General features: G+C 43.4%; 2 protein-coding genes and 1 long non-coding RNA gene across 5 annotated transcripts; all 3 read right to left on the minus strand.

Moving 5' to 3' along the window:
* Positions 1-10,189: 10,189 nt before the first annotated feature.
* Positions 10,190-14,072, minus strand: LOC124035222. The gene is made up of 5 exons (XR_006838703.1): positions 13,941-14,072; positions 13,706-13,816; positions 10,884-11,139; positions 10,500-10,782; positions 10,190-10,261 (listed from the first exon to the last, which is right to left on the minus strand). It is a non-coding gene; the product is annotated as an uncharacterized LOC124035222 (long non-coding RNA).
* An 11,324-nt stretch (positions 14,073-25,396) lies between these two features.
* On the minus strand, positions 25,397-49,870 carry LOC124036369 (V-type proton ATPase 116 kDa subunit a2-like). Its single transcript, XM_046350871.1, has 20 exons — positions 49,153-49,870; positions 46,566-46,644; positions 43,812-43,909; positions 42,357-42,494; positions 41,919-42,010; positions 41,702-41,828; positions 41,402-41,484; positions 41,149-41,242; positions 39,370-39,582; positions 38,574-38,724; positions 38,226-38,365; positions 37,909-38,069; positions 34,571-34,661; positions 34,180-34,298; positions 33,778-33,988; positions 33,404-33,526; positions 33,121-33,240; positions 27,135-27,252; positions 26,661-26,832; positions 25,397-26,525 (listed from the first exon to the last, which is right to left on the minus strand). The coding sequence occupies exons 1-20, from the start codon at positions 49,267-49,269 to the stop codon at positions 26,423-26,425; spliced, it is 2,550 nt and encodes an 849-aa protein (XP_046206827.1). The 5' UTR covers positions 49,270-49,870; the 3' UTR covers positions 25,397-26,422.
* Positions 49,871-54,727: 4,857 nt separating this feature from the next.
* tctn2 (tectonic family member 2) lies at positions 54,728-60,232 on the minus strand. 3 transcript variants are annotated; one of them, XM_046348664.1, is made up of 17 exons: positions 60,074-60,232; positions 59,833-59,946; positions 59,659-59,729; positions 59,157-59,355; positions 58,952-59,052; positions 58,636-58,835; positions 58,371-58,491; positions 58,058-58,214; positions 57,769-57,963; positions 57,554-57,628; positions 57,340-57,435; positions 57,033-57,147; positions 56,430-56,533; positions 56,143-56,290; positions 55,830-55,967; positions 55,613-55,701; positions 54,728-55,517 (listed from the first exon to the last, which is right to left on the minus strand). In XM_046348664.1, exons 1-17 carry the CDS (start codon positions 60,159-60,161, stop codon positions 55,396-55,398), a joined length of 2,133 nt encoding a protein of 710 aa, XP_046204620.1. In that variant the 5' UTR covers positions 60,162-60,232; the 3' UTR covers positions 54,728-55,395. The 3 variants fall into 3 exon arrangements, with proteins under 3 accessions (XP_046204620.1, XP_046204619.1, XP_046204622.1); XM_046348663.1 differs by having other exon boundaries at positions 59,833-59,961; positions 60,074-60,225; XM_046348666.1 differs by lacking the exon at positions 59,833-59,946 and having other exon boundaries at positions 60,074-60,208.
* Positions 60,233-72,089: the final 11,857 nt, after the last annotated feature.

The following is a 72,089-nucleotide window of genomic DNA, read 5'->3' on the forward strand; positions in this document are numbered from 1 at the left end:
AATGATGTTGCTCTTGCTGCGGGCGATTCCCTGATCCACCTCTACGCAGACGACACCATTCTATATACATCTGGCCCGTCCTTGGACACTGTGCTATCTAACTTCCAAACGAGCTTCAATGCCATACAACACTCCTTCCGTGGCCTCCAACTGCTCTTAAACGCTAGTAAAACCAAATGCATGCTTTTCAACCATTCGCTGCCTGCACACGCACGCCTGACCAGCATCACCACCCTGGATGGTTCCGACCATGAATATGTGGACATCTATAAGTACCTAGGTGTCTGGCTAGACTGTAAACTCTCCTTCCAGACTCATATCAAACATCTCCAATCGAAAATCAAATCAAGAGTCGGCTTTCTATTCCGCAACAAAGCCTCCTTCACTCACGCTGCCAAGCTTACCCTAGTAAAACTGACTATCCTACCGATCCTCGACTTCGGCGATGTCATCTACAAAATTGCTTCCAACACTCTACTCAGCAAACTGGATGCAGTTTATCACAGTGCCATCCGTTTTGTCACTAAAGCACCTTATACCACCCACCACTGCGACCTGTATGCTCTAGTCGGCTGGCCCTCGCTACATATTCGTCGCCAGACCCACTGGCTCCAGGTCATCTACAAGTCCATGCTAGGTAAAGCTCCGCCTTATCTCAGTTCACTGGTCACGATGGCAACACCCATCCGTAGCACGCGCTCCAGCAGGTGTATCTCACTGATCATCCCTAAAGCCAACACCTCATTTGGCCGCCTTTCATTCCAGTTCTCTGCTGCCTGTGACTGGAACGAATTGCAAAAATCGCTGAAGTTGGAGACTTTTATCTCCCTCACCAACTTCAAACATCTGCTATCTGAGCAGCTAACCGATCGCTGCAGCTGTACATAGTCTATCGGTAAATAGCCCACCCATTTTTACCTACCTCATCCCCATACTGTTTTTATTTATTTACTTTTCTGCTCTTTTGCACACCAATATCTCTACCTGTACATGACTATCTGATCATTTATCACTCCAGTGTTAATCTGCAAAATTGTAATTATTCGCCTACCTCCTCATGCCTTTTGCACACAATGTATATAGACTCCCCTTTTTTTCTACTGTGTTATTGACTTGTTAATTGTTTACTCCATGTGTAACTCTGTTGTCTGTTCACACTGCTATGCTTTATCTTGGCCAGGTCGCAGTTGCAAATGAGAACTTGTTCTCAACTAGCCTACCTGGTTAAATAAAGGTAAAACAAATGTTGTTGTTTTTATAACTCCTCTTTCTATTCTGGTTAGAGACAGTTTGCGCTGTTCTGTGAAGGGAGTAGTACACAGCATTGTATGAGATCTTCAGTTTCTTGGCAATTTCTCGCATGGAATAGCCTTGATTTGTCAGAACAAGAATAGACTGACGAGTTTCAGAAGAAAGCTATTTGTCTCTGGCCTTTTTGAGCCTCTAATCAAACCTACAAATACTGATGCTCCAGATACTCAACCAGTCTAAAGAAGGCCTGTTTTTTGCTTCTTTAATCAGAACAACAGTTTTCAGCTGAGCTAAAATAATTGCAAAAGGGTTTTCTAATGATCAATTAGCCTTTTAAAATGATGTTATTTTAATGTACAAAAAATGTGCTTTTCTTTCAAAAACAAGGACATTTCTAAGTGACCCAGACTTTTGAACGGTAGTGTATGTAAATAAGGTATTTCTGTTTTTTTATTTTTTAAAATAATTTTGCAAAAACTTCCCAAAATCTGTTTTCACTTTGTCATTATGGTGTATTGTGTGTAGATTGACAAGAAAAATATTAATTTAATACATTTTAGAATAAGGCTGTAATGTAAGAAAATGTGGAAAAAGTCAAGGGGTCTGAATACTTTCCAAATGCACTGTATATACTGAACAAAAATATAAAACACAACATTCAACAATTTCAAAGATTTTACTAAGTTACAGTTCATATGAGGAAATAAGTCAATTGAAATAAATTCATTAGGCCCTAATCAATCAATGAATTTCACTTGTCTGGGAATACAGATATGCATCTCTTGGTCACAGATACAATAAGAAAATGGGCCTCAGGATCTCATTATGGTATTTCTGTGCATTCAAATTGCCATCGCTAAAATGCAATTGTGTTTGTTATCTGTAGGCTATGCCTGTCCATACCATAACCCCACCGCCACCATGGGGAACTCTGTTCACAACGTTGACATAAGCAAACCACTCGCCCACACAACGCCATACACATGGTCTGTGGTTGTGAGCCCAGTTGGAAGTACTGCCAAATTCGCTAAAACGTTGAAGGAGGCAAATAGTAGAGAAAAGAACATTAAATTCTCTGGCAACAACTCTGGTGGACATTCCTGCAGTCAGCATGTTATTGCACGCTCCCTCAAAACTTGAGACATCTGTGGCATTGTGTTGTGTGACAAAACTGCACATTAGAGTGACCCTCAGCACAAGGTGTCCCTAGCACAAGGTGCACTTGTGCAATGATTGCGCTGTTTAATCAGCTTTTTGATATGCCACACCTGTCAGGTGGATGGATTATCTTGGCAAAGGAAAAAAGCTCACTAACAGAGATGTAAACCAACACAACATGTTACAGAAATAAGCTTTCTTTGCAGAAGGCAAATTTCTGGGATCTTTTATTTCAGCTCATGAAACATGGGACCAACTACCTATTTTGTTTATATTTTTTGTTCAGTGTCGTCTAAATGCCTCAATTCATGTTGTTACAAGAATACAATATAAAAACATCATTCAAACCAATGAGGGTTCGGAACTTTAAAGCCATTTTTCTCAGAAATCGTCTTTTTGTAGATAGAACCTTATAGTTCGAAGCTCTCGAATTATAAAAGGTACAAATCAAACATGTTTGAAAGTAATCATTATGACTTCTGAGTACCTGGGACAAGGCTTTGAAAGCATCATATTCCTGTATGTCCTCATAGACTCGTGGCTCAGACTTGTTGAGAGCGAGAATTTAATCTAACTTTTGAAGTCACTTTCAATATTAAGCAGAACAGAACCATGCAGATTAATTTACCAGAGCTTTGTCAATTTAATTGATGAGTCTGTCAAGGAACACACTAAGGCACTCGTTCCTCCACACACGCACAAACTGGGTGACCGTCAGAAACCTGCAGTATGAACATGCATACACTCACTACTGTAAGTCGTGCTAAATCACTCAAATGTAAATGCAGGCGAGAAACGTTCAGAGACTTAACATGAGCTTGTTGGTGTTAGTAACATCTTCTTAGTTCGCGTGTGGTAATGCTGTTTTTGGTGGGAACAGCTGTATTTTAAAAGCTGTGACAGTCTCACCCTGGTGTGTCTTGAGGATGGAGGAGTAGATGAGATGGTAGTACTCCTCTTGAAAGGGGATGTTGAAGACACTGAAGAGGGAAATGAAGTGAGTGCCCACCTCGTTCCTCCTTCAGCAGGGCAATGTGCTGCTGCATCCCATTCTCATCCACCTCATAGGACACAGATAAAGTTATACACCAACATACAAACAACCAAACAAACAGACAAACAAACATGTTAACCTACATCAATACAGTCACATGCAAAGGATGAAGAAAGTGTGAGGAATGGAAGAGAGGGTGATGGTGTGCCAGAGCAGGCAGGGACCTACCCTGGGCTAGTTGAGATCATCCATGAAGACCAGCAGTCTCTTGCCCATGGGAGGGTCGTATATCTCCTTTGTGCTCTTCTTCACGCCGGCCTCAATGTTCCTCTGGAGGTCCATGGATGTGGTCTGCGATGAGAAGTTGATGATCAGCATCATCTGGAGGCTGAAGGAAGCAACATTAAACATAGTTCATACACATGCTGTGTGTCCTAAATGGGCCCTGGTCAAAAGTAATGCACTATATGGAATGCAGTAGGTTGCTATTTCAGAGCCTTGGGCTCTGTCTGTGTCTCTGTGACATCCTCTGATGTAAACTCACAGTAGTGTCCATGTTGAGATTCTTCAGGAAGTTCTGGGTGGTGGCTGTCTTGGAAATGCCAGACTCTCCCACCAGAACTACAGGCCTCTTGATTTTCACCATCTGTTCCATTAGCCAGCTGGCTTGTGTGGTGTCCACGGTAGGGACTGTAAGAGAGAGAGGGATGAAGAGAGATAGGGATGGAGAGAGAGGAGGGAGAGAGAAAGAGAGGATGGAAGAGGGAAAAGAAAAATGATGGTGAGGGAGAAAAAAGTGAGGTTTGAAAAAAGAGTACATTTGCTATTTGTAGGAATCCAGTGGATGGCTTATTTATTTGTTTTCTGCTGAGCACACATACAATTGAAGTCGGAAGTTTACATACACCTTAGCCAAATACATTTAAACTCAGTTTTTCACTATTCCTGACATTTAATCCAAGTAAAAATTCCCTGTCTTTGGTCAGTTAGGATCACCACTTTATTTTAAGATTGTGAAATGTCAGAATAATAGTAGAGAGAATTATTTATTTAAACTTTTTTTTCTTTCATCACATTCCCAGTGGGTCAGAAGTTTACATGCACTCAATTAGTATTTGGTAGCATTACCTTTAAATTATTTAACTTGGGTCAAACGTTTCGGGTAGCCTTCCACAAGCTTCCCACATTAAGTTAGGTGAATTTTGGCCCATTCCTCCTGGCAGAGCTGGTGTAACTAAGTCAGGTTTGTAGGCCTCCTTGCTCGCACACGCTTTTTCAGTTCTGTCCACAAATGTTCTATAGGTTTGAGGTCAGGGCTTTGTGATGGCCACTCCAATACCTTAACTTTGTTGTCCTTACGCCATTTTGCCAGAACTTTGGAAGTATGCTTGGGGTCATCGTCCATTTGAAAGACTCATTTGCATCCAATCTTTAATTTCCTGACTGATGTCTTGAGATGTTGCTTCAATATATCCACATAAATTTCCTTTCTCATGATGCCATCTATTTTGTGAAGTGCACCAGTCTCTCCTGCAGCAAAGCACCCCCACAACATGATGCTGCCACCTCCATGCTTCACGGCTGGGATGGTGTTCTCCGGTTTCCTCCAAACATAACTATGGTCGTTATGGCCAAACATTTCTATTTTTGTTTCATCAGATCAGAAGACATTTCTCAAAAAATATGATCTTTGTCCCCATGTGCAGTTGCAAACCATAGTCTGGCTTTTTTATGGCAGATTTGGAGCAGTGGCTTCTTCCCTGTTGAGCGGCCTTTCAGGTTATGTCGATATAAGACTATTTTTTACTGTGGATATAGATACTTTGGTACCTGTTTCATCCAGGATCTTCACAAGGTCCTTTGCTGTTGTTCTGGGATTGATTTGCACTTTTCGCAACAAAGTAAGTTCATCACTAGGAGACATCACTCCTTCCTGAGTGATATGACGGCTGGATGGTTTATACTTGCGTACTATTGTTTGTACAGATGAACGTGGTACCTTCAGGTGTTTGTAAATTGGTCCCAAGGATGAACCAGGCTTGTGGAGATCTACAATTCTCTTTCTGAGGTCTTGGCTGATGTATTTTGATTTTCCCATGTAGTCAAGCAAAGAGGCACTGAGTTTGAAGGTAGGCCTTGAAACACATCCACAGGTACACTTCCAATTGACTCAAATGATGTCAATTAGCGTATCAGAAGCCTCTAAAGCCATGACATAATTTTCTGGATTTTTCCAAGCTGTTTAACGGCACAGTCAACTTAGTGTATGTAAACTTCTGATCCACTAGAATTGTGATACGGTGAACTCAATTTAACCTTGCGCAATACCCTAGATGCAGTTGCACCCCTAAAAACTAAAAACATTTCTCATAAGAAACTAGCTCCCTGGTACACAGAAAATACCCGAGCTCTGAAGCAAGCTTCCAGAAAATTGGAACGGAAATGGCGCCACACCAAACTGGAAGTCTTCTGACTAGCTTGGAAAGACAGTACCGTGCAGTACCGAAGAGCCCTTACTGCTGCTCGATCATCCTATTTTTCTAACTTAATTGAGGAAAATAAGAACAATCCGAAATTCCTTTTTGATACTGTCGCAAAGCTAATTAAAAAGTAGCATTCCCCAAGAGAGGATGACTTTCACTTCAGCAGTGATAAATTCATGAACTTCTTTGAGGAAAAGATCATGATTATTAGAAAGCAAATTACGGACTCCTCATTAAATCTGCGTATTCCTTCAAAGCTCAGTTGTCCTGAGTCTGCAGAACTCTGCCAGGACCTAGGATCAAGAGAGACGCTCAAGTGTTTTAGTACTATATCTCTTGACACAAAAATGAAAATAATCATGGCCTCTAAACCTTCAAGCTGCATACTGGACCCTATTCCAACTAAACTACTGAAAGAGCTGCTTCCTGTGCTTGGCCCTCCTATGTTGAACATAATAAACGGCTCTCTATCCACCGGATGTGTACCAAACTCACTAAAAGTGGCAGTAATAAAGCCTCTCTTGAAAAAGCCAAACCTTGACCCAGAAAATATAAAAAACTATCGGCCTATATTGAATCTTCCATTCCTCTTAATTTTTTTTAGAAAAGGCTGTTGCGCAGCAACTCACTGCCTTCCTGAAGACAAACAATTTATACGAAATGCTTCAGTCTGGTTTTAGACCCCATCATAGCACTGAGACGGCACTTGTGAATGTGGTAAATGACCTTTTAATGGCATCAGACCGAGGCTCTGCATCTGTCCTCGTGCTCCTAGAGCTTAGTGCTGCTTTTGATACCATCGATCACCACATTCTTTTGGAGAGATTGGAAACCCAAATTGGTCTACACGGACAAGTTCTGGCCTGGTTTAGATCTTATCTGTCGGAAAGATATTAGTTTGTCTTTGTGAATGGTCTGTCCTCTGACAAATCGACTGTAAATTTCGGTGTTCCTCAAGGTTCTGTTTTAGGACCACTATTGTTTTCACTATATATTTTACCTCTTGGGGATGTCATTCGAAAATATCATGTTAACTTTCACTGCTATGTGGATGACACACAGCTGTACATTTCAATGAAACATGGTGAAGCCCCAAAATTGCCCTCGCTAGAAGCATGTGTTTCAGACATAAGGAAGTGGATGGCTGCAAACTTTCTACTTTTAAACTCGGACAACACAGAGATGCTTGTTCTAGGTCCCAAGAAACAAAGAGATCTTCTGTTGAATCTGACAATTAATCTTAATGGTTGTACAGTCGTCTCAAATAAAACTGTGAAGGACCTCGGCGTTACTCTGGACCCTGATCTCTCTTTTGAAGAACATATCAAGACCATTTCAAGGACAGCTTTTTTCCATCTATGTAACATTGCAAAAATCAGAAACTTACTGTCCAAAAATGATGCAGAAAAATTAACCCATGCTTTTGTCACTTCTAGGTTAGACTACTGCAATGCTCTACTTTCCGGCTACCTGGATAAAGCACTAAATAAACTTCAGTTAGTGCTAAATACGGCTGCTAGAATCCTGACTAGAACCAACATGTTTTAGCATATTACTCCAGTGCTAGCCTCCCTACACTGGCTTCCTGTCAAGGCAAGGGCTGATTTCAAGGTTTTACTGCTAACCTACAAAGCATTACATGGGCTTGCTCCTATCTATCTCTCTGATTTGGTCCTGCCGTACATACCTACACGTACGCTATGGTCACAAGACGCAGGCCTCCTAATTGTCCCTAGAATTTCTAAGCAAACAGCTGGAGGCAGGGCTTTCTCCTTTAGAGCTCCATTTTTATGGAATGGTCTGCCTACCCATGTAAGAGACGCAAACTCGGTCTCAACCTTTAAGTCTTTAACCTTTAAGTCTTTACTGAAGACTCATCTCTTCAGTGGGTCATATGATGGGTCATATGTGGGTCATATGATTGAGTGTAGTCTGGCCCAGGAGTGGGAAGGTGAACGGAAAGGCTCTGGAGCAACGAACCGCCCTTGCTGTCTGTGCCTGGCCGGTTCCCCTCTTTCCACTGGGATTCTCTGCCTCTAACCCTATTACAGGGGCTGAGTCACTGGCTTACTGGGGCTCTTTCATACCGTCCCTGGGAAGGGGGCGTCACTTGAGTGGGTTGAGTCACTGATGTGATCTTCCTGTCTGGGTTGGCGCCCCCCCCTACTCGGCCTTGACTCAGGATGGTAAGTTGGTGGTTGAAGATATCCTTCTAGTGGAGAGGGGGCTGTGCTATGGCAAAGTGGGTGGGGTTATTCCCTTCCTGTTTGGCCCTGTCCGGGGGTGTCCTCGGATGGGGCCACAGTGTCTCCTGACCCCACCTGTCTCAGCCTCCAGTATTTATGCTGCAGTAGTTTATGTGTCGGGGGGCTAGGGTCAGTTTGTTATATCTGGAGTACTTCTCCTGTCCTATTCGGTGTCCTGTGTGAATTTAAGTGTGCTCTCTTTCTTTCTCTCTCTCGGAGGACCTGAGCCGTAGGACCATGCCTCAGGACTACCTGACATGATGAATCCTTGCTGTCCCCAGTCCACCTGGCCATGCTGCTGCTCCAGTTTCAACTGTTCTGCCTTATTATTATTGGTCCATGCTGGTAATGTATGAACATTTGAACATCTTGGCCATGTTCTGTTATAATCTCCACCCGGCACAGCCAGAAGAGGACTGGCCACCCCTCATAGCCTGGTTCATCTCTAGGTTTCTTCCTAGGTTTTGGCCTTTCTAAGGGGTTTTTCCTAGCCACCGTGCTTCTACACCTGCATTGCTTGCTGTTTGGGGTTTTAGGCTGGGTTTCTGTACAGCAATTTGAGATATCAGCTGATGTAAGAAGTGCTATATAAATACATTTGATTTGATTTGATGAAAACAACCACAATTATGAGGGCTACTATCCCCCAAAACACTCTCTTTTGAATGCTTTGAGAAGCCAAGCGGTTGGGAAGCCAGCTGTCCCAGTGGTCTGATGACCACTGACCTGGTCTGGGCCTGGCACAGAGTGCTGATGACCTGGTCTGGGCCTGGCACAGAGTGCTGAAGACCACTGACCTGGTCTGGGCCTGGCACATAGTGCTGATGACCACTGATTTGTCTCCATCTGTGGGGCCCACCAGCATAGCGGTGTGTCTGGTCATCATGGTCTCGTACATCTTCACCACCTTGTCCACCTGAACACCACAGACACACCACAGCATTAGGATAGGGACTTAACATCTCCAGTTTCATGTGTTGAAATAATAACAGAATTTGTCATCTTTCAATTGTATAATGCTCATGGTCATTTTCACAAAGGTTCCTATGCCCTGAGATTTAACGTTGAGACAGATAAGGGTCTGCTCTGCAGCATCGTTGAATCTGGGGTAGCGCACACGGGGTTAGTCAAGCCCCGGGAACAGGTCTGAGATCAGCCCCAGGAACAGAGGCACGTCCTCAAACACAAACTTAGGCAGGTCCATGTCACACAGGGCACGCGTCAACCCTATATCCTGAGAGAGAAACAGTGAGAGAGAGAGGGTGAGAAGGAGTTGGGGAAGGAGAAGGGGAAAGATCATTTAAAAAAACAGAGGGAGAGAGAAAGAGAACAATTGTCTAAGACATCTTCAAGGGCATAGAAATTAAACCACCCACAATTTCCAGAAAATCATGAATGCTCTCTTTGTCTACTTACTGTAAATAAAATACAGAGGAATCAGATGGATCACAGTGGACTTTCACAGGTCTTCATTGAGATCTGGTGAGCCTCTCTTCAGTTCTCCAGCCATCACTAACACACATTTCAGAACCTGCCGTCCAAAGTCATAGCAGAACTGCTTAGACAGCTGCTCTCTGGCCAGCTTGTACAGCACTGTCATCTTCTTGGCCAGAATCTGCATTCAAATGAAGATCACTAACTGAGTAATGTGACTGTCTAACAATGTCAGGTACAACATTTATCTATAACAGTGTATGTGTCTGTGCACGTAAGTGTGTGTGTGTGTGTGTGTGTGTGTGTGTGTGTGTGTGTGTGTGTGTGTGTGTGTGTGTGTGTGTGTGTGTGTGTGTGTGTGTGTGTGTGTGTGTGTGTGTGTGTGTGTGTGTGTGTGTGTGTGTGTGTGTGTGTGTGTGTGTGTGTGTGTGTGTGTGTGTTGATGAGAGGATATGCTGCTCATTTTGGCCAAGAAGAATCCCCCTGAGAAGAGCATGGTTTCACTGATCTGCTGCAGGTCAGGCACCATGACCACCACAGGTCTGAACAGGGCTTTGATTGACTCAGGCAGCTCTGTGCGTCCAGCTCTGTGCGTCCAGCTCTGTGAGTCCAGCTCTGTGAGTCCAGCGTAGCCAGGGTTCATAGTGCTGAAGATTCCCACGCGGTCGTCCATGCTGATCTCCAGGCCCGGAAAACTGACACCCACAACAAAACTGAGTTCAAAGCCTCCTGAGTCAATGTCACCAACTGTCTTTAGGGAAAACATCTTAAAATTGTTATTACCTTGCCATAAGTACAACAGTGATGTTCTGTAGCAATTGTTTCTAGCTACTTACTCAAATTGCAATGTTTTTGTAACAGCCTCTCCCAATCCAGAACTGTCCTGGCAGTCTCCAGACATCAAAGAAATCACTGTGTGCCATAATAACTCACATGGAAGCACTTTGAGGTGCAGGATGAGAGCATTGCAGATGGTCTGGATCTTGGAGTAGATGACAGACAGCAAGAGTCATCGATGAGGTTGAATTCATCAAAGCAGCCCCAGGCAACATACTGGGCCAGGCCAGACAAAATGTTACCCACAGCCTGGACACAGAGGGGGAAGACAGGGGAGAGGAGAAATGTGTGGCCCCGAGCCTTGGTAAGGTCCTTGGTGGACTGTCTTCTCTGTTCCAGCCAGCCCTGCAGGGGCTCCAACCAGGTACATGGGCAGGGCCTGAGGCAAGCACAAACACAGTGGTAGCTAAGTTAGACAAAATCTTAGTTGAGGTTCAGGTATAGGACCTGTGTGAGGGTGAGGTAGATGCGGCCAGTCACCTGGGTGATGACCAGATGACCATTCAGCCCAATGTGTTCATAATCATAGCAGAAAGCTGGTGCACAAACAGAGCACGTGGACATTGATGATATGAGCCACGCACACAAACAGCTCCCGGGCAATGCGCTCCATGAAGGGCTCCATGTGTTTGTCCTTGTTGTAGTAGCTGGAGATGATCCACACCATGTACAGACAGTTCATCATCAGAGGGATGGTGTCCAGAATCACAGCAAAGTCTGCCCCAGTGGCCAGGTTCTGGAACACACAACACAAATGCTTAGTCTCTGGGCATGGAGAAGAGCCTACAACTTAGCCTCAGGGATAGAAGGACAACATATCAAAAGAGCATGTCAGCAGCAGAAAAGTCAGACCTACAATACCAGTCAAAAGTTTGGACACACCTATTCATTCAGAGGCTTTTCTTAATTTTTTAAACTATTTTCTACATTGTAGTGAAAACATCAAAATGATAAAATAATACATGTAGCAACCAAAAAATTGTTAAACAAATCAAAATATATTTCAGATTTTTGATTCTTCAAAGTAGCCTCCCTTTGCCATGATGACAGCTTTGCACACTCTTGGCATTCTCTCAACCAGCTTCATGAGGAATGCTTTTCCAACAGTGCTGGAGGAGTTTCCACATATGCTGAGCACTTGTTGGCTGCTTTTCTTCACTCTGCGGTTCAACTCTTCCCAAACCATCTCAATTGGGTTGAGGTTGGGTGATTGTGGAAGCCAGGTATTCTGATGCAGCACTCCATCACTCTCCTTCTTGGTCAAATAGCCCTTACACAGCCTGGAGGTGTGTTGGGTCATTGTCCTGTTGAAAAACAAATTATAGTCCCACTAAGCGCAAACCAGATGTGATGGCGGATCGCTGCAGAATGCTGTGCTAACCATGCTGGTTAAGTGTGCCTTGAATTCTAAATAAATCACTGACAGTGTCACCAGCAAGCACCCCCATACAATCACACCTTCTCCTCCATGCTTCATGGTGGGAACTACACATGCGGAGATCATCCGTTCACCTAGGCTGAGTCTCACAAAGACACAGCGGTTGGAACCAAAAATCTCAAATTTGGACTCATTAGACCAAATGACAGATTTCCACCAGTCTAATGTCCATTGCTCGTATTTCTTGGCCCAAGCAAGTATCTTATTATTATCGGTGTCCTTTAGTAGTGGTTTCTTTGCAGCAATTTGACCATGAAGGCCTGAAGGTTACTTGAACACTGTGAATAATTTATTTAGGCTGCAATTTATGAGGCTGGTAACTCTAATGAATGTATCCTCTGCAGCAGAGTTAACTCCGGGTCTTCCTTTCCTGTGGCGGTCCTCATGAGAGCCAGTTTCATCATAGCGCTGGATGGTTTTTACGACTGCACCTGAAGAAACTTTCAAAGTTCTTGACATCTTTCGGATTGACTGACCTTCATGTCTTAAAGTAATTAAGGACTGTAGTTTCTCTTTCCTTATTTTTACACCACTGCTACTCTCTTTTTATCATATATGCATAGTCACTTTAACTATTCATGTACATGTACTATTCATGTACTATTCATGTTCATGTACATACTACCTCAATTGGGCCGACCAACCAGTGCTCCCGCACATTGGCTAACCGGGCTATCTGCATCGTGTCCCACCAACCCCTCTTTTACACTACTGCTACTCTCTGTTCATCATATATGCATAGTCACTTTATCCATATCTACATGTACATACTACCTCAATCAGCCCGACTAACCAGTGTCTGTATGTAGCCTCGCTACTTTTATAGCCTCGCTAATGTATATAGCCTGTCTTTTTACTGTTGTTTTATTCCTTTACCTACCTATTGTTCACCTAATACCTTTTTTGCACTATTGGTTAGAGCCTGTTAGTAAGCATTTCACTGTAAGGTCTACTCCTGTTGTATTTGGCGCATGTGTCACGTTCTGACCTTAGAGAGACGTTTTATTTCTCTATTTGCTTAGGTCAGGGTGTGAGTTGCGGTGGGTATTCTATATTGTCTATTTTTTGGGGGGGGGGGGGGCAAGTATGGTTCCCAATCAGAGGCAGCTGTTTATCATTGTCTCTGATTGGGAATCATACTTAGGCAGCCCTTTTTCACACTTTCTGTTGTGGGACCTTGTTTTTGTTAGTTGCTGGTTTAGCGCTACAATTCTTTACGTGTCGTTTATCTTGTTTTTTTGTTGGTGATCATTTAATACATACAAAATGTACGCCTACCACCCTGCACCTTGGTCTCATTCCGACAACAGCCGTAACAGCACGTGACAAATAAACTTTGATTTGATTTATTTGAGCTGTTCTTGCCATAATATGGACTTGGTCTATTACAAAATAGGGCTTTATTCTGTATAAAACCCTTACCTTGTCACAACACAACTGATTGGCTCAAACTTATTAAGATGGAAAGAAATTCCACAAATCAACTTTTAACAAGGCACACCTCTTAAATGAAATGCATTCCAGGTGACTACCTCATGAAGATGGTTGAGAGAATGCCACTTGCACAAAGCTGTCAAGGCAAAGGGTGGCTACTTTGAAGAATTTCAAATATAAAATATATTTTGATTTGTTGAATCCTTTTTTGGTTACTACATGATTCCATATGTGTTATTTCACAGTTTTGTTGTCTTCACCATTATTCTACAATGTAGAAAATAGAAAAAATAAAGAAAAACCCTTGAATGAGTAAGAGTTTCCAAACTTTTGACTGGTAATTTACATATTTCAATAACACATGGAATGTTGCTGCTATAATGTGAAGCTTAGGGAGAACAAGGCCTGTTCCTCAGGACTATAAGCCCACCTTGAAGAGGCTCTCCAGTGTGCTAAGGAAGCGCACAATCCCCACATGGAGATTGCATAGGCTCGGTCATGGACAGGTCCAGGTTTCTATGTCTGCTATGGGGCCTGGCGCCTGGGAATGTATAAAACAACCAGTAATATTACTAACCAGCCATTTCTACTCAAATAATTTTCATTTGAAATCATAAAAGGTCTGAATGAAAAGTATGGATCCAAAAAGCTATTCCCTCTCTCACCTGAGGTTTCTTCTTCTGCTGCGCCTCGACGACAATGGTGATCTGAGTCTGCTAGTTCAACACACACTGCTCCAGCTTCTCCATCACCTCTAGAGTGGCCAGCAGCACATCCACCTCCGGATCCAGTTCCAGTTCAGGGATGTGAAACTTAATCTCACCTGCAATGGAGAGGCCACAGCATTATCATTCACCACAAAAACATTCAGATACAGTGTAAAACACCACTGAAAAACAGTGCACTTGTTACATGATGTATGCATGCATTCACACACATCACGTAGAGTGGTTGATGAACTACCTCCTGACACTGTTGATGGTTGGGTGGGTCCTGTCTGGGAGGAGGAACAATTTTTTACATTTATTTTACTAGGGACGTCAGTTAAGAACATTAAGAACAAATTCTTATTTACAATGACTGCCTACACTGGCTAAGCCCAGACGTTGCTGGGCCAATTGTGCGCAGCCGGTTATGATACAGCCTAGATTCAAACCAGGGTGTCTGTAGTGACGCCTCAAGATACAGTTCCTTAGACCGCTGTGCCACTCAAGAGCCCATGGTATCTATGATCCACAAACACAGACACACACACCTTCCAGCTGCTGGAGAATCCTGTCGATGTGACCCAGGAACTTGTGACAGCTCTTGAGTAACTCATCACGAATCATTAGGTAACCAATTTGACTCCACAGGTTTCTCATCCTTGTTCCCGTTCCCATTACCACTGGCCTCCTTATCCTAGGAGGCTGCTGCCCCCTGCTGGTAGCCTCCATCAGTCAGCTTCAGCTGGTTGACAGACTGACAGTATTGCGATATTCATAAGAGAGCACCAAAAAGTCAAGAGTGTAGTGTAATGAAGGCTGGAAGGAGACAACAAAAACAACCAAGAACAAAAAGCATGAAAAGTGCATGTGTATATATACATTACCGGTCAAAAGGTTGGACACACCTACTCATTCAAGGCTTTTTCTTTAGTTTTAATATTTTCTATATTGTAGAATAATTAGTGAAGACATCAAAACTAAGAAATAACACACATGGAATCATGTAGTAAACAAAAAAGGGTTAAACAAATCCAAATATAGTTTATATTTGAGATTCTTCAAAGTAGCCACCCTTTGCCTTGATGACAGCTTTGCACACTCTTGGCATTCTCCCAACCAGCTTCATGAGGTAGTCACCTGGAATTTTTAATCCCTAATGCATTTGGGTCAATAAGTTCTGTTGTGACAAGGTAGGAGTGATATACAGACCAAGTCCATATTATGACAAGGACAGCTCAAATAAGAAAAGAGAAACGACAGTCAATCTTACTTAAAAACATGAAGGTCAGTCAATCCGGAAAATGTGAAAGTTTCTTCAAGTGCAGTCGTAAAAACCATCAAGCACAATGATGAAACTGGCTCTCATGAGGACCACCACAGGAAAGGAAGACCCGGAGTTAACTCTGGAAGACCCGGAGTATACCACCCCTACCTTGCAGAGGACAAGTTCATTTGAGTTAACTGCACCTCAGTTTGCAGCCCAAATAAATGCTTCACAGAGTTCTGGTAACAGACACATTTCAACATCAACTGTTCAGAGGAGACTGAGGGATTCAGGCCTTCATGGTCAAATTGCTGCAAAGAAACTACTACTACTACTAAAGGACACCAATAATAAGAAGAGACTTGCTTGGGCCAAGAAACACGAGCAATGGACATTAGACCAGTGGAAATCTGTCCTTTGGTCTAATGAGTCCAAATTTGAGTGTCTTTGTGAGACTCAGCCAAGGTGAACGGATGATCTCCGCATGTGTGGTTCCCACCGTGAAGCATAGAGGAGGAGGTGTATGGTGTGGGGGTGCTTTGCTGGTGACACTGTTTGTGATTGATTTAGAATTCAAGGCACACTTAACCAGCATGGCTACCACATCATTCTGATTAAATAAAACAAATTCCTCATCAATCTACACACAATACCCCATAATGACAAAGGAAAAACAGGTTTTTAGAAATTCGGCACATTTCTAACATTTTTCAAGCAGAAATATCTTATTTACATAAGTATTCAGACCCTTCGCTATGAGTCTCAAAATTGAGCTCAGGTGCATCCTGTTTCCGTTGATCATCCTTGAGAAGTTTCTACAACCTGATTGGAGTGGTAAATTGGTAAATTCAACTGATTGGACAAGATTTGGAATGGCACACACATGTCTATATAATGTCCCACAGTTGACAGTGCATTTTTTACATTGGTACCCCAGGCAATCTTAGGTTTTATTACATAGTCAGGAGGAATTACTGGACATAAGAGCAACGTCAACTCACCATCATTACGACCAGGAATACGACTTTCCGAAGCTGATCCTCTGTTGTGCAAACCACCCAGGACAATGGATCAGATCCCAGCTGGCGCACCGCTCCCGAGCACACTACTCGCCAATGTCCAGTCTCTTGACAACAAGGTTGATGAGATCCGAGCAAGGGTACCATTCCAGAGAGACATCAGAGACTGTAACGTTCTTTGCTTCACGGAAACATGGCTCACTCGAGACACGCTATCAGAGTCGGTACAGACAGCTGGTTTCTTCACGCATCGCGCCGACAGAAACAAACATCTTTCTGGTAAGAAGAGGGGCGGGGGGGGTATGCCTTATGATTAACGAGACGTGGTGTGATCATAACAACATACAGGAACTCAAGTCCTTCACCTGACTTCCTCACAATCAAATCAAATGTCGACCGCATTGTCTACCAAGAGAATTCTCTTCGATTATAATCACAGCCGCATATATTCCCCCCCAAGCAGACACGTTGATGGTCCTGAACGAACTTTATTTGACTCTATGTAAACTGGAAACCACATATCCTGAGACTGCATTCATTGTAGCTGGGGATTTTAACAAGGCTAATCTGAAAACAAGACTCCCTAAATTCTATCAGCATATCGATTGTGCTACCAGGGCTGGTAAAACCCTGGATCATTGTTATTCTAACTTCCACGACACATACCCTGGGGCGGCAGAGTAGCCTAGTCGTTAGAGCGTTGGACTAGTAACCAGTAACGTGCTTTTACACCTGCATTGTTTGCTGTTTGGGGTTTTAGGCTGGGTTTCTGTACAGCACTTTGAGATATCAGCTGACGTACGAAGGGCTATATAAATAAATTTGATTTGATTTGATTTGCAGGTTCAAACCCCCTGAGCTGACAAAGTACAAATCTGTCATTTTGCCCCTGAACAGGCAGTTAACCCACTGTTCCTAGGCCGTTATTGAAAATAAGAATTTGTTCTTAACTGACTTGCAGAGTTAAATAAAGGTTAAATAAAAAATATAAGGCCCTCCTTTTGGAAAAGCTGACCGCGACTCTACTTTGTTGCTCCCTGCCTATAGACAGAGACTAAAACAGGAAGCTCCCGAGCTCAGGTCTGTTTAACGCTGGTCCGACCAATCTGATTCCACGCTTCAAGATTGCTTCGGTCACGTGGATTGGGATATGTTCCGCATTGCATCAGACAACAACATTGACTAAAACACTGATTCGGTGAGCGAGTTTATTTGCAAGTGCATCGGCGATGTCGTACCCACAGCAACTATTAAAACATTCCCAAACCAGAAACCATGGATTGATGGCAGTATTTGCGTCAAACTGAAAGCGTGAACCACTGCTTTAACCAGGGCAAGGTGACCGGAAACATGACCGAATACAAACAGTGTAGCTATTCCCTCCGCAAGGCAATCAAACAAGCTAAGCGTCAGTATAGAGACAAAGTAGAGTCGCAATTCAACGGCTCAGACACGAGAGGTATGTGGCAGGGTCTACAGTCAATCACGGATTACAAAAAGAAAACCAGCCCCGTCGCAGACCAGGATGTCTTGCTTCCAGACAGACCAAACAACTTCTTTGCTGGCTTTGAGGATAATACAGTGCCACTGACACGGCCCGCTACCAAAACCTGCGGACTCTCCTTCACTGCAGCCGACATGAGTAAAACATTTAAAAGTGTTAACCCTCACAAGGCTGCAGGCCCAGACGGCATCCCCAGCCGCGTGCTCAGAGCATGCGCAGACCAGCTGGCTGGTGTGTTTACGGACATATTCAATATATCCTTGTCCCAGTCTGCTGTTCCCCCATGCTTCAAGAGGGCCACCATTTTTCCTGTTCCCAAGAAAGCTAAGGTAACTGAGATAAACGACTACCGCCCCGTAGCACTCACTTCCGTCATCATGAAGTGCTTTGAGAGACTAGTCAAGGACCATATCACCTCCACCGCAATCGCAACCACACTGCCCTAACCCATCTGGACAAGAGGAATACCTATGTGAGAATGCTGTTCATCGACTACAGCTCAGCATTTAACACCACAGTACCCTTCAAACTCGTCATCAAGCTTGAGACCCTGGGTCTCGACCCCGCCCTGTACAACTGGGTCCTGGACTTCCTGACGGGCTACCCCCAGGTGGTGAGGGTAGGTAACAACATCTCCACCCCGTTGATCCTCAACACTGGGGCCCCACAAGGGTGCGTTCTCAGCCCTCTCCTGTACTCCCTGTTCACCCACGACTGCGTGGCCATGCACGCTTCCAACTCAATCATCAAGTTTGCAGACGACACTACAGTTTTAGGCTTGATTACCAACAACGACGAGACGGCCTACAGGGAGGAGCTGAGGGCCCTCGAGTGTGGTGTCAGGAAAATAACCTCACACTCAACGTCAACAAAACAAAGGAGATGATCGTGGACTTCAGGAAACAGCAGAGGGAGCACCCACCTATCCACATCGACGGGACAGTAGTGGAGAGGTTAGTAAGTTTTAAGTTCCTCGGCGTACACATCACAGACAAACTGAATTGGTCCACCCACACAGACAGCGTGGTGAAGAAGATGCAGCAGCGCCTCTTCAACCTCAGGAGGCTGAAAAAATTTGTCTTGTCACCAAAAGCACTCACAAACCTTGACAGATGCACAATCGAGAGCATCCTGTCGGGCTGTATCCCCGCCTGGTATGGCAACTGCTCCGCCCACATCTGTAAGACTCTCCAGAGGGTAGTGAGGTCTGCACAACGCATCATCGGGGGCAAACTACCTGCTCTCCAGGACACATACACCACCCGATGTCACAGGAAGGCCATAAAGATCATCAAGGACCACAACCACCCAAGCCACTGCCTGTTCACCCCGCTATCATCCAAAAGGCGAGGTCAGTACAGGTGCATCAAAGCAGGGACCGAGAGACTGAAAACAGCTTCTATCTCAAGGCCATCAGACTGTTAAACAGCCAACACTAACATTGAGTGGCTGCTGCCAACATACTGACTCAACTCCAGCCACTTTAATAATGTAAAAATGTATGTAAAAAATGTATCACTAGCCACTTTAAACAGCGGCACTTAATATAATGTTTACATACCCTACATTACTCATTTCATATGTACAGTGGGGCAATAAAGTATTTAGTCAGCCACCAATTGTGCAAGTTCTCCCACTTAAAAAGATAATAATAGGTACACTTCAACTATGACAGACAAAGTGAGAAAAAAAATCCTGAAAATCACATTGTAGGACCTTTAATGAATTTATTTGCAAATTATGGTGGAAAATAAGTATTTGGTCAATAACAAAAGTTTCTCAATACTTTGTTATATGCCCTTTGTTGGCAATGACAGAGGTCAAACGTTTTCTGTAAGTCTTCACAAGTTTTTCACACACTGTTGCTGGTATTTTGGCCCATTCCTCCATGCAGATCTCCTCTAGAGCAGTGATGTTTTGGGGCTGTTGCTGGGCAACACGGACTTTCAACTCCCTCCAAAGATTTTCTATGGGGTTGAGATCTGGAGACTGGCTAGGCCCCTCCAGGACCTTGAAATGCTTCTTACGAAGCCACTCCTTCGTTGCCCGAAGGTTAGGTTAGATTAGTCGTTGGTTATTACTGCATTGTCAGAACTAGACTCGCTACACTCACATTAACATCTGCTATCCATGTGTATGTGACAAATAAAATTTGATTTGAAGTTTGTAACCCCCAACACTCTTCCCAGAGCTGGCTCCCTGACCAAACTTAGCAATGGAAGGGCCTTGGTCAGGAAGGTGACAAAGAACCTGTTGGTCACTCTGACAGAGCTCCAGAGTTCCTCTGTGGAGATGGGAGAAGCTTCCAGAAGGACAACCATATCTGCAGCACTTCACCAATCAGGCCTTTATGGTAGAGTGTCCAGACGGAAGCCACTCATCAGTAAACAGCACTTAAAAGCCCGCTTGGAGTTTGCCAAAAGGGACCTAAAGGACTCTCAGACCATGAGAAACAAGATTTTCTGGTCTGATGAAACAAAAATGTAACTCTTTGGCCTGAATGCCAAGCTTCATGTCTGGAGGAAACCTGGCACCATCCCTACCGTAAAGCATGTTGGGGTCAGCAATGTGCTGTGGGGATGTTTTTCAGCGACAGGGACTTGGAGACTGGCCAAGATCGAGGGAACAATGAACTGAGCAAAGTACAGAGGGATCCGACTTGAGAATGGCGCCAAAGAAGATGGCTGCCGTTTTACTATCCCGTAACCAATTGTGCTATAGTGTATGTTTTTTCACGTAATTTGTCATTTATTTTGTACATAATGTTTCTGCCATCGTGTCTTATGACCGAAAAGAGCTTCTAGATATCAGGACAGCGATTACTTACCCCGTACTGGAGGAATACTTTTTCTTCAACGAGTCAGACAGGAAGGATTTACTTCAGATGCCCAACAAGGCCCTCATCCCCATCATTAGCAGGAGAAAGAGACAGAGGTATCGGGGACGAACGTCCGGGTGCCTTGTAAGGATCCGTTGACGAGAGGGTAATCTACCTTTACCATCGATCCTATTAGCGAACGTACAATCAATCGATTGAATAGACAAACTACGATTACGTATAACATACCAACGAGACATTAAAAACTGTAATATCTTATGTGTCACCGAGTCGTGGCTGAATGACGACATAAAAAACATACAGCTGGCAGGTTTAAAGCTTTTTCGGAAGGATAGAACAGCGGCCTCTGGTAAGACAAGGGCTGGGGTCTATGTATATTTGTAAACAACAGCTTGTGCATGAAATCTAAGAAAGTCTCAAGGTTTCGCTCACCCGAGTATCTTTTGATAAGCTGTAGACTTCTCTATTTACCAAGAGAGTTTTCATCTGTATTTTTCGTAACTGTCTATATACCACCACAAACTGATGTTGGCACTAATACCGCACTCAATGAGCTGTATATGGTCATAAACAAACAGGAAAACGGTCATCCAGTGGTGGCGCACCTAGTGTCTGGGGACTTTAATGCAGGGAAACTCAAATCCGTTTTACCTCATTTCTACCAGCATGTTAAATGTGCAACCAGAGGGGAAAAAAACTCCACCACACACAGAAACGCATACAAAGCTCTCCCTCGGCCTACATTTGGCAAATCTGACCATTATTTTATCCTCCTGGTTCCTGCTTACAAGCAAAAACTAAAGCCGGAAGCACCAGTGACTCGATCAATAAGAAAGTGGTCAGATGAAGCAGATGCTAAGCTACAGGACTGTTTTCCTAGCACAGACTGGAATATGTTCCGGGATCCTTCCGATTGCATTGTGGAGTACAGCACATCAGTCACTGGCTTCATCAATAAGTGCATCAATGACGTTGTCCCCACAGTGACTGAATGTACATACCCCAACCAGAAGCCATGGATTACAGGCAACATCCTCACTGAGCTAAATGATAGAGCTGCAGCTTTCAAGGAGTGGGACACTAACCCGGAAGCTTATAAGAAATCCCGATATGCCCTCAAACGAACCATTAAACAGGAGAAGCGTCAATACTGGACTAAGATTGAATTGTACTACACCAGCTCCGATGCTCGTCGGATGTGGCAGGGCTTGCAAACTATTACAGACTACAAAGGGAAGCACAGCCACGAGCTGCCCAGTGATACGAGCCTACCAGACGAGCTAAACTACTTCTATGCTCGCTTCGAGGCAAGTAACACTGAAGCATGCATGAGCGCATCAGCAGTTCCGGATGACTGTGTTATCATGCTCTCCGTAGCCGATGTAAGTAAGACCTTTAAACAGGTCAACATTCACAAGGCTGCAGGGCCAGACAGATTACCACAACGTGTACTCCGAGCATTCGCTACACTTTGTAGATGTGGACCCTGGTCTTGTGACTTGCATGCAATGTCAACTGGGTTTGGATTTTGATTTTTGTTCAAAGTCTCACTACTAACATGCTGAAGAGGTCAGAGACCTGGCCGGGTGGTGCCAGGGCAACAACCTCTCCCTCAATTTGATCAAGACAAAGGAGATGATTTTGGACTACAGGAAAAGGAGGACTGAGCACGCCCCCATTCTCATCAACGGGGCTGTAGTGGAGCAGGTTGAGAGCTTCAAGTTCCTTGGTGTCCATATCATACTGCTGCGGGCTCGGTGGCTTCTGACATTTTCTCATCACTCTGTTGAAGGATAAAGTCTGCCTGCCATAGAGTAGTAGAAGACTGTGGGCAGGAAAATTCTCTTCATACCGTTCGCATTTGATCCAACAATTTCAAAAGCAGCTAAATCTGTATGCTTCAAGAAAATGGTGGATGTTAGAATCTTAGAATCTTTCTGGCTTCAATCAACTTTTCTGGGGAAGGAATTGACGGATTTTATCAGTATTTTTCTGACTTTCTTGGATGCCTTTATCTGAAACTCTTCACTTGACCCTTCACTCGAGATCTTTTCAATGACTGAGGCTGAGGTAAAACGTACTCCCTCCAACGATGAGGAACTGAATGTAAACCATATGCCATAGCTGTCTCAGTCACCAAACTGAACACTTACGGGAGATTCTGGAGTGGCACCTGAGACAGCTTTTTCTACCACTACCACCAACAAAACACCAAATGATGGAATTTGTCATGGAACAATGGTGTTGTATCACTCCAATAGAGTTCCAGACACTAGTAGAATCTATGCCGTTTGAAGCAGCTCTGGCTCGTGGTGGCCTAACGACACTTTATGTTGGTGTTTCCTATATTTTGTCAGTTTCTTGTATGTGAGGCTAGAGCAAAACATAGGCCCAACATACCTATCAGTCAGATTGCACAGGAATGAGATGAGGATTGGGTAGCAGTATTCCATCTCATCCTTGTCGCCTGGACTGAATGCAGCCTTAACAGCCTTCTTCTCCAGGAGCTCAGGAGCTAATCCTCTGTCCAGGTGTTTATTACTCAATCCTAAAGACGAGTGCCAAAGCAAAAAAAAAGAGAAATCAAAACCTTCATCTCTTAATACTATACTCACAAGAATTGTTACGATAGGCCTATTTGAATAAAACTATCCATGCAACCTTTCTTACTCCAGTTTGACTCATTAGCTCTAACCAGCACATCACAGTTATCCATAGAGAACCAACATACAAGAGGTAAATCTCTGAGCAGCAGTTGTATCGGTGCCCTGCTCCCCTGGCTTTTTGGAACTATTTTCCTCTTTGCCTTAGATGGAATAGAACAGATTCCAGATCACAAATAATGGAGGTTACATTAGGTCAATGCAGCTGTAACAATTGAATGTTACTCGTCTAGTAGTTGCCCAGTCACTCCTGACATCTTACTCCTCAGCACACTCGAAAAGCATGTCCTTGTCTGTGTTGGCTAATTTCAAGTTGAGTTATGATTGAAAGCAATTTTTGCTTTCAAAAACAGTGTGCATGTCCAAATTCAGTCAGGAATGCTTGTCCTCTATACTTTTTCAATCAAATCAGGTTTATTCACAAGTGACATGTCATATTTTGACATGTTCACCATTATAAAAAAGAAAAGAATTATGCAAAGCCCAAACAGAGGAATGTATGGATACCCCTACGTATGGACTTTTTAATGACGCAAAGTAATCAAGTAGTTACATTACTCTTTAAAATAAATATGATTACATCTAGACCAGGAACAGACATTTACAGCAACCCTTCAACAAACCACACAGATTGTGTTATCAAGGATTAGATGACAAGAAGCTAATGACATACTACACCTCTCTTAGAATTAGTGGTGATCATAGTTGTAGAAGTCTTTCTAGCCACTATTTTGACATGACCTCATCTCAACTTCACAGCAGCATTTCCCATAAAATCCTGCTTTAGGAGCATATTTAAGCATCATTAACATACAGCTCATTGAGGTTTGATAACACAGAAAATCAGTTTACAATGAAATGGTGCAATCTCCCCATAAAGTTATGTTACATGGTAATCACAATTAAATCAATTAGCTCCTCTTCAAAGGGTTTAATACCATTTAGACAAATACAATATATATATATATACAGTAACAGTCAAAAGTTGACACCTCATTCAAAGGTTTTCTTTATTTTGACCGTTTTTTTTCATTGTAGAGTAATCGTTTCATTGTAGAGTAATCGTGAAGACATCAAAACTATTAAAGAAAACATATGGAATCATGCAGTAAACAAAAAAGTGTTAAACAAATTAAAATTTTCATTATATTTGAGATTCTTCAGAGTAGCCACCCTTTGCGTTGACAGCTTTGCACACTCTTGGCATTCTCTCAATCAGCTTCATGAGGTAGTCACCTGGAATGCATTTCAATTAACAGGTGTGCCTTGTTAAAAGTTAATTTGTGGAATTTCTTTGCTTCTTAATGCATTGGAGCGAATTAGTTGTGTTGTGACAAGGTAGGGGTGGTATACAGAAGATGGTATTTTACCAAATAGGGCTACGTCCATATTATGGCAAGACCAGCTCAAATAAGCAAAGATAAACGACAATCCATTACTTTAAGACATGGGCAGTCAATCTGGAAAATGTAGTCACAAAAACCATCAAATGGTATGATGAAATTGGCTTTGATGAGGACTGCCACAGGAAAGGAAGACAGAGGTACCTCTGCTGTAGAGGATAAGTTCATTATAGTTAACGGCACCTCAGAAATTGCAGCCCAAATAAATGCTTCAGAGTTCAAGTAACAGACACATCTCAACATGAACAGTTCAGAGACCACGTGAATCAGGCTTTCATGGTCAAATTGCAGCAAAAAAAAACACTACTACTACTAAAGGACACCAATAATAAGAGTTGCTTGGGCCAGGAAACACGAGCAATGGACATTAGACCGGTGGAAATCTGTCCTTTGGTCTGATTAGTTCAAATTTGAGATTTTTGGTCCCAACCACCGTGTCTTTGTGAGACACAAAGTAGGTAAATGGATCTCTGCATTTGTGGTTCCCACCATGAAGCATGGAGGTGGTGTGATGGTGCTTTGCTGGTGACACTGTCAGTGATTTATTTAGAATTCAAGGTACACAACCAGCATGGCTACCACAGCATTCTGCAGCGATACACCATGCCATCTGGTTTACGCTTAGTGGGACTATCATACAGGACAATGACCCAAGAGACACCTCCACGTCGTGTAAGGGCAATTTGACCACAAAGGGTAGCTACTTCGAAGAATCTCAAATATATTTTGATTACTACATTATTCCTTGTTATTTCATAGTTACGACATCTTCACTATTATTCCACAATGTAGAAAATAGTAGAAAATAAAGAAAACCCCAACTTTTGACTGGTACTGTATATATTGTACCTTAAAGATGAAAAAAGAAGGGGTATAATTTATTTTATATATATCAAATAAATTATACCCCTTCTTTTTTCATCTTTAAGGTACAATGCCATTACCAAACAACAAAAATGACATTCTCCGGCTATGGTGCTACAGGATGGGAATATAGGAAAAGGCTTCAGCAAGAATTGATTGCTGCACTGGTCCAGTACCTGCTTTATTCCTAATCGGGGATTGTTGGTGTCATTAAAATGGCTCTTGACCAGCAGAACTATCTCTGTGAATGATGTCTTGAGCTATACATTCAATTTCCATCGATGGAATGTACAGTTAAGAGTAGTCTCCCACAAAGCGATGGAGGCATAGGCAACATGTGTTGGGACATTTTTGCTAACATTCAGCACAACAGTATGCATACATTTTCTCTTGAATATATGCACCACTATAGTTAAGCCTGTCGTAGTCTTTCAAATGCTAAACTCTCATTCCAACTTTATTTTTTATAAAAGAAAATGTACATCCCGCTCCTACATTCATCTAAAAATACTTTTCATTTTAAACCAAGACTGAATGAGGCTTTTCTTTGCAAAGTTTTGGTAACCCAGAGTATCATTCAATTGAAAATAGAGCATGATATGTTGACATTTGATTGTACATATGTAAGGCAGTCAGTCAGTACATCAAATAGTATAAAAAACCACTATGAAATTGAACTGTACATCGATGAGGCTCAATAGTAGTTAGGGTACCAATCGTTTTGTGCCATCACATGTCGCGGGCAGAGAAGGCCAGCCACTTGTAGATGAACATGTTTGGCATGATGGCACAAAGAGACTGGTACGCAGGCTAGCTCAATAGCACTGGATCCTGCTGGTACATTGTGGCAGTTTGCCTTGGAGGGCGGGAGCATTGTGTCCCATTCACAGCAAGCCATCATGTTCAAAGCTAGAGGGCAGGAGGGAGAAGGCAAAGGGAACAAACTTGATTCCAGTCCCACTGTAGAACTTATTTTGGAACTCCACCCTATGGAGAGAGAACAGAGATCACTGAATATAGAGTATGAATTAATCAAAGCATTATAAAGGCGTGATTTGTTGCATTTTTACACAGATTTCCTGTACTACACTGTCAATTCTGCAAGTTTAGTAAATAACCAACCAGTGCAGCCTGAGAGCATGGAGGAAGGCAGACAGTCCCTCCATAACCAGGAGGATAGACACAGTGAGCACAGCAAATATCCCAAACACTGGCACCAGAAACATGATGCCCAGACTGGTGTCCATCCGCAGGCCCACCCGCATCACCATGGACCACAGCACCTCCGACAGCTCTGGGGGAGCAAGGACAAATAAACGTCACATCAGTCTCGGATTTAATTAAATGTATGTGTTAACTAAAAAGAAGTCTTCAAGTCAGAGACCAAAAAATTATATATAAATATATATAAAAATATATATAATTTTTTGGTCTCTGACTTGAAGACTTCTTTTTATATATATATATATATGTTTGTAATAAGTTAACACAAGGCTTATTTCCAATGTGTTCCTCTCTCACCATAAAATGAACTTTAAAATGCTCATCCATCAGAAAGATGAATTTACCAAACTGTTTAGGTGCGGTGATACTCACGGGCATGTGCCAGACTCAGAGCCCAGAGGCGCAGGTAGGAGGCTGTGTTGGAGATGCAGCCCAGGCAGTACTCTATGGTGTGAATAGACTGGTGCAGGAACACATCCCCAAAGTCAAACTGAAAAAAAAAAAAGACATGGGTACTGAAAGTATTGGATCCTCCTTAGGGTTTAATATTTTTCCAGTATTTTAGAAAATGTTCCATCCCGAGAGAAAAAATAAATAATCCCAGGTAACCCGGTATTTCCCGCCAAAACCGGAAGTGTCATTCAAAATCATATAACTGTGTCTAGATTTGATTAGAATTTAGATCAGCATGAAAATTCAAACCTGATGCTACCGGAGCCTGGTGAGACATATAGACATTTTATAAGCCCTACATTAACAACATTTAATGGGCCGAAGCCCAAATGATTGTGCCGTTATCTAATACATATGGGATATTGCACATTACACACAAAAGAAAAACAAAAGCCCATAGATGTAGCTAGCTATATGCTCTTGTCATGACTGTCCTCTGATGATCAGAATGGGTCACATCAGACTGGTGTGGGGAGGGTGACCGTAACCAGGCCTCTTTCTCTCTCCCAAAGAGGGGAGATGGGGGAGCTGTTAGATGGACAACCGTTCACACGGTTGGAAATTAAGCAGGAGGGTACTCTCTACCCTTTAGTATCAACTAAAGCAGTGGTAACCAACCTTTGAGTCAAGAAAACTTTCGCATTCAAAAAGCAAGCTGAGATCTACTGCTCAGATAAAAAATATCTATATATTTTATTTTTTACATTAACCCAAACAGTTTTGTAGGAATGAGGTTTGGGCAGTAGGCCTAATACATTACCACCCATATTGGCTATATGATTGGCCTGCCAATATTGTTAGTCAGACCATGTTATATTTCAAAACGCAAGCTTTTTCGCAAAACAAAATTAGATCAGTTGGTTTAGCACTTGTGAGGCACTGTGGAGCATGAACATAGTTAGCTTTTTTTATTTTACAGGACTGATGGTAGCTGCATCTGATAGTCAACGAGATCAAATCACTACCTCAATGATCTTCAGGTCGAAAAGTCAGAGCTCTAGAAAGATGCCAGAGTTGGATGACCATTCAAAACTATTTTTCCCCAACCTCCTCTCTCCTTCCCTTCCTCCGGTGAGACTGCCCAAAGAGAGGGGACAGAGTCTTCCACCTGCTCTCTCCTTCCCTTCCTCCGGTGAGACTGCCCAAAGAGAGGGGACAGCGTCTTCCACCTGCTCTCTCCTTCCCTTCCTCCGAGACTGCCCAAAGAGAGGGGACTGCCCGGTGAGAAAGAGAGGGGACAGCGTCTTCCACCTGCTCTCTCCTTCCCTTCCTCCGGTGAGACTGCCCAAAGAGAGGGGACAGCGTCTTCCACCTGCTCTCTCCTTCCCTTCCTCCGGTGAGACTGCCCAAAGAGAGGGGACAGCGTCTTCCACCTGCTCTCTCCTTCCCTTCCTCCGGTGAGACTGCCCAAAGAGAGGGGTCTTCCACCTGCTCTCTCCTTCCCTTCCTCCACTGCCCCAGCGTCTTCCACCTGCTCTCTCCTTCCCTTCCTCCGGTGAGACTGCCCAAAGAGAGGGGACAGCGTCTTCCACCTGCTCTCTCCTTCCCTTCCTCCGTGAGACTGCCCAAAGAGAGGGGAGACTGCCCCGGTGAGACTGCCCAAAGAGAGGGGACAGCGTCTTCCACCTGCTCTCTCCTTCCCTTCCTCCGGTGAGACTGCCCAAAGAGAGGGGACAGCGTCTTCCACCTGCTCTCTCCTTCCCTTCCTCCGGTGAGACTGCCCAAAGAGAGGGGACAGCGTCTTCCACCTGCTCTCTCCTTCCCTTCCTCCGGTCTTCCACCTGCTCTCTCCTTCCCTTCCTCCGGTGAGACTGCCCAAAGAGAGGGGACAGCGTCTTCCACCTGCTCTCTCCTTCCCTTCCTCCGGTGAGACTGCCCAAAGAGGGGACAGCGTCTTCCACCTGCTCTCTCCTTCCCTTCCTCCGGTGAGACTGCCCACCTGCTCTCTCCTTCCCTTCCTCCGGTGAGACTGCCCAAAGAGAGGGGACACAGTCTTCCACCTGATGGCAAAACTCGAGTCGCACCGCATCTGCCTCATGCACAAATTCATGTTGTTCCTATGACCAGAGAAAGTTAAATATTCCTTAATATTATAAAATCGACACGACGAGCTGCTAATAATAAAACGCAGGGCTATCGATACTTGGCAACTCATTCATTGCAGCTGCAGCCAGAGCGGAAGTACGGAGAAGAGCGTTCGTAAGTGTTGAATAAAAAGTGACAGTGCTGAATATAAACTTCAACTCAAATCAGAAAAACAGCAGTGCTTTGATGTAATCGTTGACAGTCTCTCGGTGGTCACGGTTTTAAAAGTGATTAAATCTTATGCAGGCTAGTAGCCTATTAAACTTGGCTGTGGCCAGGGTCATGGAAGCTCTGTAGCCACGGTGATTTGATCTAGCAGATTGGGCAGCAGAGCAGGAGCACTCGATTTAGTCACAGATTTTCCGGTTCGCCGGGTAGGCAGAGTTTTGAATCAAGTGCACCTACCGGCAACAGCTCAACACGATTTTTAAAAAAGGAGCGCAAGCCTATTGTTCGTTGGCTTTTCTACAGAAATATTTGGTGATCGACTAGGAATGCCTTGAAGATCACGATCGACCGGTTGGCGACCACTGAACTGAAGGAATGTACTTTAGTCCCCAGAGAATTTTGCCCGTCAAACTCTTACCGTCCCAAAAGTGGAGAATGGAACAATTCTAACAAAGAATTTGGGGAATGGTCAGTGGGGAGATGTAGAAAACTAATGTTATATTGTTTTTCATTGTGTGATGTTATTAAAAACTGTATGGACCAAATACTGTAACTTGGAATGGATGCCCCCTATATCTGTTAAGTTTTCATCCAATTTAAGTTTTTGTTAAGATAGGAATGTGATTTTAGTGTCTCCCCTTTTGAAGAGGGGGATGACCGCGAGAGACCGGGAGACACTCTAGACAAACTGCTACAGACCTATCTATCTTACCCTGCCTATCTATCTTACCCTGAAAGCCAAATTAACAAAACAGATCACCGACCATTTCAAAATCCACCATACCTTCTCCGCTATGCAATCTGGTGAGATTGCAGAGTGCCAAACTCAAATACAGAAATATTCATTATAAAAATTCAGAAAAGATACAACTATTTTACATAGGTTTAAAGATTAACTTCTTGTGAATCCAACCACGGTGTCAGATTTAAAAAATGTTTTACGGCGAAAGCATATCTTACAATTATTTGAAAACATAGCCCAGCAGACAAACAGTAACCAGCCAAGCAGAAGAGTTACACAAGTCAGAAATAAAGATAAAATTAATTCATTCAGAAGACATTCATTCATTCATTCAATAAAATGTTCCTTTTGTTCGATAAAGTCTCTCTGTATATCCGAAAACCTCAGTTTTATTTGCGCGTTTTCTTCAGTAATCCACAGGCTCAAACGCAGTCACAACAGGCAGACAAAAAAAATCCAAATTGTATCCGTAAAGTTCATAGAAACATGTCAAACGATGTTTATATTCAATCCTCAGGTTGTTTTTAGCCTAAATAAATCAGTAATATTTCACCTGGACAATCCAAAATTCCAAATGCTGCCCCCTACCCTAGAGAAGTTAACTAACCTCCAGACGAGCTTCAATGCCATACAACTCTCCTTCCGAGGCCTCAAACTGCTTTTAAATGAGAGTAAAACTAAATGCATGCTCTTCAACCGATTGCTGTCCACACCTGCCCGCCCGCCCAGCATCACTACTCTGGACGGTTTTGACGGTTTTGAATATGTGGACAACTACAAATACATAGGTGTCTGGTTAGACTGTAAACTCTCCTTCCAGACTGACATTAAGCATCACGAATCCAAAATTAAATCTAGAATCAGCTTCCTATTTCACAACAAAGCATCCTTCACTCATGCTGCCAAACATACCCTCGTAAAACTGACTATCCTACCGATCTTTGACTTCAGCGATGTCATTTACAAAATAGCCTCCAACACTCTACTCAGAATGCATCCAATTTGCTATCACAGTGCCACCCGTTTTGTCACCGAAGCCCCATATACTACCCACCACTGCGACCTGTATGCGCTCGTTGGCTGGCCCTCGCTTCATATTGGTCGCCAAACCACCTGGCTCCAGGTCATCAATAAGTCTTTGCTCGGTAAAGCCCCACCTTATCTCAGCTCACCATAGCAGCAGCCACCCGTAGCACGTACTACAGCAGGTATATTTCACTGGTCACCCACCCCCAAAGCCAATTCCTGCTTTGGCCGCCTTTCCTTCCAGTTCTCTGCTGCCAATTACTGGATCAAACTGCAAAAAAAAAAATCACTGAAGCTGGAGACACATATCTCCCTCACTAGCTTTAAGCACCAGCTGTCAGAGCTCACAGATCACTGCACATAGCCTATCTGTAAATAGCCCATCCAACTACCTCATCCCCATACTTTTATCCATTTGATTTATTTTTGCTCCTTTGCACCCCAGTATCTCTACTGGTACACATCTACCACTCCAGTGTTTAATTGCTAAATTGTAATTATTTGGCCACTATGGCCTATTTATTGCCTTACCTCCGTCATCCTACCTCATTTGCACACACTGTATATAGACTTTCTGTACTGTATTATTGACTGAATGTTTGTTTATTCCATGTGTAACTCTGTGTTGCACTGCTTTGCTTTATCTTGGCCAGGTCACAGTTGTAAATGAGAACTTGTTCATAAATTGTAAATGAGAACTTGCTCATAAAAAAATGGGTCTGAATAAATAACTGCTATAGCCTACCACCATTACGCGTTCGCTCTTCTTTCAAACTACCTGTGAGTTCTATTGGTTGCTGTATTTAACATTCAGCAAAACAGAGCTTGCATCGCTCTTCGGTATAAGAAGTGCACAAAAAAAAGAAGGAATGTCCAGCAAGCTATTGTAAGAGTATAGCTTCCGTCCCTCTCCTCGCCCCTACCCTGTTTCATACCAGGGAACCTCTGCACACATCGACAACAGCCACCCTCGAAGCATCGTTACCCATCACTCCACAAAAGCCGCAGCCCTTACAGAGCAAGGGGAACAACTAATTCAAGGTCTCAGAGCGAGTGATGTCACAGATTGAAACACTATTAGCGAGCACCCCTCTAACTAGCTAGCCATTTCACATCGGTTACACTAATCTAGTCTAGATTTTCCGGTATGGGACTCCAAGAGAAAGGCCAGCGGAGCACAGGTGGTTATGTACTACGCAAGAGAGAGAGGCTATAAGTTAAGCTGTTTATACATAACCCATTATTAATGAACTAAATACAAGGCTAATATTGCATTGAATTGATTACTTGAAAGGGGTAGGCTAGGACATCTATATATCAATCTAGAACAGGATGATCCATTGTGGATGCAATTTGAATGGAGTTGATGGCGAGAGAGAAAGACAGAGTGCTCATGGGTGCATGGATTTAAAGCAACGATATTCGAGTGATAAGCTGTTTTAAAACACAGCAGCTGCAATTATTATTATTATTTTTAAATCTTCATGATTAAAAAAGGTGACCCGCAAAAGCCAGATAGGTAAATTAGACACACATTAAGTCTCTATATTACTTTGGCATATGCTGCAGCAAATATAGGTCTACGTGTCACAAGAAAAAAGTTACCATGATGAGATTATTCTTCAAGTAGGTCTGCATGCATTGTGAACTACACTACACATACTGAGATGGGCTGTCTGATCCCACCTGAGCGTTGATTCATCATGAGGCCGTAGAAAATATTTAGACATTGCATACAATTTACCGGTTTGTCAGTTATTTACACCGGGGAGTGGTTTTGGGCAGTAACTGGGTTCCTGCCATTCAACCCTAGTACCCATACTGTAGTGTACTGATGCCTGACAGAGGCTAGTGGGAGGTGGTGATGTGTTGTCATCAGCTAACCTCTTCTTTCTGCTGCTCTCTGCTAGTGGAGAGGTCATTGTGGACACTGCCCTCCTCCATGTCATGAGCCCTCATCAGGGAAAGCTCTTCCTCGCTGTGCCGCCGCACACGCTCATAACCCTGGGGAGGGACACACACAAACACCACACTGTTACAACCAGAACACACTCCTATAAACAGACTACACACCAGCATACTGTTACAACCAGAACACAAGACCCATATGGAGAAACTACACACACGCCCATGACTCTTGAGGTCAGAAACACACACAAAACCTCACCCTGTACATTCCCATGAGGTTGGCTCCTCCGTTGTGCAGCAAGTAGAGGTAAACTGGTTTCCCCAGCAGTAAGACAGGCACTGATAGTATAGCAATTACCACCAGGAACACCTGCAGCCCAACCTATCGTAGCAGAGGGACACAACAGACAGGTCTGTTAGTCTCACCGAAGTATCTTTGGAGCGGGTTGGGCTTGTATACATGTCTTCACACCCACTTGGAAAACCACTCCCTTTTCCCAGTGGGTGCGTCCAAAATGCCACACTATTCCCTATATAGTACACTACTTTTGACCAGGGCTCTATAGTAGTGCACTATATAGGGAATAGGATGCCATTTGGGACACAAGCACTGTGCGATCCCCATCTTTGTACCTGTCCTGGGAAGAGGGGCGGCACCCCGTCCCCCTGCATGAGGAACATGTTGATGAAGTGTATGAGGATGCTGGGGGCCATCTGGGAGTCACGGGCAGAGAAGGCCAGCCACTTGTAGATGATCATGAAGACCAGGTAGCCAAACAGACACAGCAGGAACAGCAGCTCCGGGAGGAATACTAAGTACAGGTTGAACTTCTTTCTGAAGTGTCTGCACAGACAGACAACAGGGCTTTAAAGTGTCTGCACAGACACAAACAGGGCTTTAAAGTGCCTGCATGGATAAACAGAGCTTTTAGGATTCAGAACAGAACATTCTATATCTTTAAGTTGGCCATAATCTTATATAGTTCTTAGCATTCCAGTGCTGATATTGTGGGGAGTGTGTGTGCTGTAACTTACAGGTGGTTGAAGACACCTAGGATGACCCCGAAACTCATGTGAATGATACCCACAATCACAGACATCTTCATCTTGTAGGAGTTCAGAAAGGTCAGACGATTTGACGCCAAGTTCCAAATCTACATAGTGGAAGAAATGAGGAAAACCCTGTCAAGTTGAGGTATGGACAGACTACATCACAGTCAGATTGATGGGATTGTTAACAAATATTGTTATAAGAACATTAAAATGAGTAATGATCCATGATTTACTTTATTGGCTCTGGTTGGTGAGAGGCAAGAGGCAAGTGTGTATGGTTATGAAGGGACAGGGAATAACGTGTGTGAGTGTAGTGAACATGGAGACAAGACAATGATGTTTATGACCATGGATCATAAAGCCATGTACTTACCGGGTCAATGCCCAAAGGGTAGGGTCCTTTGAAAACCCCAGGGACAATGGGATCAAGGGTCAGAAAGGCATTGGTGCGGAGCGTGGAATCCCTTTTAAAGAAAATACCAAAGTCAACACTTATAATAAAGAGCAAACTATCAGGTGATTTAATGTTTAATGTCACATGCATTGTTATTGATATTTTGAAACTTAATTTGACATATAATTCATATGTAATACAATTTTTTTTAAAGAGTTCAATCAGCGATAAGGAAAAGGGATAGCTTCTTCAGGAGATCAATGATCATATCAATGAATGAATGAATGACAAATCTCTTGCACGTCATCATCATAAACATCCTTATCATTTATCGCCCTCCAGGTCCCCTCGGAGAGTTCATCAATGAGCTTGATGCCTTGATAAGCTCCTTTCCTGAGGACGGCTCACCTCTCACAGTTCTGGGCGACTTTAACCTCCCCACGTCTACCTTTGACTCATTCCTCTCTGCCTCCTTCTTTCCACTCCTCTCCTCTTTTGACCTCACCCTCTCACCTTCCCCCCCTACTCACAAGGCAGGCAATACGCTCGACCTCATCTTTACTAGATGCTGTTCTTCCACTAACCTCATTGCAACTCCCCTCCAAGTCTCCGACCACTACCTTGTATCCTTTTCCCTCTCGCTCTCATCCAACACTTCCCACACTGCCCCTACTCGGATGGTATCGCGCCGTCCCAACCTTCGCTCTCTCTCCCCCGCTACTCTCTCCTCTTCCATCCTATCATCTCTTCCCTCTGCTCAAACCTTCTCCAACCTATCTCCTGATTCTGCCTCCTCAACCCTCCTCTCCTCCCTTTCTGCATCCTTTGACTCTCTATGTCCCCTATCTTCCAGGCCGGCTCGGTCCTCCCTCCCGCTCCGTGGCTTGACGACTCAATGCGAGCTCACAGAACAGGGCTCCGGAAGGCCGAGCGGAAATGGAGGAAAACTCGCCTCCCTGCGGACCTGGCATCCTTTCACTCCCTCCTCTCTACATTTTCCTCCTCTGTCTCTGCTGCTAAAGCCACTTTCTACCACTCTAAATTCCAAGCATCTGCCTCTAACCCTAGGAAGCTCTTTGCCACATTCTCCTCCCTCCTGAATCCTCCTCCCCCTCCCCCCTCCTCCCTCTCTGCAGATGACTTCGTCAACCATTTTGAAAAGAAGATCGACGACATCCGATCCTCGTTTGCTAAGTCAAACAACACCGCTGGTTCTGCTCACACTGCCCTACCCTGTGCTCTGACCTCTTTCTCCCCTCTCTTTCCAGATGAAATCTCGCGTCTTGTGACGGCCGGCCGCCCAACAACCTGCCCGCTCGACCCTATCCCCTCCTCTCTTCTCCAGACCATTTCCGGAGACCTTCTCCCTTACCTCACCTCGCTCATCAACTTATCCCTGACCGCTGGCTACGTCCCTTCCGTCTTCAAGAGAGCGAGAGTTGCACCCCTTCTGAAAAAACCTACACTCGATCCCTCCGATGTCAACAACTACAGACCAGTATCCCTTCTTTCTTTTCTCTCCAAAACTCTTGAACGTGCCGTCCTTGGTCAGCTCTCCCGCTATCTCTCTCAGAATGACCTTCTTGATCCAAATCAGTCAGGTTTCAAGACTAGTCATTCAACTGAGACTGCTCTTCTCTGTATCACGGAGGCGCTCCGCACCGCTAAAGCTAACTCTCTCTCCTCTGCTCTCATCCTTCTAGACCTATCGGCTGCCTTCGATACTGTGAACCATCAGATCCTCCTCTCCACCCTCTCCGAGTTGGGCATCTCCGGCGCGGCCCACGCTTGGATTGCGTCCTACCTGACAGGTCGCTCCTACCAGGTGGCGTGGCGAGAATCTGTCTCCTCACCACGCGCTCTCACCACTGGTGTCCCCCAGGGCTCTGTTCTAGGCCCTCTCCTATTCTCGCTATACACCAAGTCACTTGGCTCTGTCATAACCTCACATGGTCTCTCCTATCATTGCTATGCAGACGACACACAATTAATCTTCTCCTTTCCCCTTCTGATGACCAGGTGGCGAATCGCATCTCTGCATGTCTGGCAGACATATCAGTGTGGATGACGGATCACCACCTCAAGCTGAACTTCGGCAAGACGGAGCTGCTCTTCCTCCCGGGGAAGGACTGCCCGTTCCATGATCTCGCCATCACGGTTGACAACTCCATTGTGTCCTCCTCCCAGAGCGCTAAGAACCTTGGCGTGATCCTGGACAACAAACTGTCGTTCTCAACTAACATCAAGGCGGTGGCCCGTTCCTGTAGGTTCATGCTCTACAACATCCGCAGAGTACGACCCTGCCTCACACAGGAAGCGGCGCAGGTCCTAATCCAGGCACTTGTCATCTCCCGTCTGGATTACTGCAACTCGCTGTTGGCTGGGCTCCCTGCCTGTGCCATTAAACCCCTACAACTCATCCAGAACGCCGCAGCCCGTCTAGTGTTCAACCTTCCCAAGTTCTCTCACGTCACCCCGCTCCTCCGCTCTCTCCACTGGCTTCCAGTTGAAGCTCGCATCCGCTACAAGACCATGGTGCTTGCCTACGGAGCTGTGAGGGGAACGGCACCTCAGTACCTCCAGGCTCTGATCAGGCCCTACACCCAAATAAGGGCACTGCGTTCATCCACCTCTGGCCTGCTCGCCTCCCTACCACTGAGGAAGTACAGTTCCCGCTCAGCTCAGTCAAAACTGTTCGCTGCTCTGGCTCCCCAATGGTGGAACAAACTCCCTCACGACGCCAGGACAGCGGAGTCAATCACCACCTTCCGGAGACACCTGAAACCCCACCTCTTTAAGGAATACCTAGGATAGGATAAAGTAATCCTTCTCACCCCCCCCCTTAAAATATTTAGATGCACTATTGTAAAGTGGTTGTTCCACTGGATGTCATAAGGTGAATGCACCAATTTGTAAGTCGCTCTGGATAAGAGCGTCTGCTAAATGACTTAAATGTAAATGTAATAAACCTGACTTCTTTTAAAGAGACAGTGTACAATTTTCTTTGTACTCCATATCATTAGGAAAACAGTGCTTTTACACAATGTAGACACCTAATATTCCACAAATGACTAATTTCAATGACAGGTATTTGTATGTATTTTCAGTGTTACATTAGTTTATAGGACACAACATGCTTCAAAAGTATTCATTAAAGGGCTGTATCTCAATCCATTTTAAAAATAGTATTTTCTGGTGCCCTTAAATTAATGTGGTGCTCCTAACTTTTTAAAATTGGGAGCACCAGTTCGACCAATGAAAAATGTTCATCTAGAGCCCTGGGTACATTACAGAACAGATTATAGTATAGTACTAACCAAGTCCAATTTCCAGATTTAAACATGGCGTTGACATTCCAGCAAGAGCCAAAGATGTTGAGAGACTTGGAAAAGCAGTCGTTGTAGATGAGGCCGGTATAGACCGAGAACAAGCCCATCATCAGGATGATGTAACGGCCCTCGAAGAACGTGTTCCAGATCTGAGCATACAAACACACCAATATCAATGTCGGGGAAATAATCTAGCTAACCAGATTTCCTGTTAATTTATGGGCCTGGTCAAACCTAGTGCACTACATAGGGAATAGGGTGCCATTTGAGTGGCACCCCCAAGAGCCTCTCCCTGGCCCTCTCACCTCGTTTCTTGTGCGCTTCAGTTTGCGGTTGTCTTCATACAGCACCATCCAGAGAGCAAACAGAGCCATGATCATACCATGGCCCAGGTCTCCAAACATCACAGCAAACAGGAAGGGGAAGGTGATGACTGTGTAAGGAGCTGATAGACAAAACAAGACATCATATTCCATATACACATTTAACTATCCCTCAAGTTCATTGTCCATTCTTGTTAGGAGTGGAAATGTGTCTTTGGCTACAGGCATGTAGCTCATACACATAGCAAACAAACAGAAAAGCCGTAGGGCTAATGAAAGCTTCCTAAATATACTCATCAGTGGTCCTTGACTGATGAGGTCTTACTGTACCTGGGTTAACCTCTCTATAGTTTCCCACTCCATAGGCCTCCACTATGCTCTGGAAGCCTGAGGTGAACTTGTTGGTCCTTATCAGGGTAGGCGGAGTGTCGTTGCTGGGGATACGGTTGACAAAAGAAGGCACTGTGGCTCCACTTTTCCTCTGTGAAGGCAAGTCAATAATGTCAGACAGACCAGGATTATTGCAATGTTATTAGTCTAAAAGTTGCATAGAGGTTTTTTGAGGGCAAGCCAATAACTTGACATAAAAATGTATATTTTCCAGAGGGTAAGACAGAAACCTAAGAGCTTATCAAATAGCTAGTAAGTTCAAATACTTTAAGACCATTCAGATACATTTTGACCATTCAAGCTTCGTTTTTGGAAACCTCGTTTAAGCCATGTTTAAAGGACTAAAACCCCTGGCAGAACGCTGACATGGGCTACTGCCATTGAACTGACTGTGACCTTAATTATTTACATTAACCAGTGCAATTAAATGAATGGACAGAAGCCCTGATAGCCATCAATTGGGACCCAACAGGACCTATAACATATCTAGTTTATTAAATATGGCTTAAATCATCAGACGTGGTCAAGATAAGATCAATGCCACTCCCCTCTTTCAACAACCATGACCCCATTACTAAAGCAGGGCATACTGACTAGGTGTGTGACTGTTGGTTTAGCCAAATACTGATCTTAGAAGGGGGAAGTCACAAACAATGACATTACAATTCAAAACGCAAAGAGTTAAGCCCAACAATGACATTACACAGGTAGCCATGGTAACAACGAGCTGACTGACCGATCCTTCCTCTAGCGCCCACCGCAGGGTCGGCAGGTCGTTGACAGGGCACCACACCTCAGCTATCAGACACTTGTTAGTGACGTCAAAGCTGCACAGGTTGAGGATGTAGTAGATGGACTTCATCTTCTTGACCTGGATGACCCAGGTGTAGACAGACTCAGAGGCCTTGTTCAACACCTGTCTCAGGTAGTCTTCTGTCCTATGGAGAACCTGGGGACAGCCAGCATGGGGAGAGGAATAGTATTACATTTAAACAGTGGGAGGGTTTCCCATCCATTTAGAATATCAAGAGGGTGTGGGCAAATGATGAATGACTGTTTAAGAATGTTCTGTGCATGAGAGAATCTTCCAATGCACATGCTAGGGATGGAATTTGAGTGTGCATGCTGGTAGTTTTAGTGTGAGTGTGTGTTAATGTTAGCATGAACAAGAAAGAAAAAACAAAGAGTGAGCATTCAGCTATGTCCTCATGGAGATCATATGCTGGGACCAGAGGTTAATGCAATTATTTTTTCCCTCCGGGGGTAGAACATCCAAAAGGATTGATCTGAAAAGTCTACCAGACAGCAAGGAACAAGCTAAGTCATTTGACCCCACAGTGGTCATGAGAGAAAACGCGCTCTGGCGCCTGAGTGAGAACTCTCCTTTTCTCTCGCGCCTGAGAAATATACCCCTCACACGCCATTCTGCTTCTTTCCAAAAAGTTATAATGTTCTAAATCACTCTAAAAACCCGCTGTCCATGCCTCGCTCTAACCAGAAGCACAAGACCCATTCTGTGAGAGATACCTCCAGCACTTCTTTACTATCAGCCAAGCCTCATTTTCTATTTTATCTAAAAGCCAAAGTCACAAGTCTTGCAACATCCTCCTTTGTTAAAATGCCTCATCAAGCACAAGATATTTCAACAGCTAAATCCAGCAGTAGGAACACCTTAAGCTGTAAGCCATTGATAGCTTACATTTTAACTAGCAAAATGTTGCTGTTTTAAAGCTAATTTCCTGCAATTCTAATTGCCGCTGTTAAATACATTTAGGGGAAACACTAACTTATAAATGCCTCATGAGCTTAGTTCAACTCTCGTACCCCATCAATTTGTAAACATTGTAAATGTAAACAAACACTAAAGCCTCAAAACCTGCTTAAAACTATCATTTTTATATCTTGGATGGTAAGTCCTTGCATCCAGAGCTCCATATATACATTTGAGAGTGGTTACATTTCTCCAGGCTCTGCCTCAGCTTTTTACCAAAACAGAGACTGCGAGGGCTCTTCATTATCATTTCAACTGCAGACTTGCCCTTTAAAAACAAATTATTAATAAATAACGCATCAACCACTATCTTGTTGCTGACAAGGATTTTTTATTTATTTAAATTTTACCCCCTTTTTCTCCCCAATTTCGTGATATCCAATTGTTAGTAGCTACCATCTTGTCTCATCACTACAACTCCCGTACGGGCTCGGGAGAGACGAAGATTGAAAGTCATGCGTCCTCCGATACACAACCCAACCAAGCCGCACTGCTTCTTAACACAGCACTGCATCCAACCCGGAAGCCAGCCGCACCAATGTGTCGGAGGAAACACTGTGCACCTGGCAACCTTGGTTAGCTTGCACTGCGCCCGGGCCCACCACAGGAGTCGCTGGTGCGCGATAAGACAAGGATTTCCGTACCGGCCAAACCCTCCCTAACCCGGACGACGCTATGCCAATTTTGCATCGCCCTACAATCCTCCCGGTTGCGACCAGCTGACAAGGCTTTTATAGAGCTTACAGTGTGCAGGTCCTGGATGCGAGTCCTGAGTCCCTCCACAACATCATTCCTCTCCTCATTGCTGTTAGGGTATGGATACACATGACAGTGGTAGCTGAGGGGCAAAAAGAGGAGATGATGTTATTATCGCACAGGTTAAAGTCACCGTCTTCAGAGCTTGTTGGGGACAACATATTAGGCCTAATGGTTTGACAGAGAATGACCTCAAGCTGAAAGTGGAACAGGAGGTCATTGGGAGAGGAGGTTTAATTACCAGTCACAGATCTTCTTGACTTTCTGTCCGATCTGCTCACCCCAATAAGAGATGAGGAACACCACACTCTTGGTTGGCTCACCCTGCAATAACCATAGAACAGGAAGTGGTTTAGAATAGACACACATTACTGCAGAGGTGAGAGGTTCTAATTCTCATAGGCCCAACACAGGTGCTGTTATATTTAGCTATGTGATAAACAGCATCTTATTCTTTTATCTTTGATTTCACTTTCACACTCAAGCACTTACTGTAGAAAATAGTTAACAATATATTTTACGCAGAACAAGATTGACCCACCGTGTCAGGGTCCTCCAAATACTCGTCAATCTCAGAGTAGCTAAGAATGGTGTAGCCCTTACACACTCTCCACAGCATGCGCTCAAAGGCCTCTATCTTCACCCTCTGAATCAGCCCTGATATAAACCTGCAGGGGGAAGGGAGAGAAACAGGGTGCTACAGTAAACAGGCACACACAAGTGTGTATAAATCTATATGTCTGCTAATAGCCCCTTACCCTAGTTTGGCTCCTAGCCGCTGCATGCTAGAGTATTCCATCATGGAGTCATCTAGGAAGGAGAACTCATGCTGGGCGTGCAGGGGCTCACGCTGGGAAAAATAACATTTTCACAGTGTAAGAACACACATACCAAAATACATTCCCCAAATTCACACCAGGAGAGAAAAACACATTGCTAGAATAAAGGCTACATTTTGCCCTTGCATGAATGAGGTTTTGGCTAATCTAAGATTTATCCCCAAAACCTCCTATATAGAGGGGAGGAAAGAGCAAAGAAATTGTCACAATGGAAGCAGCCAAGCCAAATTATGTGATTTAAACTATTTAGTGTCTCCTCCTCAAGCATACCAAAGCAAGTGCTCTGAAGTCAAACAGTGGGGCAGAGCACTTGGTCAGAAGTGGGATCTTGCTTTGTGGAGGAGCTGTTGGACTTACTTCTGTGCTGCGGTGCACAAAGTTGCGTGTGATACGCAGCATGTGTGTGTACTCGGTCAGCTCCAGGAGGTTCTTCTGTAGCTTCTCCTTATTCCTGGTCACCTCACTCAGCTCCACCTCCAGCCTCTGCAACTGCTCCTGGAGACAGCCATACATAGTGTCAATTAGCAATGATACTATGGGATGTCCCAAATGGCACCCTATTCTCCATATAGTAAATCAACTGAACAAAATTATAAACGCAACATGCAACAATTTCAAGGATTTTACTGAGTTACAGTTTGTATAAGGGAATCAGTCAATTTAAATAAATTCATTAGGCCCTAATCTATGGATTTCACAGATGTGCATCCAGTCGGTCACATATACTTTCAAAAAAACAGTATCTGGTGTGACCACCATTTGCCTCACGCAGCAAGACACATCTCCTTCACATAGAGTTGATCAGGCTGCTAATTCTGGCCTGTGGAATGTTGTCCAAATGGATGTGCAAAGTTGCTGGATATTGGCGGGAAATGGAACGCGCTGTCGTACACGTCGATCCAAAGCATCCCAAACATGCTCAATGGGTGAAATGTATGGAGAGTATGCAGGCCATGGAAGAACTGGGGAATTCTCAGCTTCCAGGAATTGTGAACAGATCCTTGTGACATGGAGCAGTGCATTACTATGCTGAATGGAGGCGGATGTCTGGCACGACAATGGGCCTCAGGATCTCGTCACGGTATCTCGGAGTGTTCAAAATTAGCTTATGCCTGCCCATACCCCCACCATGGGGCACTCGGCTTACATTGTTGACGTCAACAAAGCGCTCGCCCACACGATACCATACAGACGCTGTCTGCCCGGTACAGGTGAAACCGGGATTAATCCGTGAAGGGCACACCAATGGCCAGTGTGCCAGTGGCCATCAAAGGTGAACATTTGCCCTCTGAAGTCAGTTACGACACCGAACTGCAGTCAGGTCAAGACCCTGGTGTAAACAACGAGTATGTAGCTGAGCTTCCCTGGGACGGTTTCTGACAGTTTTTGCTGAAATTCTTTGGTTGGTCAAACCAAGTTTCATCAGCTTATGATGGAGAAATTAACATTCAAATATCTGGCAACAGCTCTGGTGGAGATTCTTGCAGTCAACATTCCAATTGCACACTCCCTCAAAATTTGAGAGATCTGTGGCATTGTGATGTGACAAAACTGCACATTTTAGAGTGGCCTTTTATTGTCCCCAGAACAAGGAGCTTCTTGATATGCCACAACTGTCAGGTGGATGGATTATCTTGGCAAAGGAGAAATGTTAACTAACAGGGATGTCAACAGCGAACCAACATTAAACATGTTCTGTTTATATTTTTGTTCAGTGTATATGGTGCCATTTGGGACAAATAAAATACTTAATTCTTATGAAAAAAGGGATTCATAACATTTTAGAGAATGAGACAGGTAGAGTGTGCTAACCATTATAACCAGGACATGCTTGGGCTGGGGTGCAATCGGGTTCACTTCTCCCTCTGGAAGTGGGATGTCTGCTCTCTTGATTTCCCTTAGAAGGTACCCTGTCAAAGACGCAGTGAAGTCTTAGTACACAACACACAGTCACTGAATCTATTTGTTTAAAATACTACATCTTTAGCAATAAGCTTAATCTGTTTTCATTGAAAAACTCTACAGTGTTTTTCATTGAATCTTAGAGTCTCTATTCTGCCTCACGCTAACTCTCTCGCTCTTCCCTCAGGAACTCACATTCCTCTGAGAAACCTACCTCAACACTCCTTGTACTTTCCTTTTTTAGGGGCCTAAATTTAATCTCCAAGCATCTGCCTCCAATTAAGCCTGAGTTTAGATTCCTTTAAATGAGACTCATTGGCCAGGGCACAGTGTATCTCAGAACTGTACAGTGGTCATGTAATGGAGACGGGGATTTGTGCAGCAACTGTGTGAAAGTTAAAGAGTTATTCAGGAGTGCATCAATGCCCATCACTTTTAAACAAGGGTGAAAGTAAACCTATACGGTCCAGTACAGCATCTCAGCAAAATAAAAAGTGGGGGTACATCGAACCGTTAAAACATGAGCCTATCACAATAACTAACACAAAATACCAAGAATACTATAGGCTATCACACCATTATTTAACCTCACTGTATGTCAGTCGCATGAACATTTAGGGAATTGACTTGAAACCGGGTTGTATAAGCTCCAAATTGCGTTGTGGTTTCACGAGAACACTTACATTTTGCCAAGGTGGAGATGAGTGGCCAAGCCCGAGACACGTGTGGACAGCAGTGGACGCATCAATTTGGGCTACAAGTGTAGGCCTAATGGCAGAATGTGATTATGTAACGGATGTGAATCGGCTAGCAAGTTAGCGGTGGTGCGCGCTAAATAGCGTTTCAATCGGTGACATCACTTGCTCTGAGACCTTGAAGTAGTGGTCCCCCTCGCGGCTTTTGTGGAGCGATGGGTAATGATGCTTCGTGGGTGACTGTTGTTGATGTTTGCAGAGGGTCCCTGGTTCGCGACAGAGTATGGGCGAGGGGACGGACTAAAGTTATACTGTTACAATTACAATACACATGTAGGTTTTGGGACAGACGTCTTTCCATTCATCAAATTGCGGGTGCACAGTTTGGATGCTGGAATTATTTTGTGAGTGGAAGAACGTACGCGGGGAGCCTACAGGAGCACCTGTTTGATGTGATTGACAACCAGATGAACACATCATGGCTGGTTGTGTTCATTCCACATTAAAAGGTAATACATGTTAGAAGTTCTATGACAATACTTTACTAAGCCCACAGATCATATTAAATTATTAGAGATTCTATATGCAATTCCATGCTGCGGGCGATTCCCTGATCCACCTCTACGCAGACGACACCATTCTATATACTTTCGGCCCGTCATTGGACATTGTGCTATCTAACCTCCAAACAAGCTTCAATGCCATACAACACTCCTTCCGTGGCCTCCAACTGCTCTTAAACGCTAGTAAAACCAAATGCATGCTTTTCAACCGATCGCTGCCTGCACCCGCATGCCCGACTAGCATCACCACCCTGGATGGTTCCGACCTTGAATATGTGGACATCTATAAGTACCTAGGTGTCTGGCTAGACTGCAAACTCTCCTTCCAGACTCATATCAAACATCTCCAATCGAAAATCAAATCAAGAGTTGGCTTTCTATTCCGCAACAAAGCCTCCTTCACTCACGCCGCCAAGCTTACCCTAGTAAAACTGACTATCCTACCGATCCTCGACTTCGGCGATGTCATTTACAAAATGGCTTCCAACACTACTCAGCAAACTGGATGCAGTCTATCACAGTGCCATCCGTTTTGTCACTAAAGCACCTTATACCACCCACCACTGCGACTTGTATGCTCTAGTCGGCTGGCCCTCGCTACATATTCGTCGCCAGACCCACTGGCTCCAGGTCATCTACAAGTACATGCTAGGTAAAGCCCTGCCTTATCTCAGTTCACTGGTCACGATGGCAACACCCATCCGTAGCACGCGCTCCAGCAGGTGTATCTCACTGATCATCCCTAAAGCCAACACCTCATTTGGCCGCCTTTCGTTCCAGTACTCTGCTGCCTGTGACTGGAACGAACTGCAAAAATCGCTGAAGCTGGAGACTTATCTCCCTCACCAACTTCAAACATCAGCTATCTGAGCAGCTAACCAATCGCTGCAGCTGTACATAGTCTATTGGTAAATAGCCCACCCACTTTCACCTACCTCATCCCCATACTGTTTTTATTTATTTACTTTTCTGCACACCAATATCTCTACCTGTATATGACCATCTGATCATTTATCACTCCAGTGTTAATCTGCAAAATTGTAATTATTCACCTACCTCCTCATGCCTTTTGCACACATTGTATATAGACTCCCCTTTTTTTCCTACTGTGTTATTGACTTGTTAATTGTTTACTCCATGTGTAACTCTGTTGTCTGCTCACACTGCTATGCTTTATCTTGGCCAGGTCACAGTTGCAAATGAGAACTTGTTCTCAACTAGCCTACCTGGTTATATAAAGGTGAAATAAAAACATTTAAATTTTAAAAAATTACACCTAGGCTATAAAAACCTTTTATTTTTTTAAAGTGCACGCACACACATAGGGAGTCCTGTACCGTAATAAATGACATGTACTTTCACTCCTGCTTTTAAGTTAGGAACAAACCAACCTGTTTTATCCTTACCTAGAATTCTCTCCATTTCCTCACATCGTTTTATCTCAGTGACAAACTTCCGCTGGAATAGGTTTACGCTGGGGTTGAGCTGAAACAGTAGGAGCAGAACCACATTGTTACTGTCGCTACAAAAACACACCTGTCTAAGCTGATATTGAATGGATTTCGCAAATGATCGCCAACATTCCACATTCTCTCTGATACACAACCCTACAGGGCAAGTAGCAATATTTTGAGATGTCACTATGAAATCAAACTGGTCCACAGACTTCTCGCGATCCTATTAAAAGTGTCAGTAAACAAGCATATCCATAATCTACTGTACTCGGTAAGGTTAGATATAGTCTGGTTAATCAGGCTGTAATACACAATTAATTGGCATCTACAGACAAACATTTGTGCAAAATTGTGTAAATGTTGCTTACAAGCCAGAATGTTGAAAGAAATTACATTGGAACTTACTCCACCGGTCGTCTATGCCGTATGCCCTTCAGCTGCTCGAAATTTGAGACAAAAATATCCACAGGAATGTATTGCTTAGGCAACTTTTTAGAAAGCTGGTAGTTTGGTTTGGAACCAAGGTACATTTAGTATTGTGTTGGATATTCAGTTGTTTTCTATTGTCAAACATTGAACCAAGCACGCCATGACAATGAACATTGTATATTCTGAATCAGGGGACGTTGGAGAACAATTCACCATTTTTTGTTGTATTTATCTTTCAATTAGGGGTGGAATATTCTCCATCCTCACCTGATTCAGAGTATACCATTTTAATGTATTGTTTGGTTCAATAGCTATTGACAAGAGAAAACTGAATATCCAATATAAAACCATATACCTACTGGCTCTCTAAAAAGTCTGGTCAACAATACATTCCACTGGAAATTTGTCTACAATTTTGAGCAGCTGAAGGACAAACCGCACAGACAACCGGTAGAGTAAATATAAATCTAATTGTATTCAACATTCTGGCTTGTACGGAAAATTTACACAATTCTGCACACAAATGTTTCAGGTTGTATATACACCAATAAATTGTGTATTACAGCCTGATTAATCGGACTAGGTTAGACAAGACGTTATCTAAGCCAGTGTTTCCAAACTCCACTCCTCAAGTACCCACAACAATGAGTTGAATCAGGTGTTTTTGTCCAGGGCTACAACAAAAATGTGTGCTGTTGGGGGTACTCCAGAGTTGGTAAACACTGATCTAAGCTATTTTATCAAGTCTTGTGTTCGGAACGCTCTAGCTCTCAAACTCTAGGCGGCATTCTGCCTTCTCCCTACAGTTCTCAGACATCATTAGCTTCACCCATGACTGCCTCATGCAAACTATAATCCCCACGCTGTGTTTTAACATTTAGAAACATCAATAATCATCGCTTGCGATACAAATTTCGGAGTATATATATACACCTTATCTTTCATCGGCGAGAAAGAATTCCTAAAATAAATATATATATACGCATCACCGGGGGCAGCTACCTGCCCTCCAGGACACCTACACCACCCAATGTCACAGGAAGGCCATAAAGATCATCAAGGACAACAACCACCCGAGCCACTGCCTGTTCACCCCGCTATCATCCAGAAGGCGAGGTCAGTACAGGTGCATCAAAGCTGGGACCAAGAGACTGAAAAACAGCTTCTATCTCAAGGCCATCAGACTGTTAAACAGCCACCACTAACATTAAGTGGCTGCTGCCAACACACTAACTCAACTCCAGCCACTTTAATAATGGGAATTGATGGGAAATGTAAAATATATCACTAGCCACTTTAAACAATGCTACCTAATATAATGTTTACATACCCTACATTATTCATCTCATATGTATCCGTATATACTGTACTCTATATCATCTACTGCATCTTTATGTAATACATGTATCACTAGCCACTTTAACTATTCCACTATCCCCTTACACTTGTGTGTATAAGACAGTAGTTTTGGAATTGTTAGTTAGATTACTTGTTGGTTATTACTGCATTGTCGGAACTAGAAGCACAAGCATTTCGCTACACTCGCATTAACATCTGCTAACCATGTGTATGTGACAAATAAAATAAAATTTGATTTGATTTACACTTACTGTAGTAGCTTCGCACAGATCCATAAACTATGGGTGCCTCCATCTGACTAAACTAAACCAAGTTACCGCTTACACACAGGTGTTCAGAGTATGCTAGATAGCACAGGTAAACAAGCGCTGTAACATGGAGATGTGACCATGTGGGAACACTAACCCATTCAAGGTGTGTATAAATGTTATCTTAAAAATAATGTATATTTACATAAAATACGTTCCTTATGCTTCCAAACCCGTAACGCAAATGGTGCATGTTAATGTTCAGGCTGAGCGTCATGGATCTTAACAAAACTCCCCCCTACAAAAGACGCCTTCGTCCAATAACTCGTGTAATGTAATGAACTGAGAGTCATGATCAAGGGCTAGGGTCGGGCAACGTTCTACCTACCTGATCATGTCTGACAGCTCACAATGCAACTGGACCATCAAAGAGAGATTAACTTCGACAGCTGCGCTAGTTACATGAGACTGTTTATTTGGAAAGAAATCAGTAAGTTACTTACGTCTCTGAATTCCACCAGACCCATTTCTCCCAGTTCGCTAATGCAGTCGTATGCCGATCCAGACTGCAGAAACATCTGGGCCAAACACATCTCTTCACTTCGGAACAACGAACCCATCTTGACAGCTTGCTCTTGTCCTTACAATACAACCAGCTAGTTAGCTTCAACTACAGCTAACTAACGTTAGTCTCGAGCGCAAACCACTTAACTGGGTAGGCTTATAAATGCGGGCTCCGGCGTCGTTGGAAGTAGCTACCTAGCATGCTAGCTAACAAACTACTGATGAGCATTCGCTTCAACACCGTGTCAATCATTGGCTTATCAGTGACACGTCTCGAGTCCAGTCAAGACGTTCCCGTCGAAGTGGTTGTTGAAGTCATCTTGCTGTAGCCATATAACCTAGCTATCGATAGAGAACCAGAAGATCCTAGCTAGTAGGAACTCTGTCACTTGTGCTAGCTAGCTCTGCTTCCGTGAACTCTTCTCAATTCAGTTATCGTAGTTAGCAGAAGCTACTGTTAGCTAACTGACACTAGAAACAATCATGTTTGGTAGCAAACTATGACTATAAGCACATTTAAACTTGAAACTTCAATAAAGACTACAGTAGCTCGTTTTATTAAATACTCTCGAAATCATGCGCACTTTGATATCGCGCTTGTAAGCGAGTTACAAATTCCACGTCATTTCATACAACTCTTGTGCGTGCTCTGGGGCGTATTCTCTTTACGCAAATGATGTTGCAAAACGTTTCTTTAACAGAACGAAATGGGGCGGGACCTACCTCAATTTGTCCAGTAGAAACTCTCGTTTTAGTTTTGCAACTGTTTAGACTAATGTATGGCTTCTCGGACGTCTGAAGCGAGAGGTTTTATTCCGCTCAAAATCTGTCGACAAAATAAAACACAGAAGTGGTGAATTTTTAGATGGAGGTTAATGAGAGGGTGTCGAATTTGATCAACAAAAAAATGTAATTGCTAATTTGCTACGGAAAGCTTATCAACTATAGGTTTTGTAATGGTTAGGTTGTTACGAGTGCACTGATATACGTTATGGATAAGTGGACCTATGTGGCATTTCGGCAACTTTTAAAGAAAACATACTTTATTTCAATTGTGCATAATTATTGTTTAAACCTTTATTTTATCAGGGAGTCATACTGAGACCAAGGTCTCTTTTTTTATACAGATGAGCCCTGAATTACATAAATTACAGAAAATACACACATCAAAATATAAATACAACATGCAGAAAGTAAAACACGGTCATAAATGTCTTAAAATATGTTGTTTTGCCATTGAATAAGGCAGTTAACACACTGTTCCCTCGTAGGCTGTCATTGTAAATAAGAATTTGTTCTTAACTGACTTGCCTTATTAAATAAAGGTTAAATGAGATAAATGAACATTTAAAAAAACATTAATCAGCTTTCTGAAATGCCCTGGAGGCACCAGAACATAAAATGTGGCACCAGAACATAAAATGTGAGAATATTTTGAAGATTGTTTCACAAATAAGGTGCAAGAAAGCTAAAAGCTGATTTACCTAACTCAGTAGAGATCAAAGGAATTTCCAGAGTTTGCAATCCTTGAGACTGGGTGTGGTAACTCCTATGTCTAAAGATTAGTAATGATGTTAGGTACAGTAGGACTTTTTTGTAAAAGGGCGTAATAAATTAAAACATAGCAATATATCAACATACATGACATCAAAGAAGGCCAACCAACTATATGGTAGAGAATGCAGTGATTTGTACCAAAATTGTCGCCCGTAATAAAGCACAGTGCGCCATGATAAACTGCATTTAACGGTTTTAATCAAGTGGCAGCTGTGTTCATATAGAAGATGTTGACAAAGTCTAGGACAGATAGGAACCTCGACTGAAGAGGGGCAGGACCTATTTCTATAAAAGAAGCCCATTTTCATTCTCAGCTTCTTAACTAACTCATCCATGTGCTTTTTAAAAGACAGCTTTTCATCTAACAGATGCTCAGATATTTATAAGCATGGACACAATCAATATGGACACCATCCAAAGTACAGTGCCTTGCGAAAGTATTCGGCCCCCTTGAACTTTGCGACCTTTTGCCACATTTCAGGCTTCAAACATAAAGATATAAAACTGTATTTTTGTGAATCAACAACAAGTGGGACACAATCATGAAGTGGAAAGACATTTATTGGATATTTCAAACTTTTTTAACAAATCAAAAACTGAAAAATTGGGCGTGCAAAATTATTCAGCCCCTTTACTTTCAGTGCAGCAAACTCTCTCCAGAAGTTCAGTGAGGATCTCTGAATGATCCAATGTTGACCTAAATGACTAATGATGATAAATACAATCCACCTGTGTGTAATCAAGTCTCCGTATAAATGCACCTGCACTGTGATAGTCTCAGAAGTCCGTTAAAAGTGCAGAGCGCATCATGAAGAACAAGGAACACACCAGGCAGGTCCGAGATACTGTTGTGAAGACGTTTAAAGCCGGATTTGGATACAAAAAGATTTCCCAAGCTTTAAACATCCCAAGGAGCACTGTGCAAGCGATAATATTGAAATGGAAGGAGTATCAGACCACTGCAAATCTACCAAGACCTGGCCGTCCCTCTAAACGTTCAGCTCATACAAGGAGAAGACTGATCAGAGATGCAGCCAAGAGGCCCATGATCACTCTGGATGAACTGCAGAGATCTACAGCAGAGGTGGGACACTGTCCATAGGACAACAATCAGTCGTATATTGCACAAATCTGGCCTTTATGGAAGTGTGGCAAGAAGAAAGCCATTTCTTAAAGATATCCATAAAAAGTGTCGTTTAAAGTATGCCACAAGCCACCTGGGAGACACACCAAACATGTGGAAGAAGGTGCTCTGGTCAGATGAAAACAAAATTGAACTTTTTGGCAACAATGCAAAACGTTATGTTTGGCGTAAAAGCAACACAGCTCATCACCCTGAACACTCCCTATCCCCACTGTCAAACATGGTGGTGGCAGCATCATGGTTTGGGCCTGCTTTTCTTCAGCAGAGACAGGGAAGATGGTTAAAATTGTATGGAAGATGGATGGAGCCAAATACAGGACCATTCTGGAAGAAAACCTGATGGAGTCTGCAAAAGACCTGAGACTGGGATGGAGATTTGTCTTCCAACAAGACAATGATCCAAAACATAAAGCAAAATCTACAATGGAATGGTTCAAAAAATAAACATATCTAGGTGTTAGAATGGCCAAGTCAAAGTCCAGACCTGAATCCAATCGAGAATCTGTGGAAAGAACTGAAAACTGCTGTTCACAAATGCTCTCCATCCAACCTCACTGAGCTCGAGCTGTTTTGCAAGGAGGAATGGGAAAAAATTCAGTCTCTCGATGTGCAAAATTGATAGAGACATACCCCAAGCGACTTACAGCTGTAATCGCAGCAAAAGGTGGCGCTACAAAGTATTAACTTAAGGGGGCTGAATAATTTTGCACACCCGATTTTTCAGTTTTTGATTTGTTAAAAAAGTTAAATATCCAATAAATGTCATTCCACCTCATGATTGTGTCCCACTTGTTGTTGATTCTTCACACAAAAATACAGTTATATATCTTTATGTTTGAAGCCTGAAATGTGGCAAAAGGTCGCAAAGTTCAATCAGAGACAACGATAGACAGCTGCCTCTGATTGAGAACCATACCAGGCCAAACACATAGAAATAGAACAACACATAGAATGCCCAAAAAGGAACTAAAGTCAGGACGTGACACTAGTACGTAACATAGTACACTTATCAGAATTTTGTTGTAATCCAGAAAGGTTTGAAAAAGTTGTCTAGATCATCTATGAGGATGTGGAGGGACATTTGCCTCAATGCTGTCATATCCGTGGCTTATTGCTAGTGTGGCTTTCAGTTAGTTACTTTTGGCAACCTACCCTGTGAGAGGGAATATCATCATATATTTAATCAAATCTGACTAACCCAGTGCACTGCTTGCTATGAATTCTATTGGAGGGTGTTTGCATGTTTATGTAAAAATAAAACCTCTGACTCTCACACAAAACCTATACACATTCCCATACTGTGCAATCGGGAAAGTATTCTGACCCCTTCACCTTTTCCACATTTTGTTACATTACAGCCTTATTCTAAAATGTATTGAATAAAAATGTCCTCAATCTACACACAATATCCCACGATGACAAAGTGAAAACAGGTTCTTAGAAATGTTTGCAAATGTTTTAAAAATATTTACCTAAGTATTCAGACCCTTTGCTATGTGAATCAAAATTGAGCTCAGGTGCATCCTGTTTCCATTGATCAACCTTGATGTTTCTACAACTTGGAGTCCACCTGTCGTAAATTAAATTGATTGGACATGATTTGTAAAAAGCACACACCTGTCTATATAAAGGTCCTATAGTTGACAGTGTATGTCAGAGCAAAAAAACAAGCCATGAGGTCGAAGGAATTGTCCGTAGAGCACCGAGGCAGGATTGTGTCAAGGCACAGATCTGGGGAAGGTTACCAAAACAGTTCTGCAGCATTGAAAGTCCCCAAGAACACAGTGGCCTCCGTCATTCTTAAATGGAAGACATTTGGAACCACCAAGACGTTTCCTAGAGCTGGCCACCCGGCCAAACCAAGCAATCGGGGGAGAAGGTCCTTGGTCAGGGAGATGGCCAAGAACCCGATGGTCACTCTGACGGAGCTCTAGAGTTCCTCTGTGGAGATGGGATAACCTTCCAGAAGAACAACCATCTCTCCTTTATTCCACCAATCAGGCCTTTATGGTAGAGTGGCGAGACGGAAGCCACTCTCAGTAAAAGGCACATGACCACCCACTTGGAGTTTGCCAAAAAGGCACCTAAAGGACTCTGACCATGAAAACCAAGATTGAACACTTTGGCCTGAATGCCAATCGTCACATCTGGAGGAAACCAGGCACCGCTCATCACCTGGCCAATGCCATCCCTACGGTGAAGCATGATGGTGGCAGCATCATGCTGTGGGGATGTTTTTCAGTGGCAGGGACTGAGAGACTAGTCAGGATGGAGGGAAAGGTGAATGGAGCAAAGTACAGAGAGATCCTTGATGAAAACCTGCTGTAGAGCGCTCAGGACCTCAGACTGGGGCTAAGGTTCATCTTCCAACAGGACAATGACCCTAAGCACACAGCCAAGACAATGCAGGAGTGGCTTTGGGACAAGTCTCTGAATGTCCTTGAGTGGCCCAGCCAGAGTCTGGACTTGAACCCGATTGAACATCTCTGGAGACCTGAAAATAGCTGTGTAACTGACAGAGCTTGAGAGGATCTGCAGAGAAGAATGGAAGAAACTCCCCAAATACAGATGTGCCAAGCATGTAGCGTCATACCCAGGAAGACTAGAGGCTGTAATTGCTGCCAAAGGTGCTTCAACAAAGTACTGAGTAAAAAGAGTCTGAATAATTATGAAAATGTGATATTTCAAAAACCTGTTTTTGCTTTGTCATTGAGGTATTGTGTGTAGATTGATGGGGAGAAAAAACAAACAATTGAATCAATTTTAGAACAAGGCTGTAACGTAACAAAATGTGGAAAAAGTGAAGAGGTCTGAATACTTCCAAATGCACTGTACACTACATATACACAAACACACACACACTTCTGCAGTCATCATATGCTGCTGCTACTCTGTTCTTTATCATCTATCCTGATGCCTAGTCACTTTACCCTGCCTTCATTTGCATATCTACCTGAAATACTGTACCTCATACCCCTGCACATTGATCTAGTACTAGTAATCCCTGTCTGTATATTGCTCCATTCTTGTGTATTTTACTCCTCGAGTTATCATTTTTTACTATAATCTTTTTTTTTACTCTGCATCTTTGGGAAGGGCTACTAAGCAAGCATTTCACAGTAAAGTCTACACCCATTGAATTCGACGCATGTGACAAATAAGGCCAGATTCACATTTCAAGCCTAAATCAAAAATGAAAATTTCCAAAAGGTAACAAAAATATCAAAATACAGTCAACTTGATAATTTACATTCTTACCAACCATGAAAGAAACCTGCTAAACATGTTCAAATTTACCACCTGAAAATTACTTACTTACTGGCTGTTTACTAGCTCAATAACAATATGTTCATCCATTATCTTTCAGCAGGAGCAAGAAAATGTAAGCCATTAGACAGTCATGGTCAAGGTGGGTAGCCCACGTCAAGAACTAGAGCATGTCAGTATGTCTACTATTGCTCTCTTTCTCAGATTCATTGGTTTAGAGAGAAGCACTTCTCCATGCCTGTCGGATCTGTTTCCATGGAGTCCCGAGAATGGAGGCAGCGATGAAGAAAAACACCAAGATGAGGCCCTTGGCCAGAGACAGGGAGTACGACTCACCTGGAGATAGAGGGGTGGAGGGAAAGAGTTAATCCTACTGTCATCATCCATTTATCATATTTAATTAGTCACATTTTGGGACAGCAGAGTCTCACCTGTATAATACCTGGTGAGGGGGAAGGCAAGCTGGGGCCAGCACACATCGTTCCTGTCGCAGTCATACTCAGTAAAGTTAATCTGAAACCTGAAGGACACCAGGGCAGAGCCACATCAGAGTTTTATTCACTGCACTTACCAACTGTTCAACATAGTCAGGAAACCTTATACTGAGGCTATATTTAAATTCTCAGGCCTTTAGCCTTTCAGACTCACCTGGTTTTGGGTGGTCCTGTGTTGATGGAGATATCAGTGAAGGTGATGGAGGAGGTGACAGGGAAATTCTGAATCATAGTCGGCTCCAGACAGGGGTCACCCCCTCCACACTCAAACTTCCAAGTGGACACATGGTCACTGTGGAGAGGCAACACTCACATCAGACACAGTGGAGTAAACAAGGTATTCAATCACACATCCAATCAATGCATTGTAATGGGCCCATCCTGAGTATGAACAGAAGGTCAGCACAGACAGAAAGGAAAGATGTTTGTGATGGCAATGGACAGTGTTGTAGGCTGTTACCACATACCTGACTTCCACTGCTTGTATCTCCCGCTGAGGCAACCCCCCCACCACCTCTGTCACAATGCTCCTAACGTGGATGTGCCGGTGGGAGGGAATCCCAGAACATATTCCAATACCACCACCCACAGGCTGGTTGGAGTTCAGTTCTACAACTGTTCGTTATTCAGAGTGTTGAATACAGAAGTGGAATTGAAGCAAGCAACAAAACCAAAATAATGAATTAATAGGGTGAATATTTTGGCGAATATTTAGATGAATTTAACAGTTAAAGTTTGCAAGGTTTCTACTCACAGCTAATGTTCAACCAGTCAGTCAGGTTCAGAACATCTGGGTCTCCATTCCTCGCTATGTGTGTTGCTGTGCTCAGTGCCCTCTGAAGAGAGGCCACATTCTGACTAGCAGAGGTTAAAAAAAATATAAAAAAAGAAGGGGGTCAAACATTTTACAGGAGACATGGATCCTTTCCATTTGCAGGCATGCAGCTGTAATTTGATCAACTCCAGAAATGCTATTTATCTGTGTGTGTGTGTGTGTGTGTGTGTGTGTGTGTGTGTGTGTGTGTGTGTGTGTGTGTGTGTGTGTGTGTGTGTGTGTGTGTGTGTGTGTGTGTGTGTGTGTGTGTGTGTGTGTGTGTGTGTGTGTGTGTGTGTGTGTGTGTGTGTTTCAAGTTTCTAAGTTGTATTGTCACATGCACAGGATACAGTATGTGTAAAACAGTACGGGACACACTCTTTTTACAAGACTTCGATACAAAGATTTTCGTAGCAAGTTAGGAGAGCATTTTCACTAACCCTAACCCTTTTCTTAACCTTAACCTCAGTCTCCTAACCTGCTACGAAAAAGTCAGTGTTGAAGTGGCGTGAAAATAGTTTTTTTGTGTATCCAGTGACTCACCTAAGCAGGCTACATTGGGTCAGGTTCTGTAGGCTCACAGGTAACAGACATCCTGCAGTTGAGTTCTCCCCAAATAGTACTATTCTCCCCTCAGAGGCACACAGTCCACTGCTTACTGAAAACAGAAATAGAAAAACATGAATACACATACACTAACAGCTGTAACTACTGGTTTTCACAATAGTCTAATCGAAGTGCCTAAGCTAAAATATGTAATATATTTTTGATGTGTAGAGTTAAATAATTGAGGCCTTTCAAAGCCGTTGATTTTTCAGTGCACTATCGATGGTACAAAGACGACCGTTACCTGGCTTCCAAAGATTGACTGGGGTCCTCTGTATGACTGTTTCATTCTCCAAGGTGTCCACAATCCCACCAATCACAGGCCTGCCCACCTGGTAACCTGAGAGATTACACAAGGCTTTGTCTGTAAATCAGTGAAACTAGTCTCATCTTTTTATGTTGCACATTAAGATCCCCATTATGAAACGCTTAGAAAAAGTGTATTAGGTTGCACAAACCTGGGTTCCCCGAGTTGGGCTGAGCCAAAGCATCTCCATTCAGAAACACAACTGAATAGCTGGCTGTCAAACCCACTGTGAGAAACACATAAAAGCAGGACAATTATCCGTTAATCATTAACAAACACAACGTCAGCATTGATAAGGATAATTAATGATACTACAAATACCCAGTAATGCCCAGCATGTAAAAACTAAACAAAAGAGGCTCTTACCACTAGCAGAAAGGACATTCCCAAGTATGCGGGTTAGTGTGATATTTGTGAGACCATTCCCTTTCCAGAAGAATTTGTAATTTAAGGCCAAGGTCACATTTTCACACAGCAGTCTGCCATCTTCAGCCACAGGACTCGCGACAAAGGGCCTCAGATCAACAGCCATTTTATCTGTGACATCCACTGTGACCACACCTGAAATGTTTCCCCAATGACCACACAAAGCAAATCAAATCAATCAGAAAAAGTTGAAAAAGTAAGTAATTGTTCATAGAGAGAGAGAGAGTACCCCCTTGGCCATCCCTGACTTGCACCCTCAGCTCAGTTGGTGTCGTCTGTAAGGGGGGTCCAGTTGGGCAGGAATGGAGACGGGTCACACACTGCGCTTGGAAGTTTTTCAAAAATGCCACAGGGGCATTATCTACACACTGGCCAACCAGGGAGTTCTGAGGAATTAAGACATCAATTAGACATATCAGATGGCATAGAAGACAAAACACTTTGCTTTGAGCCACAGAGACTTCTGACTGTACATTTACAAACACACAGTTTAAAACACACACAGAGAGAGAGAGAGAGAGATTCAGACACACAAGTCTAACCTGAGGAATGGTGAAATACTGATCACTTATGGTAAAAATGGGATCCCCCTGCTGGTAGATATGGGTGGGCAGTGGAGCCGACAGCACTGGCCTTTGGAAAGATGGCCTGGGCTTTGGTGTGCTGGAGCACGTATAGAAGAAGGCACAACACATATTAGGTCGATGCAGTAAAGGAGATATAGCAAACACAAAAACTCTATCAATTAAGATTGAAGTCTATGTTTATCAAGACAAAACTGTCTTAAGGAAATAGACGGCGCCTCACATTGTGTCCCCTTCATAAAAGAATCCAAGGAAGGGATTGTTTTCAGGCAGGGAGATGACACAGAGAAATGGAAACCAATCAGGGGCATTTTCAGCAGACTGTGCAATGCACAGGTAATCAGGAACTGGAGAAACTTCCCCTCCAAAGGGCCCCGAAAGACACTGGCCCTGAAACAGCTTCAGGGCTTCAGGGGAACAGTCCTGGGGGAGACACATGACAGAAACACCATTACCTGATGGACAGACAAACAGAATCAAAATGTCTACTCTAGCCACAGAGCAAGCAGATTAGTATGTGTAAAGATGGATGTAAATACCTTGTCACAGCAGCATCGCACATCACAGGCTCCCACAGTGAGGTCGCAGGAACAGGAGCCCAGGGGCCGGTACACTTGGTTGGGAATTACTGTTTTGTTGTCTAACAAAAATAAAAAAGCACTATTAAAAAAGGGGGACAACCAGACAAACAAAATATCTCTTGGATTGATTAAAGATACCTACTTTAAAAAGAGCCAGACTTACCAGACACAGGTTCAGTGGGAAACACCTGGGCATAGATCCTAGCCTGGATTAGCAGTGAAGCCTGAGATGTGTTCCCCAGACAGGCAGACACACGTAGAGTCTCCAGCACACACAGTGGCTCAGGACAGCAGTCTGTGTCATTATTATTACCACACAGGAGCAGGCTGCGGTTCAGACTCAGCTGCACTCGCACTGTAGTCTGACACACAGGGAAAGAGAGAGGTTGCAGGGAGACAGCAATTAAGTGGTGAGAGTAATTCCCATGAAGAAAGTTCTGAATGGTGTCAATCATTTGGTGTCTTTGTGTGCAGACAAGACTATTTGGTTGCAAACAAAATATTTTATGTCAACTTAAACCATGAAAAAGCAGCCCACTTGTGTGGTATGTGGAGCTGCTAAAAGGCCAGGTAGAGGTAGCAGTCATTTTTGGTAGCAGTGGTCAGGGGGGACTCTGTCGTGCTAAAAAACAGCTCCTGATGAGAGCAGTATGTCACACACTTACCTTGCCCACCAACTCCTGTGTGAGAACCCACTGTGTCAGATTTTCTGAGCCTGATGTGGGTGGAAGGCGATCTGTCAAAATGAATCCACAAAATGCATGTCATTGCTGACAAAACCCATGCCATGGACAATGACAAGTGTTCACTGACAAACACCATGCAAGTAGCTTATTTACCTGGGGGATTGGAGAGCGATAGAGAGCTCAGGGTCAGGGATATGCCAGATGTGTTTCCAAGCAAGAAAGCAGACAATCTAGGTCCAGATGTGACGAGATACGACGGCTGAAAAACTAGAAAAGGGATTGCTGCTTGATGTTAGCCAGGTAACGTTAGCTAGCTAAAGTTAGCTAGCCTTAGGGCCACACATCATGTTAGTTGATTGATTGATGGAAAAAGTATGAGAGTTGAATGACTTACCGACATTGCTCTTTGCATCCGTAATCAAAACAATCAGAAGAATGTATGCACATCGACATAGAACACGTGCAGAAAGTATATTAGCCATCGCTGAAAATATCGGTTCACCAGGGAGTCGCCATTTTTACGAAGTGTTGTAGAGATGTCTAGCTATGGCAACGACATATCAACCAATCACAGCTTATACGATGACTTATTCTCTCGTGCTCCATAGAGGCCATGCTACTGTTTAAGACAGTCAACAGCGACGCTTGTGGAGCCGAGTGTGTACTATATAAACAGACAAATAATCATGCAACTGTTAAAGAACGCTAACTTCTTGAAACCAACATGCAACATTATATATAATCTCTGCATGCACTCGAATTAATTTGCAACACAACATGAAAACAAAAGCATAATGTTGCAAAGATGATCTGTTGAGCCAATGTATAATCCTATACAGTAGATGGCGGCAATTCATCAGCTCCAATAGTAGAGTTAAAATGACAAGGAAAAACACGAGGAAGGAAGCAAAAGCCTTAGGAATTAGCAAACAATGGTGCCTGTTGGATCAGTCGAAGGTCAAATGAAAGCTGTACTAGACTGTCTGGTCACTGAGGATGAAATACCCACAGATGCCAGCACTACTTTGAAGCTCTTCATAAACAACCTTGACGAGTGCTCAAGGTAAATCTGGTTGGGAAGTGCCTAATGTGAATAAAAAATATAAAAAATAAGTGCCTAATGTGTTTTCTCTGACAGTTGTAGGGAAGAGCATGTGTAGCCTCACCTGTATATGAATGATGTACTACTGCTTCTGACAAAATATCTGGGATTTTGTGGCACCGGCAGTACGTGGTAGTGCAATGACTGGAACGAACTGCAAAAATCACTGAAGCTGGAGTCTTGTATCTCCCTCACTAACTTTAAGCACCAGCTGTCAGAGCAGCTCACAGATCACTGCACCTGTACATAGCCCATCTGTAAACAGCACATCCAACTACCTCATCCCCATACTGTATTTATTTATCTTGCTCCTTTGCACCCCAGTATCCCTACTTGCACATTAATCTTCTGCACATCTATCACTCCAGTGTTTAATTGATATATTGTAATTATTTTGCCACCATGGCCTATTTATTGCCTTATACCTCCCTTATCCTACCTCATCTGCACACACTGTATATAGACTTTTTCTACTGTATTATCGACTGTATGTTTGTTAATTCCATGTGTAACTGTGTTGTTGTACGTGTCCAACTGTTTTGATTTATCTTGGCCAGGTCGCAGTTGTAAATGAGAACTTGTTCTCAACTAGCCTACCTGGTTAAATAAAGGTAAAATAAAATAAATACATTTTAACCCCTTAACCACAAGGTTGCTGCTTCAAGCTCTGCAATGACGGTTCTCATTCAATCACTACGTTGGTGGCAGCAGTGGTATATTATCTGCGGTCTCTGAGTGACTGGTTCCAGCCCACCACTGACTGTTCTCATTCAATCACTACGTTGGTGGCAGCAGTGGTATATTATCTGCGGTCTCTGAGTGACTGGTTCCAGCCCACCACTGACTGTTCTCATTCAATCACTACGTTGGTGGCAGCAGTGGTATATTATCTGCGGTCTCTGAGTGACTGGTTCCAGCCCACCACTGACGGTTCCTACCATCTTGTTACACATTCATTGTTTGTGTCACTGTCTCTGTCTCTTGATGGCATCACATATTGTCCCCTCACCAGATACAAACATACACAGACGCACACAAACAACGACTACATCTCATCTGCCCAGTCCTGCATTCTCACACCCCCATCCCTAGTGCCTGCATTATTATTATTATATCTTTTTAACCTTTATTTAACTAGGCAATTATTGATTTTCACATGGCCTTAAATTGTACCAATTTGTTTTTCCTCGGTTGCCCATGCTATTTCAATAATACATCTTTTGAGTTTCCATGGTGATGTTTTCAATGATCAGTATTAACTCATTTGCTATCCTGAATATGTGTTTGACCATGTCATTACAGATGTTTCAACATCTGGCGAAAGTCAACCACCTTTTGGTTCTTAGAGAGATTCAACCCTGTTTGTCCACTATAGTGTAAAATTAAAAATCTTATTGTTCTAAAAAATAATCCATTGTTAGAAGTATTCTTTAGCAATGCAGTAATGTTTCAGCAGCTTTCCTTTTCAGACCTCCACAGAGGTCATCATTTTTGTCTTCTGTTTTAGTGTGAGTGGCATTGTCAATATGAACAGTGATCTTGTTGGCCTCGTTTTATATCATATCCGCAAGACATGCTAACCTCTCACTATTAAAATAACAGGGGAGGTTAGCATTTTTAGGAGGGATTGTCAAGGTTGTCCTCCTCTTCATCTGAAGAGGCGAGAAGGATCGGAGGACCAAAATGTGGCGTAGTATGTGTTCATGATGAATATTTAATAAAATAAATTACTGAACACTGAATACAAAAACAATAAATAAATAACAACTGTGACGCTATAAATGAGACCTGTGCTGACACAAGTAACTAACATAGACAATCACCCACAAACAAACAGTGCAACCCAGGCTACCTAAGTATGATTCTCAATCAGAGATAACTAATGACACCTGCCTCTGATTGAGAACCATACTAGGCCGAAACATACAAATGCCCAAATCATAGGAAAACAAACATAGACTGCCCACCCCAACTCACGCCCTGACCATACTAAATAAATACAAAACAAAGGAAACAAAGGTCAGAACGTGACAGGGATATGATATTTATGTCTGTGTAACTCTCTCACTCATTATAATTATTTATGATTCATTCAGGATTATCTGTAATAATGGTAGCATTCACATTAATGTAGAAGTGTTTAGAAATATTCTTATTTACAATAAAAGTGACTCCAAAATAACACAATACATTATGTACCATTCATTTCTTTTGGGCACAAAATAATCTGAAATATTACCTAAACAAACAGCAAATGCATCCAACAAGTTTGTAGTCACAAGTTTGATGTAGTCATTGCGTGCTATGAATATGGGACCAAATGCTTAACTTTTGACTACTTTAATACACATACAGTTGAAGTCAGAAGTTTACATACACTTTAGCCAAATATATTTAAACTCAGTTTTTCACAATTCCTGACATTTAATCCCAGTAAAAATGTACTGTTTTAGGTCAGTTAGGATCACCACTTTATTGTAAGAAAGTGAAATGTCAGAATAATAGTGGAGAGAAGTATTTATTTCAGCTTTTATTTCTTTCATCACATTCCCAGTAGGTCAGAGGTTTACATAGACTCAATTAGTATTTGGTAGCATTGCCTTTAAATTGTTGGGTCAAATGTTTCAGGTAGCCTTCCACAAGTTTTCCACAATAAGTTGGATGAATTTTGGCCCATACCTCCTGACAGAGCTGGTGTGTGCCTCCTGTTTTAGGCCTCCTTGCTCACACATGCTTTTTTAGTTCTGCCCACACATTTTCTATAGGATTGAGGTCAGGGCTTTGTGATGACCACTCCAATACCTTGACTTTGTTGTCCTTAAGCCATTTTGCCACAACTTTGGAAGTATGCTTGGGGTCATTGTCCATTTGGAAAACCCATTTGCATCCAAGCTTTAACTTCCTGACTGATGTCTTAGATGTTGCTTCAATAAATCCACATAATTTTCCTGCCTCATGATGCCATCTATTTTGTGAAGTGCACCAGTCCCTCCTGCAGCAAAGCACCCCCACAACATGATGCTGCCACCCCCGTGCTTCACGGTTGGGATGGTGTTCTTCGGCTTGTGTAACAGTATAACTTTAGACCGTCCCCTCGCCCATACCCGGGCGCGAACCAGGGACCCTCTGCACACCTCAACAACAGTCACCCACAAAGCATTGTTACCCATCGCTCCACAAAAGCCGTGGCCCTTGCAGTGCAAGGGGAACTACTACTTCAAGGTCTCAGAGCAAGTGACGTCACCGATTGAAACGCTATTTAGCGTGCACCACCGCTAACTAAGCTAGCCGTTTCACATCCGTTACACTTGCAAGCCTCACCCTTTTTCCTCCGGACATAACAGTGTATGGGATGTACAGCATCATTCTCTGACAATTCATATCTAATTTACCTTCAACAATCATGTTGCGTGAATATTTAGCTAGTATGGTTAAACCGTGTGTGTGCTAAACTGCTAACTGGTTTTCTCTCCAGGGCCTAGAGGTGTTGCAGTCTCACTGTTCGTCAATGACCCGGCGGGCGGCAGGACTACCCATGACCATCCTGTGAGTGGTGTCAGCAGAAGAGGCCAGTAAGGCTCTGTCCCTCCTGGCCCACAGCATACACACCTTGCTGGGCACAGCCAGAGCCCCTCTGCCCCAGGACTGGGACAAGACACTGGTCCTGCCACAGGTAACACACATCATCAATGCACCAAACATAAGTTAGCCAGATATACAGTGCCTTCAAAAAGTATTCAGACCTCTTGACTTATTCCACATCTTGTTATGGTACTGCCTCAATTCAAAATGGATTAAATATATTTTTTTTACCAATCTACACACCCTTACCAATGTACTTGCAATTATTATTGAATGAGCAGCAGTTCATGTGCGAAGGATTAGCATTTCAAAGTATATGATTATAGACTGTGTAATGAATCCATTTTGTCTATCCCTCTCTCTCTCAGTCCACACCCCCTTCCCCCTTGTCCACCTAATCATCATATCGGTTTAGCCCACTAGGGAATCTTCCCTATCATTGTTAGTAACCAATATCTACTGTTTGTTTGTTTATGTGTTTCTGTGATTATTTAGTTAGTAAATAAATGATTAAGCCAATTGGTGTATAGAGGATTTGTAGTAAAGGCTGGGTTCGTGCAGAAAACCAATAATTTACGACGTTCAGATGAGACTGACGTTAGGTAAAGAATAATTCATAAATAGAAGACTAATTAATCAGATATTAAAATATCTGAACAGTTATATTCAGAAAAGTATAACTTTGTAATCTGAAGATTTTCCGTGGTGCCCCAATTTTCTAGTTAATTAAATGTACATGATTAGTATAATCACGTAATAATAATTAGAGAATTGATTTGATAAACAGTCTTCATCTTTAATGATGCCAAAGACACGACACCACTATGCTCAAAGGGTTATTATGTTTACCTGTCTATCAATAGGTGCCCTTTGTGAGCTATTGGAAAATCTTCTTGGTCTTTGGGGTTGAATCTGTGTTTAAAATTCACTGCTCGACTGAGGGACCTTATAGATACTTTTATGTGTGGGGTACAGAGATGAGGTAGTCATTCAAAAATCCTGTTAAACACTATTATTGGACACAGATTGAGTCCGTGCAACTTATTATGTCAATTGTTTGCATATTTTTACTTTTTGACTTATTTTGGCTAATCATAACAAAGGAGTTGAATACTTATTCACTCAAGGCTTTTCATTTTTTATTCATTAGTAAAAATAAAAATAAAACATCATTCCAGTTTGACATTATGGGATATTGCGTGTAGGTCAGTGACAAAATATCTAAATTTAATACATTGTAAATTCAGGCTGCAACACAAAATGTGGAAAAAATCAAGAGGGTATGATTACTTTCTGAAGGCACTGTACATGCACGTTACCCACCACCAACATAGATGAGATGCACAGCCATAGGGATACTCAAGTACAGGTCAGTTAGCATTCTGTCTAATGTTGGCTTTCCCCCTCCTCTCCCCCAGGTGTGTGCAGTCAACACCCTACAGGCCCTGGTACAGGGCTCTGGGCTGAGGGTATTTGTGCTGCAGTTTACCCAGGCTGTGGCAATGCTGTCCCTGACCCTTCTCAGCTCCCACTGCTGGACCATGAGGAATGCTGCCCTACTGTAAGACCTCCTCTCCTCTCACAACTGTAATGCACACACACAGAGTCAAATCTCACATTTCAGTGTAATTTGTATTGTCTGAAACTGACCAAATCAAAAATGTAATTATATAGACCGGGCAAAAATCTATTAGGCCCACTTGAGTGGTCTGCTCCAATTTGTTTCATGTAGCTATCACACATGCATATTAAATTATTGATTTGTTATTGTGCGCCCTCTGACTGAACTCTTTCCCATGCACAGGCGCTCTGTGCTCCAGGATGCTGGGTCAGTGCCCTGGGGGTGAGGAGGACTCCACCCAGCATGTCAAACAAGCTAAGCGTCAGTATAGAGACAAAGTAGAATCTCAATTCAACGGCTCAGACACAAGAGGTATGTGGCAGGGTCTACAGTCAATCACGTATTACAAAAACAAAACCAGCACTGTCACGGACCAGGATGTCTTGCTCCCAGGCAGACTAAATAATTTTTTGCCCACTTTGAGGACAATACAGTGCCACTGACACTGCCCGCAACTAAAACATGCGGACTCTCCTTCAATGCAGCCGACGTGAGGAAAACATTTAAACGTGTCAACCCTCGCAAGGCTGCAGGCCCAGACGGCATCCCCAGCCGCGCCCTCAGAGCATGCGCAGACCAGCTGGCTGGTTTGTTTACGGACATATTCAATCAATCCCTATCCCAGTCTGTTGTTCCCACATGCTTCAAGAGGGCCACCATTGTTCCTGTTCCCAAGAAAGCTAAGGTAACTGAGCTAAACGACTACCGCCCCGTAGCGCTCACTTCCGTCATCATGAAGTGCTTTGAGAGACTAGTCAAGGACCATATCACCTCCACCCTACCTGACACCCTAGACCAACTCCAATTTGCTTATACCGCCCAAATAGGTCCACAGATTGATGCAATCTCAAGTTTGTTCCACACTGCACACTGACCCTAACCCATCTGGACAAGAGGAATACCTATCAGAGCCTGAGGAATGCTGTTCATCGATGGTCTACAGCATATCGGACCATTTAACATCATAGTGCCCTCCACAGCGATGCAATCACTCACACTGCCCTAACCCATCTGGACAAGAGACCCTGAGAATGGTCTCGACTACAGCCGCATTTAACATCTGTGCAACTGGGTACTGGACTGCAACTGGGTACTGGACGGGCTGCCCCCAGGTGGTGAGGGTAGGCAACAACATCTCCACCCCACTGATCCTCAACACTGGGGCCCCACAAGGGTGCGTTCTGAGCCCTCTCCTGTACTCAATGTTCACCCACGACTGCGTGGCCACGCACGCCTCCAACTCAATCATCAAGTTTGTGGACGACACAACAGTGGAAGGCTTGATTACCAACAACGACGAGACGGCCTACAGGGAGGAGGTGAGGGCCCTCGGAGTGTGGTGTCAGGAAAATAACCTCACACTCAACGTCAACAAAACTAAGGAGATGATTGTGGACTTCAGGAAACAGCAGAGGGAACACCCCCCTATCCACATCGACGGAACAGTAGTGGAGAGGGAAGTAAGTTTTAAGTTCCTCGGCATACACATCACAGATAAACTGAATTGGTCCACCCACACAGACAGCATCGTGAAGGCCATAAAGATCATCAAGGACAGCAGCCAGCGCCTATCATTTCAACCTCAGGAGGCTGAAGAAATTCTGCTTGTCACCAAAAGCACTCACAAACTTCTACAGATGCACAATCGAGAGCATCCTGTCGGGCTGTATATCACCGCCTGGTACGGCAACTGCTCTGCCCACAACCGTAAGGCACTCCAGAGGGTAGTGAGGTCTGCACAACGCATCACCTGCTAACCATGGGGCAAAAACATTTGATTTGATTTGATTTGATTTGATGTCATGTCTCCCCTCCTGCCTTCTTCACCCAGTACCCTACCTTGTAGCCCTTCCTCCTGGGGGAGTTGAGGGGGCGGCAGGGAACTTTACCTGCCCTCCAGGACACCTGGAAACGGCAGATAAACTCAGTTTCATAAGATAGTTCTTTGTTTCTGGCCAGCCTGTCCCAGTTGTACACCACCCGATGTCACAGGAAGGCCATAAAGATCATCAAGGACACCACCCGATGTCACAGGAAGGCCATGATTAATGATCATCAAGGACAGCAAAAACCACCAATGAAACAGGTGATTAGTACAATACTGCCTGTTCACCCCGCTATCATCCATTAACAATGTCTACACTGTATTTCTGATCTATTTGATATTTTAATGGGCAGAAAATGTGCTTTTCTTTCAAAAACAAACTTCTGTCATCCTGTTAAAGGATGACAAACCTGTATGCTCAGTTAGTCACATAATCATTTACAGTGTTCTGTGCGTCCGTCCCCCTGCATTATGGAAAGTGATCCATGTAATCTTTGTTCCCAGGGCTCTGTCAGACTTCCTGATTCCCCTGCTCCATCTGGCTACCAGTCTCATCTGCAGTGTGAGAATCTAGACCTCCAAAGCATTGGCCATCCTGGACTGAGCTCTATGCACACAGCTGAGGGTTTACAGAACAGAATAAAAGGGAAAGATTCCATTGAGGTCATAGAGATCCTTTATTTCATGTTATTTTTAATTCAGTGATTGTCAGGTTTTATCATCTGTTTTCTATTTCGGCCCTCTCCCTGATGTGATGTGGTGGGCTATGTAGAGTCCAGACTATGGCTGGTGATGGAGGTTCAACATTTCTCACTGGTGCGGGGGGCCTACCTGGGAGTGACTGGCATGCTGTGGGGGCGCTGCTCACAGGGGTTCCTCAACCAGCTGAGTAATGTACTCCAGGGAGAGCTGCACTCACCACAGGCTGCAAGTATCTCTCTCGCTTTCTCTCTCTTTCACTCACTCACTCACTCACTCACTCACTCACTCACTCACTCACTCACTCACTCACTCACTCACTCACTCACTCACTCACTCACTCACTCACTCACTCACCACTCACACTTTTCCAGAAACACAGTTCAGTCATGATGTGCTAACTAACCACATTGTATTTGTGTTAACCATCCCACCATACAGAAGGTTTATGACATGATTGGTGAACCTTACAAGTTGGGTGCACCTCCTTCCGGCTCTATCGACTTCTTGTGTGCAGAGCCCAAGTGGGTTTGGGGGTGTTTATCCTCCTTGAGCTCCTACCTGAGGCTGCCATTGGTCAGTTGGGCGGCGATGGTTTGGGTCCAGCATGCAACAGGTGCTTCAGATGGTACTGCAGGTGAGACATGAATGCCGGTATGGACTTGAGCATGCTGGGAAAGTCACCCTGCCCAAAACCTACTGACAGTTTTCATGGACTAGTTTTCAACACACAATATGAGGAAACCAAGGCATTAAAGATATGTTTGACTTAAAACACACTGCTGCATGGAGCTGAAATGGGTGTGTATCAGCTCACAGCTATTATATACTAACTAATCAGGCAGACCTGAACAAGACCAGTCAAGGATATCCGTCCTTTTTCTCTGTTGTGTCAAAGTCATTATGGGTTTGCTGAGATTGTTTTATTAAAGAAAACTAAGTCAACACTGCACTACATTCTCTCCATAACCCATTGGTGACCAAACTGCCTTTCAGTCCGCAAATGTTTCCTGTAGCATAGTCTGATAAGAGCTCTTGATCCTTCCTCTAAATAAAGAAAACATTATTTTGCCTTTGATAAAAGCCCCATAGGTCCAATCAATCTGCTTGTGTCAGTGCCTGTGTTACACCTCCTTCAGTTTCTGGAAAGCTAAGTGTCCCCACCTATTGGCTGCCCTTTTAGTCCCTTTAATGACTCCACATTCCTGAATTGACCATGCTGACCTGATCTTGCTGTGTGTTATGTTGAATGGTGTTTAACGTTGCACTCTGCTCCGTCCTGAAGGAGGCGCTGTTAGAAAAGAGTGTGGAGTACAGCAGGATATACTGTATCTGACAGCCCTAGTGGCAGTGATGACTCTGTCCCAGGACCCATCTCCTTCTCCCACACTGGATGGTCCAGTCCTGCTGGAGTGTGTAGAGCTGCTGCTGGTGGCCCTGGCGGGCAACAGAAGGGGGTACAGAGTTCCTCTCCCAGACCCTGTGGGATGCCAGCCTGCTACTCTCCCAAAGGTCAGGATACAGATTCAGCACACCACACTCTTCTCTGTTTTTGCCATGATTTATTACACTGTACAATAACATGTCATTATGGTGTCAGAGACACAGTTCAATTAAAAACAGGATTGCCAGAAGTCCTGGGACCCCCTCACTGATCACGGCCCTCTCCTTTTCTTCAGCACCAGGTAGAGATTAGCTCAATCTTCAGACATACCTCTGTTTCACAATCTGCTGGTCTCATCTCATCATGATAATATCCACCTGGCTTCTTATGCATGCTGATCAACACAGTGCTTTACCCTGCGGGATTAACCGAAATGTCATGCTATTTTTCCTGCTGGAGCTTTTAAACTGGGATAATTGACCGAAGTGTTCGGTTCACCTTCCCCAGTCTGACCTGAGACCTCCACAGGATTGCCAGGGGCACTGTCTGAGCTGGGACACCCCAATTCAAACTAAACAGATCACGGTGAGCAATTTAGTTATTTTTGAGGTTGGTTCAATTATTTTAAAAAATATCACTGTTTCGGCTTCTATTCTTGTTTTTATTTTTACATTAAATGCAATATGCATTATGTGAGTTGAATGCTGTAACAACACAGAATAAAACAATTAATAATGTATTATTTAATTACAAGTCATCATCTCATCTGTCTGACAAAAATCACTATTTTAGTAGTTCTTCAAAGTAAGTAAGGCATACATTTGACTGCTGAATACCAATACCTCATGAAGCAACTGCTCTCTATGCCATGATTTATAACTTATAAGAGCCCTGATAATTAACTACATTGACCCTAATCTATTGCATGGCTATTTGTCTGTGTTTATTCTACGCCTGCTAGACAGAAGCAATGGAGTATGGTCATTGTAGTTAATTATCAGGTTTTCTGTGCTAAACTATGCAGAACATTGGTCTGTTGGAAACTACAACTCCTTACTACATTGCACAGTTCGGACTTGATCTGAGATATCTCGAGAGAAACTGCAGCATAATGTGCACATTGAGCCCGTTGAAAAAAACGAACCAAATGGAATTTAAATAATTGAACCGATGTCGGTCAATTACTTGTTTAAAAAACGAAAAATAGCTGACATTTCGGTTAATCACTCTTCACTCCAGAATATGTATTTTGTTATTCAGTCTTATGTTCTTTTTGTTGTTGTTCATCGTTCACTCTGTGTTTCACAGGTGTGCTAGTCTCTATGAGCAGGATGAGGCCAACGTGTTTGCAGAACCATCTGTGATGTCAGCATCTCAGCTTCCATACCTGCTTCAGCTCGCTGAAAAGTACCCAGCATCGTCAGGGGTGGCAGAGCGTGTGGGTGTGTGCGCCAGGGAGAATGTTACAGACCTGCTGGAGAACCTTGGGGTCTGCAAAGACCTCCAGCCAGGTAACACAGAGGCCAAGGGCCACATATTTACAGATCGTGTCTAACTGTTGTTCCATTCTAGGTGAGCCTCAGCCCGGCCTGGTTGGCTCTTCTCGTGGATTCTGGTTTCCATGGTGGCCTGTGGCCAGGCCAGTATTCCTCTTGTGGCTGTTGGAAATGTCTGACCTACGGCCCCCTCTGTGATCCTAAGAGTTTATGTAAGAACATCCAGGAAATTACCTGTATGCTCAGCCAGAACGGCATGCAGTTGCCTGCTGCCTTTACTGCAGCTATGACTGGAGACCTGCCTGGATGATACAGTAGTCTGGTTTATTGATTGCCTTAGGACCTCCTCTTTGATGATTTAAGTCCAGAATAAATACATCCATGGATGCTGTATGAATGCCTACGGAAGTTACAAACTATGTGGACTTTGAATGGACACTCTGCAGCTGCTTAATTCCTATGGTCCTATCCCACACTACAGTACAGTACAATGCAGTAGCATTGTCAGGACCTGGTTACGAACCCGGGTCTCCGGAGTGAGAAACAGTCACTTCACCAACTGAGCCACGAACAGTCGGCAGAACCCAGAAGATGAGGCAGACACAGCAGTACTTGAGACGGTGTATTTAATGAAGTAAAAAGAGAAGTTCTTCAGGAAAACATGTAACTCCACAACCTCAAAAGGAATTCCACAAGAACAA

The sequence above is a fragment of the Oncorhynchus gorbuscha genome, linkage group LG05 (genome assembly GCF_021184085.1).
Source record: "Oncorhynchus gorbuscha isolate QuinsamMale2020 ecotype Even-year linkage group LG05, OgorEven_v1.0, whole genome shotgun sequence".
In the NCBI taxonomy this organism is placed as follows: Eukaryota; Metazoa; Chordata; class Actinopteri; order Salmoniformes; family Salmonidae; genus Oncorhynchus; species Oncorhynchus gorbuscha.

Bases quoted from the DNA above. Each gene is read 5' to 3' on its own strand.
- LOC124036369 (XM_046350871.1), bottom strand. From the start codon at position 49,269: ATGGGTTCGTTGTTCCGAAGTGAAGAGATGTGTTTGGCCCAGATGTTT. The intron at 43,910-46,565 runs GTAAGGATAAAA...CGTCTTTGACAG, and splicing joins GGAAATGGAGAGAATTCTAG to GGTACCTTCTAAGGGAAATC. The intron at 39,583-41,148 runs GTAAGCTCTATA...GGCTGTCCCCAG, and splicing joins GCATCCAGGACCTGCACACT to GTTCTCCATAGGACAGAAGA.
- tctn2 (XM_046348663.1), bottom strand. From the start codon at position 60,161: ATGGCTAATATACTTTCTGCACGTGTTCTATGTCGATGTGCATACATT. The intron at 59,053-59,156 runs GTAAGTCTGGCT...TATTTTTGTTAG, and splicing joins TCCCACTGAACCTGTGTCTG to ACAACAAAACAGTAATTCCC. The intron at 58,492-58,635 runs GTGAGGCGCCGT...TACGTGCTCCAG, and splicing joins TTTTATGAAGGGGACACAAT to CACACCAAAGCCCAGGCCAT.